This window comes from Coregonus clupeaformis, chromosome 36, assembly GCF_020615455.1.
Source record: "Coregonus clupeaformis isolate EN_2021a chromosome 36, ASM2061545v1, whole genome shotgun sequence".
Classification (NCBI taxonomy): Eukaryota; Metazoa; Chordata; class Actinopteri; order Salmoniformes; family Salmonidae; genus Coregonus; species Coregonus clupeaformis.
The window spans coordinates 41169406-41241494 of record NC_059227.1 but is presented as its reverse complement, the minus strand read 5'-3'; the positions used below and the strand labels follow the sequence as shown (position 1 = coordinate 41241494).

General features: G+C 46.5%; 2 protein-coding genes across 2 annotated transcripts; both read right to left on the bottom strand.

The window, feature by feature from the left end:
• Positions 1-23565: 23565 nt before the first annotated feature.
• LOC121552669 (transforming growth factor beta-3 proprotein-like) lies at positions 23566-44872 on the bottom strand. Its single transcript, XM_045211415.1, has 7 exons — positions 43966-44872; positions 29576-29739; positions 28088-28217; positions 26625-26732; positions 26072-26234; positions 25346-25499; positions 23566-24618 (listed from the first exon to the last, which is right to left on the bottom strand). The coding sequence occupies exons 1-7, from the start codon at positions 44309-44311 to the stop codon at positions 24460-24462; spliced, it is 1224 nt and encodes a 407-aa protein (XP_045067350.1). The 5' UTR covers positions 44312-44872; the 3' UTR covers positions 23566-24459.
• Positions 44873-52664: 7792 nt separating this feature from the next.
• LOC121552546 (protein RRP5 homolog) lies at positions 52665-53942 on the bottom strand. The gene is made up of 2 exons (XM_045211216.1): positions 53938-53942; positions 52665-53751 (listed from the first exon to the last, which is right to left on the bottom strand). Exons 1-2 carry the CDS (start codon positions 53940-53942, stop codon positions 52809-52811), a joined length of 948 nt encoding a protein of 315 aa, XP_045067151.1. The 3' UTR covers positions 52665-52808.
• Positions 53943-72089: the final 18147 nt, after the last annotated feature.

The window sequence follows — 72089 nt, the reverse complement described above, 5'->3', positions numbered from 1 at the left end:
CCCCTTCATTACTTGATGTTGTATATATAACCCAAGGGTCCTGGTGTCCCCCCTTCATTACTTGATGTTGTATATATAACCCAAGGGTCCTGGTGTCCCCCCTTCATTACTTGATGTTGTATATATAACCCAAGGGTCTTGGTGTCCCCCCCACCCTTCATTACTTGATGTTGTATATATAACCCAAGGGTCTTGGTGTCCCCCTTCATTACTTGATGTTGTATATATAACCCAAGGGTCCTGGTGTCCCCCCCACCCTTCATTACTTGATGTTGTATATATAACCCAAGGGTCCTGGTGTCCCCCCACCCTTCATTACTTGATGTTGTATATATAACCCAAGGGTCTTGGTGTTCCCCCACCCTTCATTACTTGATGTTGTATATATAACCCAAGGGTCCTGGTGTCACCCCACCCCCCTTCATTACTTGATGTTGTATATATAACCCAAGGGTCCTGGTGTCCCCCCACCCTTCATTACTTGATGTTGTATATATAACCCAAGGGTCTTGGTGTCCCCCCCTTCATTTCTTGATGTTGTATATATAACCCAAGGGTCTTGGTGTCCCCCCCCTTCATTACTTGATGTTGTATATATAACCCAAGGGTCTTGGTGTCCCCCCCTTCATTACTTGATGTTGTATATATAACCCAAGGGTCTTGGTGTCCCCCCGTTCATTACTTGATGTTGTATATATAACCCAAGGGTCCTGGTGTCCCCCCCTTCATTACTTGATGTTGTATATATAACCCAAGGGTCTTGGTGTCCCCCCTTCATTACTTGATGTTGTATATATAACCCAAGGGTCCTGGTGTCCCCCCTTCATTACTTGATGTTGTATATATAACCCAAGGGTCCTGGTGTCCCCCCCTTCATTACTTGATGTTGTATATATAACCCAAGGGTCTTGGTGTCCCCCCCTTCATTACTTGATGTTGTATATATAACCCAAGGGTCTTGATGTCCCCCCCACCCTTCATTACTTGATGTTGTATATATAACCCAAGGGTCTTGGTGTCCCCCCCTTCATTACTTGATGTTGTATATATAACCCAAGGGTCCTGGTGTCCCCCGTTCATTACTTGATGTTGTATATATAACCCAAGGGTCTTGGTGTCCCCCCCCTTCATTACTTGATGTTGTATATATAACCCAAGGGTCTTGGTGTCCCCCCCTTCATTACTTGATGTTGTATATATAACCCAAGGGTCCTGGTGTCCCCCCCCTTCATTACTTGATGTTGTATATATAACCCAAGGGTCTTGGTGTCCCCCCCTTCATTACTTGATGTTGTATATATAACCCAAGGGTCCTGGTGTCCCCCCTTCATTACTTGTTGTTGTATATATAACCCAAGGGTCCTGGTGTCCCCCCTTCATTACTTGTTGTTGTATATATAACCCAAGGGTCTTGGTGTCCCCCCTTCATTACTTGATGTTGTATATATAACCCAAGGGTCCTGGTGTCCCCCCACCCTTCATTACTTGTTGTTGTATATATAACCCAAGGGTCTTGGTGTCCCCCCTTCATTACTTGATGTTGTATATATAACCCAAGGGTCCTGGTGTCCCCCCCACCCTTCATTACTTGTTGTTGTATATATAACCCAAGGGTCCTGGTGTCCCCCCTTCATTACTTGTTGTTGTATATATAACCCAAGGGTCCTGGTGTCCCCCCCTTCATTACTTGATGTTGTATATATAACCCAAGGGTCTTGGTGTCCCCCCCTTCATTACTTGATGTTGTATATATAACCCAAGGGTCCTGGTGTCCCCCCTTCATTACTTGATGTTGTATATATAACCCAAGGGTCCTGGTGTCCCCCCTTCATTACTTGATGTTGTATATATAACCCAAGGGTCTTGGTGTCCCCCTTCATTACTTGATGTTGTATATATAACCCAAGGGTCCTGGTGTCCCCCCTTCATTACTTGTTGTTGTATATATAACCCAAGGGTCTTGGTGTCCCCCCCTTCATTACTTGATGTTGTATATATAACCCAAGGGTCCTGGTGTCCCCCTTCATTACTTGATGTTGTATATATAACCCAAGGGTCCTGGTGTCCCCCCACCCTTCATTACTTGTTGTTGTATATATAACCCAAGGGTCCTGGTGTCCCCCCACCCTTCATTACTTGATGTTGTATATATAACCCAAGGGTCCTGGTGTCCCCCCCTTCATTACTTGTTGTTGTATATATAACCCAAGGGTCCTGGTGTCCCCCCTTCATTACTTGTTGTTGTATATATAACCCAAGGGTCCTGGTGTCCCCCCCCCCCCCTTCATTACTTGTTGTTGTATATATAACCCAAGGGTCTTGGTGTCCCCCCCTTCATTACTTGATGTTGTATATATAACCCAAGGGTCCTGGTGTCCCCCCCTTCATTACTTGATGTTGTATATATAACCCAAGGGTCTTGGTGTCCCCCCCTTCATTACTTGATGTTGTATATATAACCCAAGGGTCCTGGTGTCCCCCCACCCTTCATTACTTGTTGTTGTATATATAACCCAAGGGTCCTGGTGTCCCCCCACCCTTCATTACTTGATGTTGTATATATAACCCAAGGGTCCTGGTGTCCCCCCACCCTTCATTACTTGATGTTGTATATATAACCCAAGGGTCCTGGTGTCCCCCCCACCCTTCATTACTTGATGTTGTATATATAACCCAAGGGTCCTGGTGTCCCCCCCACCCTTCATTACTTGTTGTTGTATATATAACCCAAGGGTCTTGGTGTCCCCCCCCTTCATTACTTGATGTTGTATATATAACCCAAGGGTCCTGGTGTCCCCCCTTCATTACTTGATGTTGTATATATAACCCAAGGGTCCTGGTGTCCCCCCCACCCTTCATTACTTGATGTTGTATATATAACCCAAGGGTCCTGGTGTCCCCCCCACCCTTCATTACTTGTTGTTGTATATATAACCCAAGGGTCCTGGTGTCCCCCCCCTTCATTACTTGATGTTGTATATATAACCCAAGGGTCCTGGTGTCCCCCCCTTCATTACTTGATGTTGTATATATAACACAAGGGTCTTGGTGTCCCCCCTTCATTACTTGATGTTGTATATATAACCCAAGGGTCTTGGTGTCCCCCCCTTCATTACTTGATGTTGTATATATAACCCAAGGGTCCTGGTGTCCCCCCACCCTTCATTACTTGATGTTGTATATATAACCCAAGGGTCCTGGTGTCCCCCCTTCATTACTTGATGTTGTATATATAACCCAAGGGTCTTGGTGTCCCCCCCTTCATTACTTGATGTTGTATATATAACCCAAGGGTCCTGGTGTCCCCCCCACCCTTCATTACTTGATGTTGTATATATAACCCAAGGGTCCTGGTGTCCCCCCCTTCATTACTTGATGTTGTATATATAACCCAAGGGTCTTGGTGTCCCCCCCCTTCATTACTTGATGTTGTATATATAACCCAAGGGTCCTGGTGTCCCCCCTTCATTACTTGATGTTGTATATATAACCCAAGGGTCTTGGTGTCCCCCCCCTTCATTACTTGATGTTGTATATATAACCCAAGGGTCCTGGTGTCCCCCCCTTCATTACTTGATGTTGTATATATAACCCAAGGGTCTTGGTGTCCCCCTTCATTACTTGATGTTGTATATATAACCAAGGGTCTTGGTGTCCCCCCTTCATTACTTGATGTTGTATATATAACCCAAGGGTCTTGGTGTCCCCCCTTCATTACTTGATGTTGTATATATAACCCAAGGGTCTTGGTGTCCCCCCTTCATTACTTGATGTTGTATATATAACCCAAGGGTCTTGGTGTCCCCCCCCTTCATTACTTGATGTTGTATATATAACCCAAGGGTCCTGGTGTCCCCCCCCTTCATTACTTGATGTTGTATATATAACCCAAGGGTCTTGGTGTCCCCCCTTCATTACTTGATGTTGTATATATAACCCAAGGGTCTTGGTGTCCCCCCTTTCATTACTTGATGTTGTATATATAACCCAAGGGTCTTGGTGTCCCCCCCTTCATTACTTGATGTTGTATATATAACCCAAGGGTCTTGGTGTCCCCCCCTTCATTACTTGATGTTGTATATATAACCCAAGGGTCTTGGTGTCCCCCCCTTCATTACTTGATGTTGTATATATAACCCAAGGGTCTTGGTGTCCCCCCTTCATTACTTGATGTTGTATATATAACCCAAGGGTCTTGGTGTCCCCCCCTTCATTACTTGATGTTGTATATATAACCCAAGGGTCTTGGTGTCCCCCCCTTCATTACTTGATGTTGTATATATAACCCAAGGGTCTTGGTGTCCCCCCCTTCATTACTTGATGTTGTATATATAACCCAAGGGTCCTGGTGTCCCCCCCTTCATTACTTGATGTTGTATATATAACCCAAGGGTCTTGGTGTCCCCCCTTCATTACTTGATGTTGTATATATAACCCAAGGGTCCTGGTGTCCCCCCCTTCATTACTTGATGTTGTATATATAACCCAAGGGTCCTGGTGTCCCCCCCTTCATTACTTGATGTTGTATATATAACCCAAGGGTCCTGGTGTCCCCCCTTCATTACTTGATGTTGTATATATAACCCAAGGGTCCTGGTGTCCCCCCCACCCTTCATTACTTTATATTGTCTAGTTCTTTTTCCAAACAGTTTTCTGCATGTTTAAGTGATACTGAGCATGACTTCCATGCTCTGTGAACATTTCTCGATGAAAGTTGTTGCACATCATTTCAAACCAAGTAGGTTAGGATAGAAGAGGAATTTTGAAACCGCTAATGGAAAATATATGATGACTGGACAGTCAGATGGTGAGAGAGAGAGAGAGAGAGAGAGAGAGAGAGAGAGAGAGAGAGAGAGAGAGAGAGAGAGAGAGAGAGAGAGAGAGAGAGAGAGAGAGAGAGAGAGAGAGAGAGAGAGAGAGAGAGAGAGAGAGAGAGAGAGAGAGAGAGAGATTGAAGAGTGAGAGATATTAAAGAGAAACAGAGAGAGATTTGGATTGGGAATTATAAGATCCTGTTTTTGAAAAATGGAATCGGAAAGAGGAAATCTGTCTCTGGTTCATTTTGGCCGAGGCATCAAATAATTTTGGTCCAAACATTCTCTATCCCTTTTTTTTAACAGAACTATGGTGGTCCTTCATGGATTTTTCACTCGCAGGAAGTAATACACAAGGGGTCTGTGTAAACTGAATGACAAACCAATGTGTTGTTTGACAATAATACAATTAATGTAGTCACGTCTTCATGTATTGTTGGAGGGTGCCATAAGCTCTTTTTCTATTTTCGCTGCAGAGATGATTAACTTCTATCAAGCTCTCTCACTTACACATTTTAGTGAAACATAGCCATTAGGATAATATAAAGACAATGGTGTAACATAATGCTGTGTGTTAGATAATTATGGCACTGCATTGACACTTCTACGTACAGCTGTCACCCCCTGATCTGTTTCACCTGTCTTTGTGCTTGTCTCCACCCCCCTCCAGGTGTCACCCATCTTCCCCATTATCCCCAGTGTATTTATACCTGTGTTCTCCGTTCGTCTGTTGCCAGTTCATCTCGTCAAGCCTACCAGTGTGATTTTCGTACTCCTGTTTTCTTGAGCCCTGTTTTCTAGTTTTCTAGCTTTCTGCCTGCCCTGACCCTGACCCTGACCCTGACCCTGACACTGAGCCTGACCCTGACCCTGACATTGAGCCTGAGCCTGAGCCTGACCCTGACCCTGGCCCTGGCCCTGACCCTGACCCTGACCCTGACCCTGACCCTGAGCCTGAGCCTGGCCCTGACCCTGACCCTGACCCTGGCCCTGACCCTGGCACTGAGCCTGACCCTGGCCCTGACCCTGACCCTGAGCCTGAGCCTGGCCCTGACCCTGGCCCTGACCCTGGCCCTGACCCTGGCACTGAGCCTGACACTGACCCTGGCCCTGGCCCTGACCCTGGCCCTGACCCTGGCCCTGACCCTGACCCTGACCCTGAGCCTGACTGCCGTTCTGTACCGTTTGACACTGCCCTGGATTACTGACCTCTGCCTGCCTCGACCCTGAGCCTGCCTGCCCCTCTGTACCTTACGGACTCTGCCCTGGGCTACCGACCTCTGCCTGCCCTTGACCTTTCCTTTGCCTGCCCCCTGTTTATATAATAAACGTCCGTTATTCGAACTGTCTGCATCTGGGTATTTTTCTGAGCCGTGATACACCATGTACTTTGTTGGAGATGAAAGCAGCAGCGTTTAATTGAATTCTGTTCCATTTACTTTGTTGTAAATTCTTGTCAGATTGAGTTCTAATTGAATTGGCCTTTGCTTAGTTGAGCTCATGTAACCCTTTTCTACTAACACAGCATCCATTCATAAAGCTGCAAAGAGACGATCAGAGAGGACCCATTGAAAAGCTGAAAGGAGAGCGAGAGACAGGAGAGAGACAGAGAGAGAGAGAGAGAGACAGAGGGAGAGAGAGAGAGAGAGAGAGAGAGAGAGAGAGAAAGAGAGACAGAGGGAGAGAGGACCTGGGGAGAGGGGAGGAGAAAGAGCAATCCCCTTCGTTTCTCTCCCCAGCTCCTTTAAAAAACACATTTTTTTTCTTCACCTAAAGCAGAACCAGATGAGGTACCTCAGAACCAGGCCATCCCCTGAGGTAGAACTGTAGGAGTCCAAATGGCACCCTATTCCCTAAATAGTGTACTACTTTTGACCAGAGCTCTATGGTAGTGCACTATATAGGGGATAGGGTGCCATTTGGGACTCAGGCTTGGCCCACTCTACTGCCCCTCACAGAGAGGCTATGTGCTAATGAGAGAGCAGGGACACACACACACACACACACACACACACACACACACACACACACACACACACACACACACACACACACACACACACACACACACACCACCCTCAACTCACTGGTGCTGGTGGGAAATCCATCTCCTTGCTGTTTGCTTTCTAACTCATGTTATGTTATTTATCATGTGAATCACATGGCCAAAAGCTCAGTACTGTATAAGCGACAGGGGCCAGGGAGCGGCGATTTCACCCTGCACGATAGCTGGTACTCCCGTAGAGCAGAGAGAGAGAGAGAGAGAGAGAGAGAGTGTGAGGGAGGGAGGGAGGGAGTGAGATAGATAGAGAGAGAGAGAGAGAGAGAGAGAGAGAGAGAGAGAGAGAGAGAGAGAGAGAGACCTGGGCCAAGGGTTATAACGAGCCCACAAGTTAATTAAGTCTGATGCAGTCAATGTGCTCATGCAGTGATATATATTAGCTTTCCCTCTTAATAATAAAGGTTATGACGTGGGCGAGGGTAAACTGACATCTGATCAGAGTGTGGATGAGACCCAACACAATCACACTCACTCACAGGAAATAATGGTCTGGGTTGAGAATGTGGAACTGTTTCAACCAGAATCCGGCTCAAAGGACCAATGAGAGGTTACTCAGGGTCACTTGGACCAACTATAACCAGAACACAACTGAACCACAGGTTTCCTGTTTGTGTGAACACAACCAGTTCAGCTGGACAGTACTGTTTACAGGTGGGTAGGAACAGCTATTTAAGAGTTATCTGTTTTGCATTGGACGCGTCTCATTCCACCACAGTAACACTTCGGCATCTGCAGTGCAAGGTGACAGAGCTAGAGCGGTGTTTTTTTCAGATCATGAGACATCCTGAAAATCTCCCAAAATCGTCTGTAGCGCCCGAACGGTTTGGAAAGCTGAGACTCTCACGAACACGATGGTGTTTTCCGTTTTGCTCTACGACCCCCACAAGCATCTTGGGACTTGTCTGAAGTCGATACCGCCGATCTGCCAACTTCTGTCTGTAGCGTCCCAACAGTTTGGGCTATATGCTAATATGACCCCTCTGTCCAAAGGTTAAACTCTCACGAAGACGTACACGTCGGTTGTTTCGCCATTAGGACAGGCCTCACAAGACAAGACTTGTTTGAAGGTGTCCCCAGGTACCAGTCGAAACAATTAATGGAAGTATACAGTATATGGAGACAGTTTAGTGACAAAAATAAGTGGTTTAAAAGCAAAAGGTCTGAATACTTATGTAAATAAGGTATTTCTGTTTTTTATCTTTAATACATTTGCAAACATTTCTACAAAACTGTTTTCATTTTGTCATTATGGGGCATTGTGTGTAGATTGATGAGGAAAACAATTAATTGAGGCTGTAATGTGTTTGTATGGGCTATTAGCAGTAAGGCCAAATACATATTTTCATCAAATAATTGTTACAAAGATATATGTTTTATACTTCAAGGGGTCTTAAAATTCTAAATCAAATAGCAAAATGATCCTTGGTGTGACCTTCTTAAAACAATTCCATATAGCTTAGTAGAACATCCCCCTCCCCCGTCTTAGACAGGGGTTGGACTCTTATGGGTTAAGGACTGTTCTGTTCTGCTGTTGTTCCCTTGGTGATGCTCCAAGCCAGCTGGCCTGATTGTTCCCTTGGTGATGCTCCAAGCCAGCTGGCCTGGTTGTTCCCTTGGTGATGCTCCAAGCCAGCTGGCCTGATTGTTCCCTTGGTGATGCTCCAAGCCAGCTGGCCTGGTTGTTTTGAGTCGTTACGTTACATACTGTACAGAGCATGCTCTGAGATGCAGGTGCTGTGTGTGACTACATTCTTTCGCCCATTCTCTTTTCCAATGAATATGGCGCTGTCATGACGCTTCCCATTACTGTGTTACACAACTCTTTCCACTCTGGGGTTTGAGAACTGGGATGTTTGAGCTCTCTCTCTCTCGCTCTCTCTCTCTCTCGCTCTCTCTCTCTCTCTCTCTCTCTCTCTCTCTCTCTCTCTCTCTCTCTCTCTCTCTCTCTCTCTCTCTCTCTCTCTCTCTCTCTCTCTCTCTCTCTCTCTCTCTCTCTCTCTCTCTCTCTGTCTCTCTCTCTCTCTCTCTCTCTCTCTCTGTCTCTCTGTCTCTCTCTCTCTCTCTCTCTCTCTCTCTCTCTCTCTCTCTCTCTCTGCTCTCTCTCTCTCTCTCTCTCTCTGTCTCTCTCTCTCTCTCTCTCTCTCTCTCTGCTCTCTCTCTCTCTCTCTCTCTCTCTCTCTCTCTCTCTCTCTCTCTCTCTCTCTGTCTCTCTCTCTCTCTCTCTCTCTCTGTCTCTCTCTCTCTCTCTCTCTCTCTCTCTCTCTCTCTCTCTCTCTCTCTCTCTCTCTCTCTCTCTCTCTCTCTCTCTCTGTCTCTCTCTCTCTCTCTCTCTCTCTCTCTCTCTCTCTCTCTCTCTCTCTCTCCTCTCTCTCTCTCTGTCTCTCTCTCTCTCTCTCTCTCTCTCTCTCTCTCTCTCTCTCTCTCTCTCTCTCTCTCTCTCTCTCTCTCTCTCTCTCTCTCTCTCTCTCTCTCTCTCTCTCTCTCTCTCTCTCTCTGCTCTCTCTCTCTCTCTCTCTCTCTCTCTCGTCTCTCTCTCTCTCTCTCTCTCTCTCTCTCTCTCTCTCTCTCTCTCTCTCTCTCTCTCTCTCTCTCTCTCTCTCTCTCTCTCTCTCTCTCTCTCTCTCTCTCTCTCTCTCTCTCTCTCTCTCTCTCTCTCTCTCTCTCACCATCTGTTCATGTGCTCAGGGAAACCTTTCAAACCTTGCTGCATTTTACGTGTCACCTAAATCCTCATCGGAAGAGCTGGACTTCTTAGAAACATAGAAAGCCAAACTTAGATCTGGACCTAAACTCACTAAAGCTATGGGTTCCTCGTTCAGTAGCTGGAGGGTTGGGGTGTGTGTGTGTGTGTGTGTGTGTGTGTGAGAGATGTGGTCAGATTGCTGCCCGAAAGGAGCAAAGAGTTATCATAATCTCACAGAGCTGAGTAGCAGAACTCTGTACTGATCTCTGTACTGAACTCTGTACTGATCTATGTACTGATCTCTGTACTGATCTCTGTACTGAACTCTGTACTGATCTATGTACTGATCTCTGTACTGATCTCTGTACTGAACTCTGTACTGAACTATGTACTGAACTCTGTACTGATCTCTGTACTGATCTCTGTACTGAACTCTGTACTGATCTCTGTACTGAACTCTGTACTGATCTATGTACTGATCTCTGTACTGATCTCTGTACTGAACTCTGTACTGAACTATGTACTGAACTCTGTACTGATCTCTGTACTGATCTCTGTACTGAACTCTGTACTGATCTCTGTACTGAACTCTGTACTGATCTCTGTACTGATCTCTGTACTGAACTCTGTACTGAACTCTGTACTGATCTCTGTACTGAACTCTGTACTGAACTCTGTACTGATCTCTGTACTGAACTCTGTACTGAACTCTGTACTGATCTCTGTACTGATCTCTGTACTGATCTCTGTACTGATCTCTGTACTGATCTCTGTACTGATCTCTGTACTGAACTCTGTACTGATCTCTGTACTGAACTCTGTACTGATCTATGTACTGATCTCTGTACTGATCTCTGTACTGATCTCTGTACTGAACTCTGTACTGAACTCTGTACTGATCTCTGTACTGAACTCTGTACTGAACTCTGTACTGATCTCTGTACTGAACTCTGTACTGATCTATGTACTGATCTCTGTACTGATCTATGTACTGATCTCTGTACTGATCTCTGTACTGATCTATGTACTGATCTCTGTACTGAACTCTGTACTGAACTATGTACTGAACTCTGTACTGATCTCTGTACTGAACTCTGTACTGATCTATGTACTGAACTCTGTACTGATCTATGTACTGATCTCTGTACTGAACTCTGTACTGAACTCTGTACTGATCTATGTACTGATCTCTGTACTGATCTCTGTACTGATCTATGTACTGATCTCTGTACTGATCTCTGTACTGATCTATGTACTGATCTCTGTACTGAACTCTGTACTGAACTATGTACTGATCTCTGTACTGAACTCTGTACTGAACTCTGTACTGATCTATGTACTGATCTCTGTACTGATCTCTGTACTGATCTATGTACTGATCTCTGTACTGATCTATGTACTGATCTCTGTACTGAACTCTGTACTGAACTCTGTACTGATCTATGTACTGATCTCTGTACTGATCTCTGTACTGATCTATGTACTGATCTCTGTACTGATCTCTGTACTGATCTATGTACTGATCTCTGTACTGATCTCTGTACTGATCTATGTACTGATCTCTGTACTGATCTCTGTACTGATCTATGTACTGATCTCTGTACTGATCTCTGTACTGATCTATGTACTGATCTCTGTACTGAACTCTGTACTGAACTATGTACTGAACTCTGTACTGATCTCTGTACTGAACTCTGTACTGATCTATGTACTGATCTCTGTACTGAACTCTGTACTGAACTCTGTACTGATCTATGTACTGATCTCTGTACTGATCTCTGTACTGATCTATGTACTGATCTCTGTACTGATCTCTGTACTGATCTATGTACTGATCTCTGTACTGAACTCTGTACTGATCTATGTACTGATCTCTGTACTGAACTCTGTACTGAACTCTGTACTGATCTATGTACTGATCTCTGTACTGATCTCTGTACTGATCTCTGTACTGATCTCTGTACTGATCTCTGTACTGAACTCTGTACTGAACTGTGTACTGATCTCTGTACTGAACTCTGTACTGATCTATGTACTGATCTCTGTACTGATCTCTGTACTGAACTCTGTACTGATCTCTGTACTGATCTCTGTACTGATCTCTGTACTGATCTCTGTACTGATCTCTGTACTGATCTCTGTACTGAACTCTGTACTGAACTCTGTACTGATCTCTGTACTGATCTCTGTACTGAACTCTGTACTGATCTCTGTACTGATCTCTGTACTGATCTCTGTACTGATCTCTGTACTGATCTCTGTACTGATCTCTGTACTGCTACCGACCGCTGGAAAATAAGGGAGGTATTATTTTATTTTTACTTCTTTTTTTCTCTCTCTCTATTTTCTTTTCTTTTCCAAGGAAAGTGTGTGAACAAAGGACCCATACACTCATCAAGCTGCAATCTGATCTGACCAGGCAGCTTCTGAAGTTCATAAATGTGTTTTCCAGTTTCAGGGGGAAAATAAAAGGGTGTGTAGATGTGGGAGGGGAGGAGGGGGGAGGGGGGAGGAGTTGTTTTTTTTGCCTCCTGGATTATTTTGGTTTAGTATTAAAATGGAGGAAAGGAACAGGAGAGTTGTGGGAGAGGAGAGAAGTTGGTTTCAGGGACTAGCTGTCTTTTGATAAAAGGGTTCTATTTGGCATTCTATGGGGTTCTATTTGACATTCTATGGGGTTCTATTTGGCATTCTATGGGGTTCTATTTGGCATTCTATGGGGTTCTGTTTTATGGTAAAGTTCAAGACCAACCACGCATGCATTGAGCATGGCTACTCTTCAACAGCGGTTAGCCTGTTTTCATCTTATGGGACCCAACAGCGCTGGAGCTGTCTGGAAAGCCATTTAACAACATCACATTCTCAGCTGTCTGCAAAGACATTGAACACCATCATGCCCTCACCTCATGAGACCCAGCCGACTGGCCTTTGTGTCTTTGAGTCATCATGACTCCTCTCTCTGATAGGCTCTGACCGGGAGTGATAGCACAGCCCCATAGAGACCACATTCTCTCTGATCACTTGTCAGTACACATTAGCCCCATTCACCGCTAATGCTATGGGCAATTCCCATTCACCGATAATGCTATGGGCTATTCTCATTAGCTAAAACCATCTGTGTCCCAAATAGCACCCTATTCCCTATATAGTCCCCATAGGACTCTGGTCAAAAGTAGTGCACTAAATAGGGAATAGGGTGCTATTTGGGATGTAACCTTAATCCATTATCGTTAACGCTCCTGTCATTACAACCTGGCTAAACGGTTCCCTGAACAGTTCACTGAACGGTTCCCTAAGCAGTTCCCTGAACGGTTCACTAAACGGTATCCTGAACGATTCCCTGAACGGTTCCCTGTGCGATTCCCTGAACGGTTCCCTAAACAGTTCCCTGAACGGTTCACTAAACGGTTCCCTGAACGATTCCCTGAACGGTTCCCTGTGCGATTCCCTGAACGGTTCCCTAAACAGTTCCCTGAACGGTTCACTAAACGGTTCCCTGAACGATTCCCTGAATGGTTCCCTGTGCGATTCCCTGAATGGTTCCATAAGCAGTTCCCTGAACGGTTCACTAAACGGTTCCCTGAATTACAATGTTCAATTGCTTCATAGCTAGCCCCTTGACTGTCACATTTACCATTGGAGGAAGTGTTGAACGGTTTCTCCTCCTTGAAACACAACCACCTGTTTAGTCATCGCTTTCTCAAGGCTAGATAACATTCCTCCTCGCTATGGCTGAGCAGGCGCTAGGGTGGAGAGAGATGACAGGGGAGCCTATAAGAAAGAGGAGGGATGGAGGGATGGTAGTCTTAAGGTATCAACATGCTTCAGTTCTGCTGAAGCCTAGCCGAACTCGGCTAGCCGAACCGAACAAGTTCGCATACCCCCTTAACATACCTTCGCTTGAAAGACAAGAAAAATTGAAAAAAAAAAGAAGAAAAAAGCGCCAATAGTACCGTTTGTCCATTTTGAGATGCCGTAGCCAGTATACGCTTCCTCAAAAAAGTCTGAATGAATCTAAAATAACTGAAGAAATTTGTGCGACTAAGAGAAGATCTTAGACGGACAATTTTACATCTAACTAAGACGTTTGGTTCAGTATTTCTCAATGGACATTTTTGCATGAAAACTAGTTGTCTCTCATTGAATGACAACAAAGACTTTATTGAAGAATCCCTACTGGTGACCAATCACCAACAAAGAGGCATAGACTTCACCTCCGAACTTCGGCTTGCCGTCATAATACAGTGCATTGGGAAAGTATTCAGACCCCTTGACTTTTTCCACATTTTGTTACGTTACAGCCTTATTCTAAAATTGAATAAATACATATTTTTTCTCATCAATCTACACACAATACACAATAATGACAAAGCAAAAACAAGTTTTTAGAAATGTTTGCAAAGTTATTACAAATAATAAACAGAAATACCTTATTTACATAAGTATTCAGACCCTTTGCTATGAGACTCGAAATTGAGCTCAGGTGCATCCTGTTTCCATTGATCATCCTTTAAATGTGGTAAATTCAATTGATTGGACATGATTTAGAAAGGCACACACCTGTCTATATAAGGTCCCATAGTTGACAGTGCATGTCAGAGCAAAAACCAAGCCATGAGGTCGAAGGAATTGTCCATAGAGCTCCGAGACAGGATTGTGTCGAGGCACAGATCTGGGGAAGGGTACCCAAACATTTTTGCAGCATTGAAGGTCCCCAAGAACACAGTGGCCTCCATTATTCTTAAATGGAAGAAGTTTGGAACCCCAAAGACTCTTCCTAGAGCTGACCGCCCGGCCAAACTGAGCAATTGGGGGAGAAGGACCTTGGTCAGGGAGGTGACCAAGAACCTGATGGTCACTCTGACAGAGCTCCAGAGTTCCTCTGTGTAGATGGGAAAACCTTCCAGAAAGACAACCATCTCTGCAGCACTCCACCAATCAGGCCTTTATGGTAGAGTGGCCAGATGGAAGCCACTCCTCAGTAAAAGGCACATGAAGGCCCGCTTGGAGTTTGCCAAAAGGCACCTAAAGATGCTGAGACCATTAGAAACAAGATTCTCTGGTCTGATGAAACCAAGATTGAACTCTTTGACCTGAATGCCAAGCGTCACGTCTAGAGGGAACCTGGCACCATCCCTACGGTGAAGCATGGTGGTGACAGCATTATGCTGTGGGGATGTTTTTTAGTGGCAGGGACTGGGAGACTAGTCAGGATCGAGGGAAAGATGAACGGAGCAAAGTACAGAGAGATCCTTGATGAAAACCTGCTCCAGAGAGCTCAGGGCCTCAGACTGGGGCGAAGATTCTCCTTCCAACAGGACAACAACCCTAAGCACACAGCCAAGACAACGCAGGAGTGGCTTCGGGACAAGTCTCTGAATGTCCTTGAGTGGCCCAGCCAGAGCCCGGACTTGAACCCGATGGAACATCTCTGGAGGGACATGAAAATAGCTGTGCAGCGACACTCCCCATCTAACCTGACAGAGCTTGAGAGGATCTGCAGAGAAGAATGGAAGAAACTCCCCAAATACAGTTGTGCCAAGCTTGTAGCGTCATACCCAAGAAGACTCAAGGCTGTAATCGCTGCCAAAGGTGCTTCAACAAAGTACTGAGTAAAGGGTCTGAATTCTGAAAATGTAAATTTATTATTTCAGTTGTATTTTTTTTGTACATTTGCAACAATTTCTAAAAACCAGTTTTTGCTTTGTCATTATGGGATATTGTGTGTAGTTTGATGAGGGGGAAAAAAAACAATTTAATCTATTTTAGAAAAAGGCTGTAACGTAACAAAATGTGGAAAAAGTCAAGGGGTCTGAATACTTTCCGAATGCACTGAATATGCACAAACTCTTCCCAACTGTTTCGTCTGGGAAGCATGCGGACGCCTTTACTGTTGACTTGGGGAATAACTATCTATACTTCTAGCTGCTGTCATGTCACCACTCTCTCTCCTCTTTATGTATTAGTCTCTCTCTCTCTCTCTCTCTCTCTCTCTCTCTCCTCTCTCTCTCTCTCTCTCTCTCTCTCGCTCTCTCCTCTTTTTCCAGTAGTTCCACCGAGCCTTGTGCTGTAAAAGAGCCACAAAACAATCAGAGACAGAGAGGGGAGGGGGGAGAGGGAGAGAGAGAGAGAGGGAGAGAGAGAGGGGGAGAGAGAGGGGAGAGAGAGATGAGGGGGAGAGAGAGAGAGGGGGAGAGAGAGGGGAGAGAGAGATGAGGGGGAGAGAGAGAAGGGGAGAGAGGGGGGAGAGAGAGAGGGGGAGAGATGGGGGAGAGAGAGAGGGGGAGAGAGAGAGGGAGAGAGAGGGGGAAGAGAGAGAGGGAGAGAGAGAGGGGGAGAGAGAGGGAGAAGAAATAGGGGGAGTAATGAACGAGTGCAGTGTGTGGGAGCACAAATGTAACGTGCTGTTTGGAGGGTTCGGACAGTGGAATGTCAACTATAATGAATGTTAAGACAGTGGCAGCACACAGGAGCTATGTAGACAGGGGCGGTGTGTTCAATAGGGCGATATGGGCGACGCACTGCCAAACGGGAAAAGGAAGGGATTTTTTTTCTAATCAATTATATCACGGCAACAGTAGTTATCAGTGTTGTAATCTAGACGTCTGATCTGCCACAGTGCCACACTGCCACTAAATGTCCAATCAGGCTAAAGTCGTGCTTCAAATGGCTCCCCCCCCTTTTGGGGCGATTTCAGTCAGGTTGAAAATCGCCCAGAAGTCTGTCATAGACTCCCATGTAAAATCTATTTTTTTTCAAATTTCAGAGCTTTCAATACAATCTCTATGGGTGTCTGAGGGCTTGCACTTACGCGCTTTCGTCATACGTAACGTAACCATGAACGTAACTAAGAAAAGAGCGGGTAGCCTCATCAATCAATTCACGTACTACTATCAAGATGGCTATAGCGTTCAGTGCAACTCGATTGTGTCTTTGAAAGAAGTTCCTTTTTGTCGGCGAACAAATTAAGATAAATTGGCAACGAAACAATTAGGACCTCCCAGACCAAATTTAATAATTCAACAGGTTTCTACTAAAGGCGGAAAGTCCTACACCCGAGGATTTTCCAAAAATTGGTACGAACGAAAAAAGACATTGCCACTCAACTGGATGAGGGATACAGGCTAGCTGTCCGCCGCCACAACGATGAGGTTAGTGTTGATAATCACAAGTTTACTGGAGAACTGAGACCAAGTAGAGACTTTGGACAGGGTGGATATGGTATAATAAAGGCAGTTTATTCAGAGGTAAAGATATCTGGAATCGCGTGCACGGACCCGTTCGTCAAACTCTTAGGGAGCTATACATTAAGCCCCATTACTTACCATATCAGATAAGAGAAATTGCTGCAGCTACATATATTTTACATCCTGGCCCTACATAGTTCACTATTTGCATCACTTACCAAAATATTACATGTGGTCATATATGCTTGGAAAGTGGAGATGCCATAGAACGTCAAAAAAGTAAACATTGCTGGAGACACATTGCCGTTTTGGAGAAGACATCGCGTTTGCTAGCGAAGAGATTTGTTGTGGCAAATGAACTTGGGCTGGGAATTGCCAGGAACCTCACGATAAGATATATGCATTGCGTAGTCTCATGATTCTATACGTATTGCGATTCGATACTGTGATTTTATTGCGCACCATATGTCTGTTGCAGAGGGATCAGAAAGCCATGAGAACGAGTTTTGATCAGTCATGGAAATAAAAGTGCTGAAAACAAATTGGCTCCCAATGTGAAAAGATTGAGAACAAGCTATGAAGGAACAATAATGGTGTTTTGGTGCAGGTACAGCCAACTAGCGCTAAAATATTGCGATATTGTCAATACAGTATATCGTAAAGTATCACTATGTAACTCGATTTCTTTCACCCCAATCCCTCAAATTAACGGTAAATAACTGAATTGTTTGCCCCACATTTAGCTAAGATGATTAGCTAGCCAGCTAAAATGTTTTATTTAGTTAGCAGTCGCATCTACAATAGTTTACTGTCAATAACATGTCTCCAAAAATGACGTGGTGTCTCCAATTGTGTTGACATTTTACAATTGCGATGCGCATCCATGAGTATCCACTTTCTGTAGCTCAGCTGGTAGAGCACTGCGCTTGTAACGCCAAGGTAGTGGGTTCGATCCCCGGGACCACCCATACACAAAAATGTATGCACGCATGACTGTAAATCGCTTTGGATAAAAGCGTCTGCTAAATGGCTTATTATTATTATTATTATTATTATCTGAAGAGAGCCCCGAAACATTGTGTGCAGACATTTTATGCAATAAATGAAGTAGGTTGAATCTAGTAGTTCTGATCTTCTGATTGGTCCTGATGAGTTGGGCGAGGTCCCCTCCAGGCTAGTGTCACTGTTGCATTGGCTCTGAGTCGGGTTCTCTGTCTTCAAATGTTCAGCCTAAGAGAGGGGATTTTTGTGTGTGTGTGTGTGTGTGTGTGTGTGTGTTTAACAGTGATGATGATGTGTGTGTGTGTGTGTGTGTGTGTGTGTGTGTGTGTGTGTTTAACAGTGATGATGTGTGTGTTTGTGTGTGTGTGTGTCCTCAGAGCAAGAACTCGTGAGTTGGAAGAACTGAGAGGCCTATGGCGTGGGTGTTGTCCTTGGCCACCTGCTGACAAGGCTGACAAGATAGGACCCTTTTGTCCATTGTTATTGGATAGGAACAGAACTTATAACCAGCTCCTGACCTAAATAGATCTTAGCACAACATTTTACTCAACATATCATATTCCATATTCACTATAACAAATATATTTACTACGACATTAGCAAGAACCGCCACATCCTCAGCCGGCTAATCCAGTGTGTGAAGTTTTGCGGAGTGTTTGAGTTAGCTTTGCGAGGCAAAGATGAAACTGAGGGCTCCACCAACCCTGGTAAGCCAACACTTTTGAGATCAGTCAATAAATGCTTCTGGTATTGACTTATATGCTGCCCCTGTCTTCATGTTGTTGCTGGACATATCTTTTTTAAAATGTGTGTAGGTCACCTAAATCATCAGAAAAATTGCCCCCCCTGAGAATTTTTTCAGGAGCCGCCACTGTATGTAGAACATGTCTATTCTCTAGAAGGAGCTATGTAGAACATGTAAATTATTTATTCTCTAGAGGCAACCACCATCTCAATTAGTTCATGTGATAGACAGGAATTTATAGACAAAGGTGAGACATTACTAATCAATGATGAACATCCAACTATCATTCTTGCACTGGAAGCCTGCTTTTGGAATTTATTTTATTAAAAGAGGGTCCTCCATCCTCTCTCCTCAGTCCTCTCTCCTCAGTCCTCTCTCCTCCGTGACCCGGACACCAATAAGTTGTCGAGGTGTGTGTGTCAATTCGTTAGGCAAACGGAAACGTGTCCTCCCCTCCTCGATGGCCACCTTTCATCAAGGATACTCACAGCGGAAGAGTTTTGAAATTTGCCACACCCCCTTTGAATGTTTTGTCAGAGAAAAAACACGCACACGTTTAAAAACAATATTCGTAGCTAATTATTGAAAATTAAATACAGAAATATCTTATTTACATAAGTATTCACACACCTAAATCAATACATGTTAGAATCACCTTTGGCATTGATTACAGCTGTGAGTCTTTCTGGGTAAGTCTCTAAGAGCTTTCCACACCTGGATTATACAATATTTGGCCATTATTCTTTTCAGAATTCTTCAAGCTCTGTCAAATTGGTTGTTGATCATTGCTAGACAACCATTTTCAGGTCTTGCCATAGATTTACAAGTAGATTTAAGTCAAAACTGTAACTAGGCCACTCAGGAACATTCACTGTCTTCTTGGTGAGCAACTCCAGTGTATATTTGGCCTTGTGTTTTAGGTTCCTGTCCTGCTGAAAGGTGAATTCATCTCCAAGTGTCTGGTTGAAAGCAGACTGAACCAGGTTTTCCTCTAGGATTTAGCCTGTGCTTAGCTGCATTCCACTTATTTTTTATCCTGAAAAACTCCCCAGTGCTTAACGATTACAAGCACACCCATAACATGACGCAGCCACCACTATGCTTGGAAATATGGAGAGTGGTACTCAGTAATGTGTTCTATTGGATTTGACCCAAACACAATACTTTGTATTCAGGAGAAAAAGCTTAATTGCTTTGCCACATTTTTTTTACATTATTACGTTAGTGCCTTTTCTTGGACCTGGAGCGAATAAGATGGCGGCCTCGCGACTAGCTCTTAGGAAACTTTGCAGTATTTTGTTTTTTTATGTATTATTTTTTACATTATTAGCTCAGAAAGTGTTTTGTATCATTACGTACAGCCGGGGAAAACTATTGGATATCAGAGTGGCGGTAACTCACCAGCATTCCCGAACAGGAATACGACTTTCCCGAAGCAGATCCTTTGTTTGCTCTCCCCAGGGCAACTGAACTGATTCCAGCGGCTGACTCAAAACATTTCCTGGCGGAGGAGAGGCACTCGGACCGGCCTGCTGGTTCGATTTAGGAGGCGCGCACATCACCCACCGCTTCCAAGTATACTACTCGCTACTGTTCAGTCTTCGGTTAACAAGATAGACAAACTCCGGGCAAGGATTTCTTTACAGAGAGACATCAGGGCCTGCAACATACTTTGTTTAACGGAAACATTCTGTTGAAATCGGTCCAACTAGAGGGGTTCTCAGTTCATCGCGCAGACAGGAATAAATATCTATCCGGGAAGCAGAAGGGCGGAAGTGTGTGTTTCATGATTAACGACTCATGGTGTAATTGTAGTAACATACAGGAACTCGAGTCATTTTGTTCACCCGACCTAGAATACCTCACAATCAAATGCCGACCGTATTATCTCCCAAGAGAATTATCTTTGGTTATAGTCACGGCCGTGTATATCCCCCCTCAAGCCGATACCACGACGGCCCTCAAAGAACTTCACTGGACCTTATGCAAACTGGAAACCACATATCCTGAGGCTGCATTTATTGTAGCCGGGGATTTTAACAAAGCAAATTTGAGGACTAGGCTCAGGAGGTTGAAGAAATTTGGCTTATCACCTAAAACCCTCACAAACTTTTACAGATGCACAATTGAGAGCATCCTGTCGGGCTGTATCACCGCCTGGTACGGCAACTGCACCGCCCGCAACCGCAGGGCTCTCCACAGGGTGGTGCGGTCTGCCGAACGCATTACCGGGGGCAAACTACCCGCCCTCCAAGACACATACAGCACCCGATGTCACAGGAAGGCCAGAAAGATCATCAAGGACACCCGAGCCACTGCCTGTTCACCCCGCTATCATCCAGAAGGCGAGGTCAAGTACAGGTACATCAAAGCTGGGACCGAGAGAATGAAAAACAGCTTCTATCTCAAGGCCATCAGACTGTTAAATAGCCATCACTAGCACATTAGAGGCTGCTGCTGCCTATTGAAATCACTGGCCACTTTAAGAAATGGAACACTAGTCACTTTAATAATGTTTACATATCTTGCACTACTCATCTCATATGTATATACTGCATTCTATTCTATAATATTCTTCTGTATCTTAGTCCATGCCGCTCTGTCATTGCTTGTCCATATATGTATATTTTCTTAAATTCCATTCCTCACTAGTTTTGTGTGTATTTGTGTGTTGTGAAATTGCTAGATATTACTTGTTAGATATTACTGCACTGTCGGAGCTAGAAGCACAAGCATTTCGCTACACCCGCTATAACATCTGCTAAACACGTGTATGTGATTTGATTTGATTTTGTTGCAAACAGTATGCATGTTTTGGATATTTTTTATTTTTTTCAGGTTTCCTTCTTTTCACTCTGTCAGATTAGTATTGTGGAATTACTACAATGTTGTTGATCGATCCTCAGTTTTCTCCTTTCACAGCCATTAAACTCTGTAACTGTTCGGCCTCATGGTGAAATCCCTGAGCTGTTTCGTTACTCTTCAGCAACTGAGTTAGGAACGATGCCTGTATCTTTGTAGTGACTAGGTGTATTGACACACCATCCAAAGTCTCATTAATAACTTCACCATGATGAAAGGGATATTCAATGTCTGCTTTTAATTCTTCTCCCATCTACCAATAGGAGCCCTTCTTTGGACAACACTACAGCTTACTGCTATAGGGGACAACACTACATTGGAAAACCTCCCTGGTCTTTGTGGTTGAATCCGTGTTTGAAATTCGCTGCTCGACTGAGGGACCTTACAGATAATTGTATGTCTGAGGTACAGAGATGAGGTAGTCATTCAAAAATCATGTTAAACACTAGTATTGCACACAGAGTGAGTCCATGCAACTTATTATGTGACTTGTTAAGCACATTTTTACTCCCGAACGTATTTAGGCTTGCCATAACAAAGGGGTTGAATACTTATTGACTCAAGACATTTCAGCTTTTCATTTTTTATTAAATTTGTAAAAACTTCGAAAAAATATAATTCCACTTTGACATTATCAGGTATTGTGTGTAGGCCAGTGACACAAAATCTGAATGTAATCCATTTTCTATTCAAGCTGTAGGGGTGTGAATACTTTTTGAATGCACTGTAATTTGTTTTGATCGCTTTACACATTTATTTTGGGATCTACCCCTGTAAACGTCATTTATTTTGGGATCCACCCCTGTAAACGTCATTTATTTTGGGATCCACCCCCTGTAAACGTCATTTATTTTGGGATCCACCCCTGTAAATGTCATTTATTTTGGGATCCACCCCTGTAAACGTCATTTATTTTGGGATCCACCCCTGTAAACGTAATTTATTTTGGGATCCACCCCTGTAAACGTCATTTATTTTGGGATCCACCCCCTGTAAACGTCATTTATTTTGGCATCCACCCCTGTAAATGTCATTTATTTTGGGATCTACCCCTGTAAATGTCATTTATTTTGGGATCTACCCCTGTAAATGTCATTTATTTTGGGATCTACCCCTGTAAATGTCATTTATTTTGGCATCCACCCCTGTAAATGTCATTTATTTTGGGATCTACCCCTGTAAACGTCATTTATTTTGGGATCCACCCCTGTAAATGTCATTTATTTTGGGATCCACCCCTGTAAACGTCATTTATTTTGGCATCCACCCCTGTAAACGTAATTTATTTTGGGATCCACCCCTGTAAACGTCATTTATTTTGGGATCCACCCCCTGTAAACGTCATTTATTTTGGGATCCACCCCCTGTAAACGTCATTAGCCTAATGTTGGGCGAGTGGAGAAGGACCATCTCATTTCAAGCGAGAGCATTTCCGTCCACGTTCACTCTCCCTGTTGACTCTCCTCGATTAACTTTTAAGTTTTTTTTTCAAAAAGAGGCGAGAGAGGACGAGGGAGAGAGGACGCATGAGGTGAGCAAATCTAATTGATAAAAGGCCCTTGTCAGCTGGTAGGAGCAAGGGGTGATGGGTTAGACTATAGGAGGGCAGGGCGAGGTTACCAGGAAGCGGCTGAGACTCTCTTCTCATAATGCATAGAGATAGTTAAGAGGACCCAACATTGTATCTGTCACATTATGTGAGAGCGTGGGCATCTCCATTGAGGCCATCTCCATTTTGAAGTAGTCAATGTTCTTCTTCTACTACTGATCCCTTCTGACAACCTGGATGGAATTATTTGAACCGCCCTTAACTCATAGCAAATCCCACCCAGTTGATTACTTCACAATGGTGAAAGTCCTCCGTTGCGTTTCCCATTGCTGAAACTGGATCTGGGGGGCACTAGAGTCCTCGATCTACCTCTGTGTAGTAATGTGACTGTTGCATTGTGGGTGGTGACCTCTAGGCACTTTAGCAAACCCAAACACGGCTTCTGATTTGGTCTGGTGCCGAGGCTTCGGTTCAAGGGAGATAATGGACTCTATTGCCACTGCTTTCGGCTTTGCGATGTCAAGAGCAGCAAAACAGAAGAGGATCAACCGGTGCCGGCTATCATGACTGATTTCACCTTCATCTTACTCAAATAGCAAAACAACTGGTTTAGAAACATCCACCATGACTACCCAGTGTGGCCTCTAAATCATCAGCAGAATTCATGTGACGAGGACCATAGTTTAATATAAAAGGGTTTCTAGGGGCAATAGACAGATACACATCAACATTACATCAATCACCACGACAACACGCTGCATAACAGAGAATATCTGCCAATTGAAAGAAGAAAAAAAAAAATCATAATTAAGAGTTTTTCAGATCTATGTTATTTTCCAGCATGTTGTGTTTGGGTCCGATTTGTTTTTGAAAATTCTAACATGTCAAGAAAGTCTCGAAAGAGAGCAGCGGTGGTAGTAGCCACAATATCATATCCTCCTCCATCCGTAAAAGTCCTTCTTCCTTCCACTCCGTTTGCGTTTGGAAGCAAACAAAAAATGGTCACTGCTGTGTCGGGCCAAAAAATGAAAAGAAGCTTGGCTTCTATCTCTCCTGCTCACATTACTTTCCATTGCAAATCCTGCAGGCATTCTCTTCTCTCTCTCTCTCCGTCTCATAGTCTGTCCTTTTTCCTTCCCCTCTGCCTGACTGCAGTTATGTCTTTGGATACGGCGGCTAGTCTGTCCTTTCTCCTTTGTGTTATGAATAATGCCCACTGTTTGTAGGAAGGGAAGGAAACCCAGTTTGAAAAATTGAAAATGAAACTACATGGCATCTCTAAACTGAACAAATCAAAAACGAAGATTAGAAGTTAGGATCCCAAAGTCTAACATACTATGTCCTCCTCACACAAGGATAGGGTCCTTCAGTTCAAGTGGTGTTAAGATCTAGGCCACGTGGCAGGCAACATAGTCCGAACACAAATAACATGGATGGTGGTAGTCTCGTCTTCCACAGCTAGGCAGGCTGGCTGGCTCCGGTGCCCCAATACAGGTCACCTCCGTGGGCCAGCGCCCCTACCCTACTCCCTGGCTTTGGCCTACTCCCGGCCTCCTCAGCTGCACTTGCAGGACTTGACGATCATGTTGGATAGCTGCTCTACTTTGGGGGTGCGTCCAGAGTAGTAGAGGATGGTAAGGGGCTCCAGGTCCTGGGGAACGCAGCAGGGAGACGCCGAGGCCTCTGGGTTCAGAGTGTTATACAGGCTCAGCAGCTGTGGAGGGAAAGAGATGGTGTTGCTGATGTGGAAGCTGAAATGGTAAAACATTTTGCAACTTGTCCTGCCAACTACAGAAATAAGTAAAGACACGAGCTCTAATAAGCGGTCTTGGCCGATCAGAATCGTAGTTATTATTGATTTCTGTGTATGGTGTTATTGATCATATTGCTGAATCTAATTTAACAGACGCTATTGAGTAGCAAAGGGACTTCTGCTTCCTGCCCTGCCAGCCTGGACGTTTTAGTCATTATGACCACGGTGTAAATCACCTGTGTCCCACTGGGGTAGACGTCAATTCAACATCTATTCCACATAGGTTCAAAGTAATTTCATTGAAATAACGTGGAAACAACGTTGATTCAACCAGTGTGTGCCCAGTGTGGTGTGTGTGTGGTGTCAGATTGCCCTCACCTGTGTGTGTGTGGTGTCAGATTGCCCTCACCTGTGTGTGTGTGGTGTCAGATTGCCCTCACCTGTGTGTGTGTGTGTGGTGTCAGATTGCCCTCACCTGTGTGTGTGTGTGTGGTGTCAGATTGCCCTCACCTGTGTGTGTGGTGTCAGATTGCCCTCATCAGTGTGTGGGGTGTCAGATTGCCCTCACCTGTGTGTGTGGTGTCAGATTGCCCTCATCAGTGTGTGGGGTGTCAGATTGCCCTCACCTGTGTGTGTGTGGTGTCAGATTGCCCTCACCTGTGTGTGTGTGGTGTCAGATTGCCCTCACCTGTGTGTGTGTGGTATCGGAGCTCCTCAGGTAGGGGCAGGGTCCAGAGCAGTAGTTAGCGAAGTATCCTTTGGGCTCGTGGATCCACTTCCAGTCCAGGTCCCGACGGAAGTCAATGTAGAGACGACGAACACAGCAGTTCTCCTCAACAGTGCTGGGAAAGGAGCACAACTAACTATGGTGAATCACTCGTACCTTCTCTCATTATTATACAATATAATATAATATGCCATTTAGCAGATGCTTTTATCCAAAGCGACTTACAGACATGCGTGCATACATTTTTTTTTGTGTATGGGTGGTCCCGGGGATCGAACCCACTACCTTGGCGTTACAAGCGCCGTGCTCTACCAGCTGAGCTACAGAGGACCACAACAATGAGTTAGGTAGTCAGCTTTGATAACTGTTCAGTTACAATTTTCTTGTTAACACAACATGCTTTAGTTAAGAGTCAGATAAAGCTGCAGCAAGTTATTCAAGTTTATCTTGTTTTGATCAACCAACACATGTTGAATGGTTTGAGATGGAGCATATGGGGAAGTTGGCTGGCTCATTGATCCTTCTTCTGCTATTGCTGTTTATGTTACAGCAGATTTTTACGAGAAATGATTGCTGACTTCTGGTTTACAAACCCTGCAAATTCAAAACCGGAGCCTTTCAGGACTGGACAACTCCGTGCCGACAGGTGGAAACAGAAGTGACAACAGCTTCAGTAAGGGTCCTTACGAGAAACAGTAGTTGGTGTCCAGGGCCCGTTTGCGTCTGCGTGGCTGTGCGTCCAGACGGTGAGGAGGGATCATCATGAGGAGGAGGTGAGGTGGGTACTGCTCCTTCTTCTTCTTCAGACGACCCAGGTCCCAACGACCCAGGTCCTCCTCCCCCTCCATCCCTACAGCAGAGAGAGAGAGAGAGAGAGGTCAGAGGTCAGGCAGTACATGTTACACGCCCCAACTCTAACCCAGGTCCTTTGTCCGTAACTTTGGTTCCTTTGCTTCTGTGAGCAAGCTTGTAAATTATGTTGTGACTTGTCATGGCTTTTTTAAATGCAATTGCACTTTTTCCATGCCAGTTCATAGTTCAGTTGTCTAAGGGAGAAAGATCCAGATCTGAAAACTACTTCTCAGTATTTTAAACAATGCTAGCAGTAAGGGAGTAAGGGTCTAAGGGAGAAAGAAAGATCCAGAACATTACCCGTTATTGGGTGGTAACAACAAATGACTTGATGAGGTTTTCCCGGTCTGAAACGACAACACAAGAAGAGAATGTTATGCCTACTGACCTTTGAACTTGACCTCCAGCACCTCGTTCACATTGTCGATGATGTCACCGTTGGGGTTGAAGGTGTGGCAGGGGCAGTGCACGCTGATCTCCAGACCCAGGTTGGTCTCTGAGAGGAGAGAGGCATCATGGGAAAGATAAGGTCATCTTCACACACCAACTCAAAACGGAAATCTACTGCTTGTGGTTTTTTCAGATTTTTTACTTTTGTTTGATGTCTAACCCTGTTGCAGGGGCTGAGTCACTGGCTTGCTGGTGCTCTTTCATGCCGTCCCTGGGAGGGGTGCGTCACTTGAGTGGGTTGAGTTACTGACGTGATCTTCCTGTCTGGGTTGGCGCCCCCCCCTTGGTTTGTGCTGTGGTGGAGACCTCTGTGGGCTATACTCGGCCTTGTCTCAGGATTGTAAGTTGGTGGTTGGGGATATCCCTCTAGTGGTGCGGGGGCTGTGCTTTGGCGGAGTGGGTGGGGTTATATCCTTCCTGTTTGGCCCTGTCCGGGGTTTCTTCGGATGGGGCCACAGTGTCTCCGGACCGCTCCTGTCTCAGCCTCCAGTATTTATGCTGCAGTAGTTTATGTGTCGGGGGGGCTGGGGTTAGTTGGTTATACCTGGAGTACTTCTCCTGTCTTATCCAGTGTCCTGTGTGAATTTAAGTATGCTCTCTCTAATTCTCTCGTTCTCTCTTTCTCTCTGAGAACCTGAGCCCTAGGACCATACGTCAGGACTACCGGGCATGATGACACCTTGCTGTCCCCAGTCCGCCTGGCCTTGCTGCTATTCCAGTTTCAACTGTTCTGCCTGCGGCTACGAAACCCCCTACCTGTCCCAGACCTGCTGTTTTCAACTCTAAATGATCGGCTATGAAAAGCCAACTGAGAGACCTGAGCCCTAGGACCATACGTCGGGACTACCGGCCGTGGTGACTCCTTGCTGTCCCCAGTCCGCCTGGCCTTGCTGCTATTCCAGTTTAAACTGTTCTGCCTGCGGTTATGGAACCCCTACCTGTCCCAGACCTGCTGTTTTAAACTCTAATGATCGGCTATGAAAAGCCAACTGAGATTTATTCCTGATTATTATTTGACCATGCTTGTCACTTATGAACATTTTTGAACATCTTGGCATGGTTCTGTTATAACCTCCACCCGGCACAGCCAGAAGAGGACTGGCCACCCCTCATAGCCTGGTTCCTCTCTAGGTTTCTTCCTAGGTTTTGCCTTTCTAGGGAGTTTTTCCTAGCCACCGTGCTTCTACACCTGCATTACTAGCTGTTTGGGGTTTTAGGCTGGGTTTCTGTACAGCACTTCGAGATATTAGCTGATGTAAGAAGGGCTATATAAAATAAAATTGATTGATTGATTGATTGATGTTGTTGTATTAGTATGTAACTTGAGTCTGAAACTTGTAACAGTGGAAATTATTTCCTCTTGAAAAACAATAAGAACAATCAACCAATGAATGGGCTCACCTCTGTACATCAGCCACTCCCGTACCGTCTCTGTCACATCGAAGGAGACCCATTCTGGCGTTCCCTTGGTCAGCACGTTCTTGGCTCCAATGTAGCGTTGTTTAGCTATGTGCTCGTCTGGCCTCAGGATCTGAAAACCAAGGGTGGGGGAGTTACAGCATATGAACAACACAATGATCCACTACACTGATATAGAAACACAACAGGTGCTGTTGCAACTCGAGGAGACAGCAGTCTCTATTTCTCAGAAGCCTGGAGATGTGAGAAACATTCGCTATTGAAAAATCACACAATAAAGACACATTTTAGTCATTTAGCAGACGCTCTTATCCAGAGCGACGTACAGGAGCAATTATGGTTAAGTGCCTTGCTCAAGGGCACATCGACAGATTTTTCACCTAGTCGGCTCGGGGATTAGAACCAGCAACCTTTCAGTTACTGGCACAACACTCTTAACCACTAAGCTACCTGCCGCCCCAGATACACTTTATAAAGATACACTTTATAACCCTCAAATTCCAACCTGGACTTCAAAACCAGTTCCACTGCTTTTTTTAAAATTATTTTTCATTCTTCCCCTCTAATCAGGGACTAATTTAGACCTGGGACACCAGGTGGGTGCAATTAATTATCAGGTAGAACAGAAAACCAGCAGGCTCCAGACCTCGTAGGGGTCAGAGTTGAATACCCCTGCTATATACTATTACTGCATGGCACCAAATGTCATAGATTATAGAGCAGAGGCTTTTGAGGCTGATATAGCGTTACCCTGCCCAGAGCTCTGAACACATTAAACAGGACACTCCAGCGTTACCCTGCACAGAGCCAGACCCTGCACACATTCTCCAGGCCTGACGAGAGCTGGAGTTAGGGTCTGGCGGCTGGCTGCCCACCACCAAACCACAGCTGGATTTCACTGGCTGAGGCTCCCTTGCCCTTCCTCAGTTGGAACTGGGAAGTTTAATAAAGCGACTAGATTTCACGTCAGTGTCAGTAATGGTAAACCTATCTTAAGTGAACTGAACTTGGCAAATTTCTGATTATTTGAAAATTAACAAAGTCCACTACAGATCACGCTCTGTAACAACAAAAGTTGTTGATTTGTTGATCTGTTTGTGTGATGGAGGTACGTACTGTGTTTCCTCCACCAGGCCTTACTCTTTTGCTCCCTACCTAAAGTGTTTGACTTCTATCGTAGTGACTGACAATCGGTGCGTCCCAAATGGCCCCGTACTCCCTTTACAGTGTACTACCCCTGATCAGGGCCCAAAGGGATCTGACACTATATATAAGGAATAAGGTGCCCAGTGGTGATGCCCAGTGGTGATGCCCAGTGGTGATGCCCAGTGGTGATGCCTGAGGACCTAGAAGTTGCTCCGGGGGCCTGTGGGTGCCCCGCCTCCAAATGAAACTAGGGGGGAAAGACTGTTAACCGTTGTCAGGTTGAGTTGAAGATCTCTGAAGGACATGGACGGTACCTTTACACACCTGGTAGAGCTCGACCCTCTGTTCATTCCTAATGGCAGCAGAGTTTGGAACCCTCAGAGCTCGGAACTCGGCTCGGAACAGGTTGGTGGAGTTCCTCTCCATCACCGAGACGTTGAAACGGAACACTTTGGAGGTGATTCCTTTAGGACAGTAGGGAAGGTCATCTGTAGCACAGAGAGAGGATCCCACAGTCAGTAACAATTAACTTTAGATTAAGTTACTACAAAGCTTAACCAGTGGACTGGTTGGAGGTGATGACATTGGGAGAGTAGGGCAGGTTGTTGGAGACAGACAGGAGACAGTAGGGCAGGTTGTTGGAGACAGACAGGAGACAGTAGGGCAGGTTGTTGGAGACAGACAGGAGACAGTAGGGCAGGTTGTTGGAGACAGACAGGAGACAGTAGGGCAGGTTGTTGGAGACAGACAGGAGACAGTAGGGCAGGTTGTTGGAGACAGACAGGAGACAGTAGGGCAGGTTGTTGGAGACAGAGAGGAGGCAGTAGGGCAGGTTGTTGGAGACAGACAGGAGACAGTAGGGCAGGTTGTTGGAGACAGACAGGAGACAGTAAGGCAGGTTGCTGGAGACAGTAGGGCAGGTTGTTGGAGACAGACAGGAGACAGTAGGGCAGGTTGTTGGAGACAGACAGGAGACAGTAGGGCAGGTTGTTGGAGACAGACAGGAGACAGTAGGGCAGGTTGTTGGAGACAGACAGGAGACAGTAGGGCAGGTTGTTGGAGACAGACAGGAGACAGTAGGGCAGGTTGTTGGAGACAGAGAGGAGGCAGTAGGGCAGGTTGTTGGAGACAGACAGGAGACAGTAGGGCAGGTTGTTGGAGACAGACAGGAGACAGTAAGGCAGGTTGCTGGAGACAGTAGGGCAGGTTGTTGGAGACAGACAGGAGACAGTAGGGCAGGTTGTTGGAGACAGACAGGAGACAGTAAGGCAGTTTGTTGGAGACAGAGAGGAGACAGTAGGGCAGGTTGTTGGAGACAGACAGGAGACAGTAGGGCAGGTTGTTGGAGACAGAGAGGAGACCGTAGGGCAGGTTGCTGGAGACAGTAGGGCAGGTTGTTGGAGACAGTAAGGCAGTTTGTTGGAGACAGAGAGGAGACAGTAGGGCAGGTTGTTGGAGACAGACAGGAGACAGTAGGGCAGGTTGTCTGTAAGGGACAGAGGACAGAGGAGACAGAGGAGTCAGTAGGGCAGGTTGTCTGTAAGGGACAGCGGACAGAGGAGATAGAGGAGACAGTAGGGCAGGTTGTCTGTAAGGGACAGAGGACAGAGGAGACAGAGGAGTCAGTAGGGCAGGTTGTCTGTAAGGGACAGCGGACAGAGGAGACAGGAGGGCAGGTTGTCTGTAAGGGACAGCGGACAGAGGAGATAGAGGAGACAGTAGGGCAGGTTGTCTGTAAGGGACAGAGGACAGAGGAGACAGAGGAGTCAGTAGGGCAGGTTGTCTGTAAGGGACAGCGGACAGAGGAGATAGAGGAGACAGTAGGGCAGGTTGTCTGTAAGGGACAGCGGACAGAGGAGATAGAGGAGACAGTAGGGCAGGTTGTCTGTAAGGGACAGAGGACAGAGGAGACAGAGGAGTCAGTAGGGCAGGTTGTCTGTAAGGGACAGCGGACAGAGGAGATAGAGGAGACAGTAGGGCAGGTTGTCTGTAAGGGACAGAGGACAGAGGAGACAGGAGGGCAGGTTGTCTGTAAGGGACAGAGGACAGAGGAGACAGGAGGGCAGGTTGTCTGTAAGGGACAGAGGACAGAGGAGACAGAGGAGACAGAGGAGACAGTTGAGCAGGTTGTCTGTAAGGGACAGAGGACAGAGGACAGAGGAGACAGAGGAGACAGTCGAGCAGGTTGTCTGTAAGGGACAGAGGAGACAGAGGAGTCAGCAGGGCAGGTTGTCTGTAAGGGACAGAGTACAGAGGAGACAGAGGAGACAGTAGGGCAGGTTGTCTGTAAGGGACAGAGGACAGAGGAGACAGAGGAGTAGGGCAGGTTGTCTGTAAGGGACAGAGGAGACAGAGGAGTCAGTAGGGCAGGTTGTCTGTAAGGGACAGAGGACAGAGGAGACAGAGGAGACAGTAGGGCAGGTTGTCTGTAAGGGACAGAGGACAGAGGAGACAGTGGAGTCAGTAGGGCAGGTTGTCTGTAAGGGACAGGAGACAGAGGAGACAGTAGGGCAGGTTGTCTGTAAGGGACAGAGGACAGAGGAGACAGAGGAGACAGTAGGGCAGGTTGTCTGTAAGGGACAGAGGACAGAGGAGACAGAGGAGACAGTAGGGCAGGTTGTCTGTAAGGGACAGAGGACAGAGGAGACAGAGGAGACAGTAGGGCAGGTTGTCTGTAAGGGACAGAGGACAGAGGAGACAGGAGGGCAGGTTGTCTGTAAGGGACAGAGGACAGAGGAGACAGAGGAGACAGTAGGGCAGGTTGTCTGTAAGGGACAGAGGACAGAGGAGACAGAGGAGTCAGTAGGGCAGGTTGTCTGTAAGGGACAGAGGACAGAGGAGACAGAGGAGACAGGAGGGCAGGTTGTCTGTAAGGGACAGAGGACAGAGGAGACAGAGGAGTCAGTAGGGCAGGTTGTCTGTAAGGGACAGAGGACAGAGGAGATAGAGGAGACAGTAGGGCAGGTTGTCTGTAAGGGACAGAGGACAGAGGAGACAGAGGAGACAGAGGAGTCAGTAGGGCAGGTTGTCTGTAAGGGACAGATGACAGAGGAGACAGTAGAGCAGGTTGTCTGTAAGGGACAGCGGACAGAGGAGATAGAGGAGACAGTAGGGCAGGTTGTCTGTAAGGGACAGAGGACAGAGGAGACAGAGGAGACAGGAGGGCAGGTTGTCTGTAAGGGACAGAGGAGACAGAGGAGACAGGAGGGCAGGTTGTCTGTAAGGGACAGAGGACAGAGGAGACAGAGGAGACAGGAGGGCAGGTTGTCTGTAAGGGACAGAGGAGACAGAGGAGACAGGAGGGCAGGTTGTCTGTAAGGGACAGAGGAGACAGAGGAGACAGGAGGGCAGGTTGTCTGTAAGGGACAGCGGAGATAGAGGAGACAGTAGGGCAGGTTGTCTGTAAGGGACAGAGGACAGAGGAGACAGGAGGGCAGGTTGTCTGTAAGGGACAGAGGACAGAGGAGACAGAGGAGACAGGAGGGCAGGTTGTCTGTAAGGGACAGAGGAGTAGGGGAGACAGGAGGGCAGGTTGTCTGTAAGGGACAGAGGACAGAGGAGAAAGAGGAGACAGGAGGGCAGGTTGTCTGTAAGGGACAGAGGACAGAGGAGACAGAGGAGTCAGTAGGGCAGGTTGTCTGTAAGGGACAGAGGACAGAGGAGACAGAGGAGTCAGTAGGGCAGGTTGTCTGTAAGGGACAGAGGACAGAGGAGACAGAGGAGACAGAGGAGACAGTAGGGCAGGTTGTCTGTAAGGGACAGATGACAGAGGAGACAGAGGAGTCAGTAGGGCAGGTTGTCTGTAAGGGACAGAGGACCGAGGAGACAGAGGAGTCAGTAGGGCAGGTTGTCTGTAAGGGACAGAGGACAGAGGAGACAGAGGAGTCAGTAGGGCAGGTTGTCTGTAAGGGACAGAGGACAGAGGAGACAGAGGAGACAGGAGGGCAGGTTGTCTGTAAGGGACAGAGGACAGAGGAGACAGAGGAGTCAGTAGGGCAGGTTGTCTGTAAGGGACAGAGGACAGAGGAGATAGAGGAGTCAGTAGGGCAGGTTGTCTGTAAGGGACAGATGACAGAGGATACAGAGGAGTCAGTAGGGCAGGTTGTCTGTAAGGGACAGAGGACAGAGGAGACAGAGGAGTCAGTAGGGCAGGTTGTCTGTAAGGGACAGAGGACAGAGGAGACAGAGGAGACAGGAGGGCAGGTTGTCTGTAAGGGACAGAGGACAGAGGAGACAGAGGAGTCAGTAGGGCAGGTTGTCTGTAAGGGACAGAGGACAGAGGAGATAGAGGAGACAGTAGGGCAGGTTGTCTGTAAGGGACAGAGGACAGAGGAGACAGAGGAGACAGTAGGGCAGGTTGTCTGTAAGGGACAGAGGAGACAGAGGAGACAGGAGGGCAGGTTGTCTGTAAGGGACAGCGGACAGAGGAGACAGAGGAGTCAGAAGAAAGAGAGTAATGCTCGAACAATTTGGAGGTGGTGTTTTTGGGACATCTGTAAATAGTAAGAGGAGAATCAGCTCAGTAACAACGTCACTTTCAAACCAACATGCAGATAGATTACTGTTCGATCTTTTTCAAACCTCTCCTCGGGGACCCCCAGACATATCACAAATATGTTGTAGCCCTGATTCAAGTAGTCAAGGGCTTTAATGATTAGTTGAAAAGTTGTTCTAGTTCTGGAATACTTTAAATACATAGAAAGGCTGGGGGTCCCAACGGAGAGGTTTGGAAATGGCTGATGTAAGATAACACAAAGCTTAACCAGTGGACTCCAGACGGGTTTTTCCACAGAAGATGTCATTGCAAAGAAATGTCAGTTTTGGTCAGAGTGAATGAAAGTCCCATGTACGTCTAATACCTTTCTCAGACAAGCAATGTATGCCCTCATGACAATAACGTGGTAGAAGACTTCCTAGCCAGTGAGCAAAACTGGTTGAAATGCGTCTTTTCAGCGTCGTTTCAACCAAATATATGTATTTTCAACGTCTTTTCAGCATCTTGTCAACAAAGAAAATGTATTTTCATTGTCTTTTCAACCAGAAATATGTATTTTCAACGTATTTTCAAATTATTGTGCTCATAGGATAAGAGCCAGAATGTGGATGTCAGTTTACGTTGAACCACCCTGATAAATCAACAGAAATAGTGGACTTGGTAGATGCTTACACTGCATAGACCAGTAGACACCACATTTCCTCCTCAACGTAGCTCATCTCTTTAGACCAGTAGACACCACATTTCCTCCTCAACGTAGCTCATCTCTTTAGACCAGTAGACACCACATTTCCTCCTCTACGTAGCTCATCTCTTTAGACCAGTAGACACCACATTTCCTCCTCTACGTAGCTCATCTCTTTTCAGGCTCACTTGGCACAAAGAACCCTGCTAAGATTCCTTTCAGTAATAGACTGTCTACTGGCACCTGTAGCTTTCTTTCTATGAACGGACAACAGTTGCTTCCTGGAGCCCCATAGGGCCCTGGTTAAAAGTAGTGCACTGTGTAAGGAAAAGGATGCCATTTGAGACACAGCGAGTAATCATTAACGATGTACCGCAGTCAATGTCCTGGAGCGTCTGTCTTTCCATGGCAACTGGCATGGAATGTGATAACGTGCTTCCGTTATCAGCTGAAGTCACTGGGCTATTTTCTGCCTCTTGACTGAGTTAGAAGCCAGAGGGGGAAAAAAAGGGAACATTTATTTTCTAAGTGAACTAGCGTCCCTGTTTGGCTTGGAATGACTTCACCTCCCTGGCATTCGGTGTATCAAAAACCCTGCTGTCCTCAGTGTGCTGGGGGTGACCCCTAGATCATTAAGTCGCTTTGGATAAAAGCGTCTGCTAAATGGCATATTATTATTATTTATTATTATATTAATGAGTAGGAGTACTGATTTAGGATCAGGTCCTCTCTGTCCATACAATCTTATTCATTATGATCTAAAAGGGAAAAACAAATCCTATATCAGCACTCCTACTGTGAATTTGTGAATGCGGAGCCAGACCAACACCAGTCCAGACCGGACCAGCCCAGCCCACACCAGTCCAGATCAGATCTGCTCCAGCCCAGCCCAGACCAGCCCTTCCCAGACCCAACCCGGAGCCCGCACTCACAGCCCCTCTGCCCCAACCACATGATGACTTCACAACTCTTACCCTCCGCTCCTCCATCCTTGCCTCGCTATATGCCAGATAGACGTTCCATTCTATAAAAGGAGACTTTTCAAATAACCCTGTCCGTCTTCTGTCTCCCAACACAGCGATTTGCCTTTCTTTGCCCTCCCACCTCCCCTCATTTGCACCTGTCGGGGATTTGAGCCAGTTTAGAGACTTGCCCTTAAATCCGCCAAAGGTCAACAGTTTACCTAAAGGCCTTTCAGCAGAGCTGTCAGGAGCTAACGCGTTTGCCCACACCACATTAAACAGGTGAGGAAGAAATGGAGTGATGGAACTGGCTCGGAGTCAACCGTGGTTCCTCCGAAAGAGAGACTTCTTCAGAACCCTGTTACCAGAGAGAGCGAGAGCGGGAGAGAGAGAGGCACACCTAGGGACCGTATTCCCTATATAGTGCACATAGCTACAGCTATGGGGCAATAACATTCTCAGCAAAAACAGGAAGCCAGTCCTCTCAGTCTCTCACCTCCCTCTAAAACACCTCTCCTGATGTGACTCAAAGTTACTCTGGTCTGGGGAAGTAGTAATAGTAGTAAAAGTCTGGAGAGGAAAAGGTCTGGAGAGGTAAAGGTCTGGAGAGGTAAAGGTCTGGAGAGGTAAAGGTCTGGAGAGGTAAAGGTCTGGAGAGGTAAAGGTCTGGAGAGGTACAGGTCTGGAGAGGTAAAGGTCTGGAGAGGTAAAGGTCTGGAGTAGTGAAGGTCTGGAGTAGTGAAGGTCTGGAGAGGTAAAGGTCTGGAGTAGTGAAGGTCTGGAGTAGTGAAGGTCTGGAGTAGTGAAGGTCTGGAGTAGTAAAGGTCTGGAGAGGTAAAGGTCTGGAGAGGTAAAGGTCTGGAGTAGTGAAGGTCTGGAGAGGTAAAGGTCTGGAGTAGTGAAGGTCTGGAGTAGTGAAGGTCTGGAGAGGTAAAGGTCTGGAGTAGTGAAGGTCTGGAGTAGTGAAGGTCTGGAGTAGTGAAGGTCTGGAGTAGTAAAGGTCTGGAGAGGTAAAGGTCTGGAGTAGTGAAGGTCTGGAGTAGTGAAGGTCTGGAGTAGTGAAGGTCTGGAGTAGTAAAGGTCTGGAGAGGTAAAGGTCTGGAGAGGTAAAGGTCTGGAGAGGTAAAGGTCTGGAGAGGTAAAGGTCTGGAGAGGTAAAGGTCTGGAGAGGTAAAGGTCTGGAGAGGTAAAGGTCTGGAGAGGCAAAGGTCTGGAGAGGTAAAGGTCTGGAGAGGTAAAGGTCTGGAGAGGTAAAGGTCTGGAGAGGTAAAGGTCTGGAGAGGTAAAGGTCTGGAGAGGTAAAGGTCTGGAGAGGAAAAGGTCTGGAGAGGTAAAGGTCTGGAGAGGTAAAGGTCTGGAGAGGTAAAGGTCTGGAGAGGTAAAGGTCTGGAGAGGTAAAGGTCTGGAGAGGTAAAGGTCTGGAGAGGTAAAGGTCTGGAGAGGTAAAGGTCTGGAGTAGTAAAGGTCTGGAGAGGTAAAGGTCTGGAGAGGTAAAGGTCTGGAGAGGTAAAGGTCTGGAGTAGTAAAGGTCTGGAGAGATAAAGGTCTGGAGAGGTAAAGGTCTGGAGAGGTAAAGGTCTGGAGAGGTAAAGGTCTGGAGTGGTAAAGGTCTGGAGAGGTAAAGGTCTGGAGAGGTAAAGGTCTGGAGAGGTAAAGGTCTGGAGAGGTAAAGGTCTGGAGTGGTAAAGGTCTGGAGAGGTAAAGGTCTGGAGAGGTAAAGGTCTGGAGAGGTAAAGGTCTGGCGAGGTAAAGGTCTGGAGAGGTAAAGGTCTGGAGAGGAAAAGGTCTGGAGAGGTAAAGGTCTGGAGAGGTAAAGGTCTGGTCTGGGGAAGTAGTAATTGTAGTAAAGCCTCTGAACTGGAATGTGAAAGCTCCTTGATCAAGGCCATATAACTTCAAAGATTAGCTTTATATGAGGAAGTTTTGTGTGTCATTTTTAGGGGCACCTTGTAAAGTCCACCTGGCAAAGGGAGGTTAATCATAACACTGTGACTTCATCATGGTGTGCGCTTCTCTTTCGTTCTACAATCAATGCTAGCACATCAGCCATTACTCCTCGTAACTCCTCCAGCAGTGCCATGATAGCCCTCCTGGAGTTGGAAGCCATTTGAAAAGCTTTGTTAAGTGGACGTCTAAAAGTCTGTAGCCTGGCCAGCTAAGGGAAAGGGCAATCTGCAGCGATGAGAAAAGTATCCCCCATACATGCCATGCCTGCTGCTGGCTCCTTCCAGAGAGCCTGGTATGCAAAAGTCATTAGTCCTATTGGGATGAATGTACTGTATGCATGATGAGGCTATTAACAACTATAATGCTTCTCAACCACGCCAAGTATGACATTATGTGGTCCTCTGTAGCTCAGCTGGTAGAGCACGGCGCTTGTAACGCCAAGGTAGTGGGTTCGAACCCCGGGACCACCCATACACAAAAAAATGTATGCACGCATGACTGTAAGTCGCTTTGGATAAAAGCGTCTGCTAAATGGCATATTATTATGTCAATCTTGCAGCTCAACTCCCTGTGTGTTTTTCTCCCGTCGGCTGTTCCCGGCACGGGTCGCAGTTCCGGAGCGTTCCACTAGGTGTCCTTCTCCGACGACCTTATGCACCTTCTCACTCACCGTCTGGACTAATCATGATCCTATTGGTGTCACCTGTGTCTACCTGTTCACCTGTGTATTTATGCCCTCACTTCCCTGTGTTCCCTTGCTCAGTTTTCTCTGCTAGTTTCTCTGTGCTCAGCAGTACTAATCAGTGTCTGATCGGAGAAGTATGTACAGGTACTCGAGAAGTGTTCTCCCTGTTTCTTTATTATTTCAGTCGTAGTTACTATTTCGTAGTTTGGCTGTCAGCCTGTTTTTTGGAGATTTATTTGCTCCACCTTTCTGTTATCGTGTTAAGTCCGTTGTTTTGTTTCTGGCTTCGGGACCACCAGTAAAGATCCTTGTTTCACCATCTCTGCCTACTGCCTACTGTCTATCCTGCACCGCACCTGGGTCACACCTCACACCAACCCTTACAAACAAAGCCCCAGGACCAGCTTGCTTAGGGGACTCTTCTCCAGGTTCATCTCTCTGTAGGTGATGGCTTTGTTATGGAAGGTTTGGGAATCGCTTCCTTTTAGGTGGTTATAGAATTTAACGGCTCTTTTCTGGATTTTGATAATTAGTGGGTATCGGCCTAATTCTGCTCTGCATGCATTATTTGGTGTTTAACGTTGTACATTGAGGATATTTTTGCAGAATTCTGCATGCAGAGTCTCAACTGATGTTTGTCCCATTTTGTGAATTCTTGGTTGGCGAGCGGACCCCAGACCTCACAACCATAAAGGGCAATGGCTTCCATAACTGATTCAAGTATTTTGTAGCCAGATCCTAATTGGTATGTTGAATTTTATGTTCCTTTTGATGGCGTAGAAGGCCCTTTTTGCCTTGTCTCTCAGATCATTCACAGCTTTGTGGAAGTTACCTGTGGCGCTGATGTTTAGGCCAAGGTATGTATAGTTTTTTGTGTGCTCTAGGGCAATGGTGTCTAGAGGGAATTTGTATTTGTGGTCCTAGCAACTGGGCCTTTTTTAGAACACCATTATTTTTGGGCCCAGGTCTGACTGAATATGTGCAGATGATCTAAATGCTGCTGTAGGCCCTCCTTGGTTGGTGACAGAAGCACCAGATCATCAGCAAACAGTAGACATTTGACTTCAGATTCTAGTAGGGTGAAGCCGGGTGCTGCAGACTGTTCTAGTGACCTCACCAATTCGTTGATATAAATGTTGAAGAGGGTGGTGCTCAAGCTGCATCCCTGTCTCACCCCACGGCCCTGTGGAAAGAAATGTGTGTGTTTTTTTGCCAATTTTAACCGCACACTTGTTGTTTGTGTACATGGATTTTATCATGTTGTATGTTTTCCCCCCAACACCGCTTTCCATCAATTTGTATAGCAGACCCCAATGCCAAATTGAGTCAAAAGCTTTTTTGAAATCAACAAAGCATGAGACGACTTTGCCTTTGTTTTTGGTTTGTTTGTTTGTCAATTCGGGTGTGCAGGGTGAATACATGGTCTGTTGTATGGTAATTTGGTAAAAAGACAATTTGATATTTGCTCAGTACATTGTTTTCACTGAGGAAATGTACGAGTCGGCTATTAATGATAATTCAGAGGATTTCCAAGGTTGCTGTTGAGGCATATCCCACGGTAGTTACTGGGGTCAAATTTGTCTCCACTTTTGTGGATTGTGGTGATTAGTCCTTGGTTCCAAATATTGGGGAAGATGCCAGAGCTGAGGATGAAGTTAAGAGCCACGCTACTAATAAAGGCTCTGGGAAACACCTTGGCTACTAAAGATACATCGTAAGAAGGTTCTAACGATAATATTAACGCTATGAAGGCTCTGGGAAACACCTTGGCTACAAAAGATACATCGTAAGAAGGTTCTAACGATAATATTAACGCTATGAAGGCTCTGGGAAACACCTTGGCTACTAAAGATACATCGTAAGAAGGTTCTAACGATAATATTAACGCTATGAAGGCTCTGGGAAACACCTTGGCTACTAAAGATACATCGTAAGAAGGTTCTAACGATAATATTAACGCTATGAAGGCTCTGGGAAACACCTTGGCTACTAAAGATACATCGTAAGAAGGTTCTAACGATAATATTAACGCTACGAAGGCTCTGGGAAACACCTTGGCTACTAAAGATACATCGTAAGAAGGTTCTAACGATAATATTAACGCTACGAAGGCTCTGGGAAACACCTTGGCTACTAAAGATACATCGTAAGAAGGTTCTAACGATAATATTAACGCTATGAAGGCTCTGGGAAACACCTTGGCTACTAAAGATACATCGTAAGAAGGTTCTAACGATAATATTAACGCTATGAAGGCTCTGGGAAACACCTTGGCTACTAAAGATACATCGTAAGAAGGTTCTAACGATAATATTAACGCTATGAAGGCTCTGGGAAACACCTTGGCTACTAAAGATACATCGTAAGAAGGTTCTAACGATAATATTAACGCTATGAAGGCTCTGGGAAACACTGGCTACTAAAGATATGTGTGTGTGTCTGTGTCTGTGTGATGTAATGGTACTCTTTCACCTGAGGAGGATCTGTTTGCGTCCCGTCTCTCTACTGAGGTGGAATTTAACCCCAACCCAGTGGAGGAACTGTACACCCCAGCCAACAGCCAAATCTCCCCTGGGGCGTCCAGCGTGTGGAGGGAAAGGGCTCAGGGATCCCGTTTGCCTGCGTCCAAAATGGCAACCTATTCCTTTTTATAGTGCACTACTTTTGACATGGGCCCTAAGGGTAGTAGTGCTTTCCAAAGGGAGTAGGGTGCCATTTGGAACACACCCTAAGCCTGGCTAAAGAGGAGGGAGGTCCACTCCATCAGCCAACACCAAGCCAGAATGGAAAAACTGTACACCCACCCTAGCCTCTACTCAAGGCGGAGAGTGGCTGCGTTCCAAACTGCACTGCTTTTGACCAGGGCCTATAGAGTCTGGTCAAAAGCAGAGCACTATATAGGGAATAGGGAGCCATTTGGGACATATAGGGAATAGGGTGCCATTTGGGAAATATAGGGAATAGGGTGCTATTTGGGATATATAAGGAATAGGGTGCTATTTGGGATATATAAGGAATAGGGTGCTATTTGGGATATATAAGGAATAGGGTGCTATTTGGGATATATAGGGAATAGGGTGCTATTTTGGATATATAGGGAATAGGATGCTATTTGGGATTTATAGGGAATAGGGTGCCATTTGGGATGCATTCAGTGTGTGATGGGGAGTGGATCTCTGATCTTTAATCCTTCTAAGCCAGGTTAAGGGATGGAGGAGGTCCTTCCATCAGCTAACTGTTCCTTTCCCTCCATGTTAACTTTTCCTGTCCCTCCATGTTAACTGTTCCTGTCCCTCCATGTTAACTGTTCCTGTCCCTCCATGTTAACTGTTCCTTTCCCTCCATGTTAACTGTTCCTGTCACTCCATGTTAACTGTTCCTGTCCCTCCATGTTAACTGTTCCTTTCCCTCCATGTTAACTGTTCCTGTCCCTCCATGTTAACTGTTCCTTTCCCTCCATGTTAACTGTTCCTGTCCCTCCATGTTAACTGTTCCTTTCCCTCCATGTTAACTGTTCCTGTCACTCCATGTTAACTGTTCCTGTCCCTCCATGTTAACTGTTCCTGTCCCTCCATGTTAACTGTTCCTTTCCCTCCATGTTAACTGTTCCTGTCACTCCATGTTAACTGTTCCTGTCCCTCCATGTTAACTGTTCCTGTCCCTCCATGTTAACTGTTCCTTTCCCTCCATGTTAACTTTTCCTGTCCCTCCATGTTAACTGTGCCTGTCCCTCCATGTTAACTTTTCCTGTCCCTCCATGTTAACTGTTCCTGGCCCTCCATGTTAACTGTTCCTGTCCCTCCATGTTAACTGTTCCTGTCCCTCCCTGTTAACTGTTCCTGTCCCTCCATGTTAACTGTTCCTGTCCCTCCATGCTAACTGTTCCTGTCCCTCCATGTTAACTGTTCCTGGCCCTCCATGTTAACTGTTCCTGGCCCTCCATGTTAACTGTTCCTGTCCCTCCATGTTAACTTTTCCTGTCCCTCCATGTTAACTGTTCCTGTCCCTCCATGTTAACTGTTACTGTCCCTCCATGTTAACTGTTACTGTCCCTCCATGTTAACTGTTCCTTTCCCTCCATGTTAACTGTTATTTTTTCCTCCATGTTAACTGTTCCTGTCCTCCATGTTAACTGTTCCTGTGACTCCATGTTAACTGTTCCTGTCTCTATATGTTAACTGTTCCTGTCTCCATGTTAACTGTTCCTGTCCCTCCATGGTAACTGTTCCTGTCCCTCCATGTTAACTGTTCCTGGCCCTCCATGTTAACTGTTCCTGTCCCTCCATGGTAACTGTTCCTGTCCCTCCATGTTAACTGTTCCTGTCCCTCCATATTAACTGTTCCTGTCCCTCCATGTTAACTGTTCCTTTCCCTCCATGTTAACTTTTCCTGTCCCTCCATGTTAACTGTTCCTGTCCTTCCATGTTAACTGTTCCTGTCCGTTCATGTTAACTGTTCCTGTCCCTCTCAGCAAGGCTTTTCCTTCCCCAGCCCTTCCCCAGCCCTTCCCCAGCCCTGTTCCTATCCGCCTGGGCAGATGTCCCTCTCATTTGGGCCTGGTTGGAATGGAAATGGACACATCTGGGGAGAGGGACTGGGTCCATGGAGGAAAGGAGGGAGGTGTGGGAAGAGGAGAGAGACCAATCACTAGTCCTGTATTTTAACAGGGTGGGGAGATGAAAGACAGCTTCCAAGTTCATCCACAACTCTGAGATAACTTCTACTACTCCCACATCTTATCCATGTCACACACACAGCATATGCTGTACTATCCTTGTGGGGACCTAAAATGTATTTCCATTAAAAATCCTATTTCCCCTAACCCCTAACCCCTAACCCTAACCCCTAACCCTAACCCCTAACCCCTAACCCTAACCCCTAACCCCAACTCCTAAACCCTAACCCCAAACCCTAACCCCTAACCCCAACCCCTAACCCCTAACCCTAACCCCTAAACCCTAACCCCTAACCCCTAACCCCTAGAGATTTCCAGTATCTGAGAGGATAGTCATACAAGCCCACAGACACACAGACTCTCTCTCACACACACACACACACACACACACACACACACACACACACACACACACACACACACACACACACACACACACACACACACACACACACACACACACAGACTCACACACACACACACACAGACACACACACACACACACAGACTCACACACACACACACACACACACACAGACTCACACACACACACACACACACACACACACAGACACACACACACACACACACACACACACACAGACTCACACACAGACACACACACACACACACACACACACACACACACAGACAAACACACACACACACAAGAGACACACACACACACACACACACACACACACACACACACACACACACACACACACACACACACACACTCATACTCATTGAAGTCCATGGAATGTGGAAGACAACATGAATGGGAGATACATTCCTGAATAAGGCCAAAAAAGATAACTGAACTGAACTGAAGTTACCACATCTAAGGAGAGCTCATCTATGGAAATGTCAACAGATTTCATTTCTGAGATATTCCATGCTGTCTACCCACTCTATTAGCCTATCCACACACATCTCAATAGGAAGCAATATGCATAGTTGATCAATTCCTATTTATGATATATTATAAACTTTGTTAAAGCCCACAAACGACCCCATCATTGTCATGACAAATAGATAAAATCCTATTTTGGGGGGGAATTTCACTCTGGCAATGGGGGAAAGCTCTCCCTCTTGGAATTACACCTCCGTTTCCAAAATTACGCATTTGGCACGCTCTACATTAACTGATCTCGCGCATAACGGAGTGCCTTAACTGCCATCAAAAACCATTTCCTCACCAATCTAGCATATCAACCAAAAGAGTACGAAAACTAATTTTTTTTAAACACACCACGACTTACTGTTTTCAGGCGGCCCTTGGACCATGTTGAACTTGTATATTTCTTTGGCATAATATTCGGTCTCCGTGTTGTCTTGGCCACAACTTTGCTGCCGGTCTCTCCCCAACTCCTCAAGCAACTCCCGGGTACTGTTATACAAGGCCTGGATCTGGTAGGGGATCTGACTGGGTCCCAGGGAGTGTGGCGGGCTGGTCGTCCGGAGCTTACTCAGTATCTGTCCCCGTATCGCCTCGACCCTTTTCCGCTTCACATGGTCTATATCTACGGTAGCGCATGTTGAGAAAGATAGACTTGTGGTCGCGCAGTTTAAGAGTAGGACAAACAGAAGAGCTTTACCCAGATACATGTTTCTGTTTCTCTCTGATGCATTTGGTTTAGGAAGCACTTCGAATAATAACTGATTAATGACGGATTCACACGTGACTATTTCCCATGGCTCCTACGCGTAAAAATATATGTTCAAAACGTTTCAAATCAAAAGCAGTCTCCTAACTAACTTTTCTCGTTACTTGTATTTGTCTCCCTCATACGCATACGTCCTCTCCCGAGGAAACACCTTTCTGTTGGTTTGTGATCCAGAGATATCCAGGTAGGTATTCGCCCATCACACATCATTCGCCCAGCCTTTCCAAAGAAATGAATTCCCCAGCGCGCGTCAAACCTAAACTCTCCCCAGCACAGTAACGGTCTCCATCACCGTTATAGTCACTGAACGCCTACAGTCGCTTTACTGTTCTTTCTCATTCTTGTATTTAACTATTTTCTTTCACTTATGTCGCCCGACTCACCCCACAACTCTGCATCCTTCCTTTTTTTTTATTTGTCTTTCTCATTAACAACTTCGTGCTTGCCTCTGACCCGCACGCATCCTGACGCGACTGTGCCTGGCTGCAGTCACCTTGCCGAGATACGCGCATTCAGCACGGGCTCACGTTTGTTTTATACGGAATTGCTGTGACGTCTCGATGGAGGAGGGACCGCACGTTATCCCGTGATCGTTATATTATAGACATCTATATATAGGCATTGGTTGAAGTTCAGTGTTAAATTAAAATCTCCCTATCATCATATTTAAGCCAAAATGACACCAATCTTGATGAAAATTCACAAATCAACTTGATTGGAGGAACACAACACACTCCCCGCCTCTGGTCATGAGCCGTCAATCCATTACCGAGAACCACATGTCAGCATTAGGGTTGTCAGAATAGTTTTTGCACAGAACTAGCTCAGTATCTAGGCATTGGATAAGAACGAGACTAAAGAGTTCATAAAGTCACCATTAGACTTGCCACCTTTCGGACTGAATAGGTTTGTAGAGGCAACAGTTTTGATTACATTTACAATATTATCCTCTCACATGTTTATTTTTTTTGTCCATTAAGAACCAACAATGTGCTACCTTTTTGTAGCATTCTGACAATGCTAACATATTTTCAGAGGAATCTCATAGTTCTAATACCAGTCGGTTGCTCGGCAACAACACAGCTGCATTCACCATGCTGCCAGTCATAAGATGTGTAACGTAGCTGACTCCATTCTGTACATATGTGGGCAACCGCAGCCTTCAAACGAGTCTGCAATGAAAACGAATGGGTGTGTAGCGACTGTGTTGACGTCACAATCCAGGGTGTGAACTAAGTTTCCGTTCAGCGTTGATTGACATGGTAATGGACCAATAGTATTGGAGAAAAGTTGAAAAAACTGACCCCGACGACGCTGTACGTTAAAGTGTGACATGTCACGACGTAACGTACGGCACGCATTATTCAAGTCATTCTGAGCCGTACAGCCTCTTTCCACCAGGTGTAGCGCTTCTCTCGCAGATTAAAAACAAGAAATGATCAATGGGGAGTGTAACGGTTAGTGTAAAGTTAATTACTCGTGAGTTCATCAATAGTTAATTTAATAAATGGTTAATTTTTCGTGTAATCACTGATTCTCAAAAACCGTGACACCCACAGTTTAATTGTGAAGAGAAATTTAGCCCCGCCCTAAAAACCCTATTCAAATTCGACACAAACCTTCAAATAGGTATGTAATGAGACATTATACAAACTCTTTATAGTGTTTTATTTACATTTTAGAGGTGATAAGTTGGACAAATCAGGTGAAAAAAGCTAGTTCCCCACACGACATATCTCCCCCTTTCACCATGACACAGTAGCTTTCGCTTCCACACCCCGCCATTTAAAAAAATACCCGGCGGAGCTCCATCGCTTTCTTCAATCATGCAGAGATGGGCAGCATGAAGGTCTCGTCATTGATTTTGCTGGAAAGGGGAGAAATTGTGCTTTACAATGGTTTTCATATTACAGTTGACCTGGAAGTATTAAGTTTTGGGAGCGCTAAAATAAGGTCAAATGTACGGAACAGCGTGAAGTACAAATGTTCCCTTCACTGGAACTAAGGAGCCTGAACCATGAAAAACAGCCCCAGACCATTATTCCTCCTCCGCCAAACTTTACAGTTGGCACTATGCTTTGGGGGCAGGTAGCGTTCTCCTGGCATCCGCCAAACCCAGATTTGTCCGTTGGACTGCCAGATGGTGAAGTGTGATTCATCACTCCAGAGAACACGTTTCCACTGCTCCAGAGTCCAATGGCGGCGAGTTTTACACCACTCCAGCCGACGCTTGGCATTGTGCATGGTGATCTTAGGCTTGTGTGCGGCTGCTCGGACATGGAAACCCATTTCATGAAGCTCCCGACTAACAGTTATTGTGCTGACGTTGCTTCCAGAGGCAGGTTGGAACTCGGTAGTGAGTGTTGCGACCGAGGACAGACGATTTTTACGCGCTACGCTCTTCAGCACTCGGCGGTCCCGTTCTGTGAGCTTGTGTGGCCTACCACTTCACGAAAGTCACTGGGCTCTTCAGTAAGGCCATTATACTGCCAATTTTTGGAGATTGCATGGCTGTGTTTTCCGATTTAATACATCTGTCAGCAACGGGTGTGGCTGAAATAACAGAATCCACTAATTTGAAGGGGTGTCTACATACTTAACTATATATAATAGTGTACATTTGGTTGTAAATGTTATATTTAGTAATAACACAGCATCATTATTATTATACAACATTATAATACAACTTAACAGCAATAAAAGTTAAGTAAAACTAAACAGAAATAATGTAGTTGTTAGTATGTATTTATTATTAACAGTTGATTTTCCAGAGGGAAGCGAAAAACTAGAAATCCATTTAAGCCAATATGGAGTAAACTGGAAAAATGTTCCTTGATCTCTCTTAAGACAATCGAGCAAGCTCATCGAAAATACACAATTAACTATTTACATGAACATGTATCTTTATTGAAGAAAGGCCTAGTCCTGCATTACCTCTAAACAAAGGTGAGTTAAGTTGTATTATAATGTTGTGTAATAATATTGTATAATCACCTTCAGGTGTAAAAACCACAGAAATTAAAAACAAAAAACTAGGCATTGGTCTGAAGCCGAAAAATAAAATAAAGTCACGAGGACCACAGTACCCATTCCACCCATGCTCTTCCAGGGTTTTCCAGCACACAGCTTTGACCTACTACAGTGGCTATGTTGGTATTGTACATTTTAAAATTAAAAATTTTAGTCATTTAGCAGACGCTCTTATCCAGTGCGACTTACAGGTAGTGACTGCATACATTCAAACCAGTGTTTGTGTGTGTGTATATATATATGCATTCGGAAAGTATTCAGACCCCTTCGCTTTTTCCACATTTTGTTACGTTACAACCTTATTCAAAAATTGATGAAATACATCGACAGATTTTTCACCTAGTCGGCTCGGGGATTAGAACCAGCGACCTTTCGGTTACTGGCACAACGCTCCTAACCACTAAGCTTGTGGGAGCACCACCTCTATGAGTATGAATTAGGCTGTTTGAGGAGGTTTGAATCCTAAGCAACAAGCTTACACATAGTTTGAAGTACAATACCAACACAGCTACTGTAGTAGGTCAAAGCTGTGTGCTGGAAAACCTTGGTGGAGCATGGGTGGAATAGGTACTGTGGTGCTCATGTGTATTTCCTTTCTTTTTCGTCTTCAGACCAACCTATTCTCACTTACAACTTAGTTCTTTTTTATTTAGAACTCACATCTCAGATATGACCTATTAGCCTCTCATATCAACAGAATGTGTCATATGTAAACCTAAAAGTATATATTTTTTACCTTTTAAAGTGCAAAAGTTTAGTGTAATTTGGTACTACCTTTTCAAGGACCAAGTGTTATAATATAATAATATAATATAATATGCCATTTAGCAGACGCTTTTATCCAAAGCGACTTACAGTCACGCGTGCATACATTTTTGTGTATGGGTGGTCCCGGGGATCGAACCCACTACCTTGGCGTTACAAGCGCCGTGCTCTACCAGCTGAGCTACAGAGGACCAAGTGTTGCCTGCTTGAGCCTATTTTGAAAGCATACAAATGGTATCAATTAAAAATGGAAATGTCTCATGATTTGTAATGGAGATTTTATTGATCTGATCGTATTATTTATTGCTAGATGAAAAATGTCAGAAGCAGCATCTTCAATGAACTTGGTAATGTCTGTGGCACCATGACCTGCTGCTTCCTATCCCTTTGGAATAGACAGCCCTCACTCTAGTGGGAAATCAAATGTAAAATGTAAATGTAAAATCAAAACTATTGCACATACAAACGTATGACACAAATCAGGCCCAGAAACGTCCCTGTCCTATCCTGGTTCTCCCTGATCAAAATAGTATTTCATTTAGAAGCATTTATTTCATTTTTTAATTTCTGCTGGCACACCCATTTGAACCCTACTGGATGAATAATGAAATGATACAAGACCCAGTCACTTGCTCTGTTCCTCTCTGGAATTCTGGGCCACGGAGGATGGAGGGACTTGGTCCCCCAACAGCTGAACCCAAGCCAAAGTGTGCATCCCAAATGGCACCCTCTTCCCTTTATAGTGCACTACTTTTGACCACGGCCCATAGGGGTTTCATAGGACTCTGGTCAAAAGTAGTGCACTATACAGGGAATAGGGTGTTATTTGGGACTCACATTTTCCCCTTTACTAGGAATTCCAGGCACTTTATTATTGCATTAGAGAGAGTTCCCAAATAAGTCCAGCTTCCTCCTCTGTCCCGTCAGGATTCCCGTGCCCTCAGCAGCCACAACCCGCGCTCCAGCATGTTGTCCCTCGTCCACCCGACCAGAAACTGTTTATTTGCAGCGCTTATTTAATCTTTATTCCTAAAATATACTGTATCAACTGGCTGGTTGCATTTACAGAACCCCTCTAGGGTCAAAGGTTAGATATAACTGCGGTCTAGACCCAATCATGGGTCTGGAATGGTATTTCACTAGCTATAACATTTCCCCCCAATGTGCATAGTGATATCAAGCATGTCCTAATAAGGTAAGATATACAGTGGGGAGAACAAGTATTTGATACACTGCCGATTTTGCAGGTTTTCCTACTTACAAAGCATGTAGAGGTCTGTAATTTTTATCATAGGTACACTTCAACTGTGAGAGACGGAATGTAAAACAAAAATCCAGAAAATCACATTGTATGATTTTTAAGTAATTAATTTGCATTTTATTGCATGACATACAGTGGGGGAAAAAGTATTTAGTCAGCCACCAATTGTGCAAGTTCTCCCACTTAAAAAGATGAGAGAGGCCTGTAATTTTCATCATAGGTACACGTCAACTATGACAGACAAATTGAGATTTTTTTTCTCCAGAAAATCACATTGTAGGATTTTTAATGAATTTATTTGCAAATTATGGTGGAAAATAAGTATTTGGTCACCTACAACAAAGAATGATGAGTTGCATCCAAAGAACACCATACCTACTGTGAAGCATGGGGGTGGAAACATCATGCTTTGGGGCTGTTTTTCTGCAAAGGGACCAGGACGACTGATCCGTGTAAAGGAAAGAATGAATGGGGCCATGTATCGTGAGATTTTGAGTGAAAACCTCCTTCCATCAGCAAGGGCATTGAAGATGAAACGTGGCTGGGTCTTTCAGCATGACAATGATCCCAAACACACCACCCGGGCAACGAAGGAGTGGCTTCGTAAGAAGCATTTCAAGGTCCTGGAGTGGCCTAGCCAGTCTCCAGATCTCAACCCCATAGAAAATCTTTGGAGGGAGTTGAAAGTCCGTGTTGCCCAGTGACAGCCCCAAAACATCACTGCTCTAGAGGAGATCTGCATGGAGGAATGGGCCAAAATACCAGCAACAGTGTGTGTAAAACCTTGTGAAGACTTACAGAAAACGTTTGACCTGTGTCATTGCCAACAAAGGGTATATAACAAAGTATTGAGAAACTTTTGTTATTGACCAAATACTTATTTTCCTCCATAATTTGCAAATAAATTCATAAAAAATCCTACAATGTGATTTCCTGGAAAAAAAATTCTCATTTTGTCTGTCATAGTTGACGTGTACCTATGATGAAAATTACAGGCCTCTCTCATCTTTTTAAGTGGGAGAACTTGCACAATTGGTGGCTGACTAAATACTTTTTTCCCCCACTGTAAGTATTTGGTCACCTACAAACAAGCAAGATTTCTTGCTCTCACAGACCTGTAACTTCTTCTTTAAGAGGCTCCTCTGTCCTCCACTCGTTACCTGTATAAAAGACACCTGTCCACACACTCAATCAAACAGACTCCAACCTCTCCACAATGGCCAATACCAGAGAGCTGTGTAAGGACATCAGGGATAAAATTGTAGACCTGCACAAGGCTGGGATGGGCTACAGGACAATAGGCAAGCAGCTTGGTGAGAAGGCAACAACTGTTGGCGCAATTATTAGAAAATGGAAGAAGTTCAAGATGACGGTCAATCACCCTCGGTCTGGGGCTCCATGCAAGATCTCACCTCGTGGGGCATCAATGATCATGAGGAAGGTGAGGGATCAGCCCAGAACTACACGGCGGGACCTGGTCAATGACCTGAAAAGAGCTGGGACCACAGTCTCAAAGAAAACCATTAGTAACACACTACGCCGTCATGGATTAAAATCCTGCAGCGCACGCAAGGTCCCCCTGCTCAAGCCAGCGCATGTCCAGGCCCGTCTGAAGTTTGCCAATGACCATCTGGATGATCCAGAGGAGGAATGGGAGAAGGTAATGTGGTCTGATTAGACAAAAATAGAGCTTTTTGGTCTAAACTCCACTCGCCGTGTTTGGAGGAAGAAGATGGACGAGTACAACCCCAAGAACACCATCCCAACCATGAAGCATGGAGGTGGAAACATCATTCTTTGGGGATGCTTTTCTGCAAAGGGGACAGGACGACTGCACCATATTGAGGGGAGGATGGATGGGGCCATGTATCGCGAGATCTTGGCCAACAACCTCCTTCCCTCAGTAAGAGCATTGAAGATGGGTCGTGGCTTGGTCTTCCAGCATGACAACGACCCGAAACACACAGCCAGGGCAACTAAGGAGTGGCTCCGTAAGAAGCATCTCAAGGTCCTGGAGTGGCCTAGCCAGTCAATCTTTGGAGGGAGCTGAAAGTCCGTATTGCCCAGCGACAGCCCCGAAACCTGAAGGATCTGGAGAAGGTCTGTATGGAGGAGTGGGTCAAAATCCCTGCTGCAGTGTCTGCAAACCTGGTCAAGACCTACAGGAAACGTATGATCTCTGTAATTGCAAACAAAGGTTTCTGTACCAAATATTAAGTTCTGCTTTTCTGATGTATCAAATACTTATGTCTTGCAATAAAATGCAAATTATTTACTTAAAAATCATACAATGTGATTTTCTAGATTTTTGTTTTAGATTCTGTCTCTCACAGTTAAAGTGTATCTATAAGAAAAATTACAGACCTCTACATGCTTTGTAAGTAGGAAAACCTGCAAAATCTGCAGTGTATCAAATACTTGTTCTCCCCACTGTATGTATGTTTGGGCATAAATACATGTTTCCCAGGTGTCCTGTAGGACCATAGTGTCTACTCTCTCTCTCTCTCTCTCTCTCTCTCTCGTTCTCTCTCTCGTTCTCTCTCTCTCTCTCTCTCTCTCTCTCTCTCTCTCTCTCTCTCTCGCTCTCTCTCGATCTCTCTCTTCTATCTCACATACAAAGTGTTGTCTTCTTTATCTCTGCAGTTATCTGGGAAAGGAAAGTTGAACCAAAGTTATCTGGGAAAGGAAAGTTGAACCACAGTTATCTGAGAAAGGAAAGTTGAACCACAGTTATCTGGGAAAGGAAAGTTGAACCACAGTTATCTGGGAAAGGAAAGTTGAACCACAGTTATTTTACATTTACATTTTAGTCATTTAGCAGACGCTCTTATCCAGAGCGACTTACAGTTAGTGAATACATCTTTTTTTATACTGGCCCCCCGTGGGAATCGAACCCACAACCCTGGCGTTGCAAACGCCATGCTCTATCAACTGAGCTACATCCCTGCCGGCCATTCCCTCCCCTACCCTGGGCCAATTGTGCGCCGCCCCATGAGTCTCCCGGTCGCGGCCGGCTGCGACAGAGCCTGGATTCGAACCAGGATCTCTAGTGGCACAGTTAGCACTGCGATGCAGTGCCTTAGACCACTGCGCCACTCAGGAGCCAAGTCCATATCACCTATTTATATCATGTGTGACTCATGTCACCATTTGAAAGCTTTCAAGCAATTAATAAATGTATTCTCTGAACATCCAACAACACTATCCAATAGCAGGGTGTGTATCTCGGTGTGTGGAGGCTGTTATGACACGCAGGTCAGGCTTCCCTTGAGCTCTTTGCCAGTTTGCTTCTTTTCCCACAGTTGCACAACAGCTGTTGGAAAATCCCCCAAAATGACGTACGCGTGTGTGTGTGTGTGTGTGTCTCTGTGTATATGTGTGTCTAGCTGGCGGCCTCTGGCCCTTTAGACTCTACGTACTCCAGGGCCTTCTCCTTGACAGCCTGGATGCTCTCTGGCGTGCCATTCTTCTTCTCACACTCCAGGTAACGCTTGAAGAAGAACTTGATCCTCTTCACCGCTACACTCAGGTGGATCACACGGTCAAACACAGCACGGACTTCCCTCTGGGAGCCGCGTTTGACCATGAGGTCTATGAAGACGGACCACAGGTCGGTGCGTTTGGGGTAGCTGGTCAGGATCTTGTCCAACATGGTCTTTCCTCGCTCTACGTCTCCGTAGCGGAACTCCAGCTGGGCAAACTTAGCTATCAGATCCACATTGTCTTTGATAGGCAGGCTCTTGATGGCCCTCTGTAGCAGGGCGTTGGCCGCGTCACTCTGACCCTGCTGAAGCAGGAAGGTCCCATAGCTCAGCCGCACAGCCTTATCCTGACGGAACCGCTTCACCATGGTCTTATACAGACCTTCCGCCTCCTTAGTCTTCTGACACTTGGCGTAGATGTCAGCCAGTTGCTGGTAGACGGGCATGGGTTCACAATACTGCACGGCCCGCTCAAACACCTTCTGAAGACTCTCCTCTGTCCCATACAGGTTCTCAAGGTTCAACAGAGCGACCCAAACATTCAGCTTCTCCTGCTCTTCTCTGAAGGAGATAGTCTTCAGGGCTCTCTCGGCCACCGCTCTAGCCTGTTCTATCTGTGTGGCCTGCAGGTGGAAGGCCATGAACTGCAGCCAGAGCAGAGAGCTGTCAGGGGAGCTGAGTAGCAGGCGCTCAAAGCTGGCCGCCGTCTGGGGTCGCAGGCCTGGGTCCATCAGCTCCGTCTCCAGCTTGGTCAGGGCCTTCTCAGCCTCCCGCTTCTCCACCTCCTGCTCGTGGCGAGACTTCTTCTGGGGCTTAGTCTTCACCTCGTCGTCCTCCCTATCGCTGGAGTTGAACCACAGTTATCTGGGAAAGGGAAGCTGAATCACAGTTATCTGAGAAAGGAAAGTTGAACCACAGTTATCTAGGAAAGGAAAGTTGAACCACAGTTATCTGGGAAAGGAAAGCTGAACCACAGTTATCTGGGAAAGGGAAGCTGAATCACAGTTATCTGGGAAAGGAAAGCTAAACCACATTGATTTCTCAACATTAAAGGACGTTATCTGTGTGTATTATCGCCTAATGCAACATTTCTGACTTTACTTTGGTCCCAGCTCTCTGCAGGTCATTCACTAGGTCCCCCCGTGTGGTTCTGGGATTTTTGCTCACCGTTCTTGTGATCATTTTGACCCCACGGGGTGAGATCTTGCATGGAGCCCCAGATCGAGGGAGATTATCAGTGGTCTTGTATGTCTTCCATTTCCTAATAATTGCTCCCACAGTTGATTTCTTCAAACCAAGCTGCTTACCTATTGCAGATTCAGTCTTCCCAGCCTGGTGCAGGTCTACAATTTTGTTTCTGGTGTCCTTTGACAGCTCTTTGGTCTTGGCCATAGTGGAGTTTGGAGTGTGACTGTTTGAGGTTGTGGACAGGTGTCTTTTATACTGATAACAAGTTCAAACAGGTGCCATTAATGCAGGTAACGAGTGGAGGACAGAGGAGCCTCTTAAAGAAGAAGTTACAGGTATGTGAGAGCCAGAAATCTTGCTTGTTTGTAGGTGACCAAATACTTATTTTCCACCATAATTTGCAAATAAATTCATTAAAAATCCTACAATGTGATTTTCTGGATTTTTTTTCCTCAATTTGTCTGTCATAGTTGACGTGTACCTATGATGAAAATTACAGGCCTCTCTCATCTTTTTAAGTGGGAGAACTTGCACAATTGGTGGCTGACTAAATACTTTTTTTCCCCACTGTATATTTTTTCCCCCCCAAAATAATTTCCTTTCTAGTTGCTTCAAACGCTCAATCCCTGGAATGTGTTCAATCATAGGTTTGGCTCTTTGCTTCGTGCCGAACTGAGTGATCTGAACTCAAAATGGTCCAAATGGTCCTGGAAATTATTTTGAGAACCCAAAGAATTATCAGAGGGGATCCCCCCTGCAGAGCTTGTTGTTAACTCCCACCAGCTCTCACAGTCTCACGTCAGAATTAAACGTTCATCCGTGTTTCTCAAACTTGTTAAAGGTTAAATTCAGGCATTAACTCCAAATTCTTAAGGGTAGGCATTTACTCTGAATGGTTAAGGTAAGGGTTAATTAAGGTTTTGCCTAATTAAGCTTTTAGATTATTAAAAAAATCTAAAACAACTTTCAATCCCTGGATTCAAACTTGCAGCCTTTGGAATCAGAGGCAGATGCTTACACCCATCCTCCATCCCTGTCCACAACGCCCTGGTAAAACCCAAACCTCAGCGCTCACTGTTGCCCCGAGTGGCCGGTTTCCACGTCTTCTCCTGACATCCTCAGACATGGATTGACGTCGAATACTAACTTGTATCACAGGTGACCTGGCTGGTTAACTCGGCCCCTGGCATCCTTCAATGATGTTCCCACCCTCCTGATGACACGCTTTGGTGGGCTGCAATGGGTAATCTCATACACACACACACACACACACACACACACACACACACACACACACACACACACACACACACACACACACACACACACACACACACACACACACACACACACACACACACACACACACACACACACACACACACACACACACACACACACACACACACACACACACACACACACACACCACACACAGACACACAGACAGACTTGAGAAGAGCTTGTGAAGACAGTGACACAGAGGCATGTCCTATCAGAGGTATGTCCTGTCAGAGATACAGTATGTGACGTCTGTTTAGTTTGTAAGTGAAGGTCATGTGTGTTATGTTCTCTAGAGCTTCTTTCCCCACACAGCTCAGTACAACGCAGCTCAGTACAACGCAGCTCAGTACAACGCAGCTCAGCACAACGCAGCTCAGTACAACGCAGCTCAGTACAACGCAGCTCAGTACAACGCAGCTCAGTACAACGCAGCTCAGTACAACGCAGCTCAGCACAACGCAGCTCAGCACAACGCAGCTCAGTACAACGCAGCTCAGTACAACGCAGCTCAGTACAACGCAGCTCAGTACAACGCAGCTCAGTACAACGCAGCTCAGCACAACGCAGCTCAGTACAACGCAGCAGAGTAGGGCTACAGTACAGCCATGTGAAGGCAGCAGCATTATTGAAAGACAGGAGACAGAGAGAGAAAGAGACCATTTGGACTTGAGCTCACACGATTTGGTAATAACCAACGAGCCAACCTACTAACCAAAAAGTCTGCCTGTCTGCCTGTCTGCCTGTCTGCCTGCCTGCCTGCCTGCCTGCCTGCCTGCCTGCCTGCATCACTGGGTCAGGTTCTAGTGGTGAGTCAGTCTCCTGAACACTTCCCGTCTGCAACAGACCACATGGAAATGGAAGGAATAGAATGGAGAATTATTGGAACGATAAATAGAAAATTGTGCAGAATAGTCCGTTTTGGTCCCATTAGGAGGCATCTTTTTGCGCTTTCACTAGACGTCTCATTATAAACATAAATATAGGTTGTAGTTACAATGGTGTTTGTTCTTTATCCTGCCACTGGTCACTATTACTCCTGTTTACATGTATATATTACCGTTAGCAGGGACAGGTTCATGGATTAAGAAATCATAGATTAAATCAGTATATTATGTTAACAAGACATTTGTGGAATGGTTGAAAAATGAGTTTAAATGACTCCAACCTAAGTGTATGTAAACTTCCGACTTCAACTGTACATACTGTTTCCACCTCAATTATCCAATCTCCCTGCATGTTACAGGAGGGGTCGCAGTTCCGGAGCGACCCACTAGGTGTCATCCTCCGACAACCTTAGGCACCTCCTCACTCACAGCATGGTCTAATCATCATCCTATTGGTGTCACCTGTGTCTACCTGTTCACCTGTGTATTTATGCCCTCACTTCCCTGTGTTCCCTTGCTCAGTTTTCTCTGCTAGTTTCTTGATGTCAAGAAGTACGAATCAGAGTCTGATCACGAGACGGAAATACAGGTACTTGAGAAGTGTTCTCCCTGTTTCATTGTTGTTTTCAGTCATAGTTAGTATTTCGTATTTCTGCTGTCAGCCTGTTTTTGGAGACCAATATGCTCCTCCTTTATTTTTCGTGTCTGTTATTTTGTATCCTGGCTTTGGGACCACCAGTAAAGATCCTTGTTTCACCATCTCTGCCTACTGCCTACTGTCTATCCTGCACTGCACCTGGGTCACGCCTCACACCAACCCTTACAGAAAACTGAGCCAATATAGACCGAAGTGGAGGCAACACAGTATAAAAGAGCAACGCAGGGAGCCATGCTGAACCAGCACGACCGCAGCCTGCAGCAGATCACAGAGAATCTTTGCCAGCTGACGATCGCCGTACAGAGCCGAGTGGACACCCGACCAGCCCCAGCAGCTGGTGGAGCGGAAGCCGCGGCAGCGGCGTCTCCATTCTCGCCTGCGACATCGCAGGAACCCCGCCCACCACCTGCGGAGAGGTACGACGGACGTCCAGAGGGATGCAGGGAATTCCTCACCCAGTTTTCCCTGGTATTCAGCCTACAACCCTCCTCCTTCCCGACGGAGCAGGGCCGGGTGGCCTACATTATCACTCTGTTGACAGGTCGGGCCTTTTCCTGGTCTACCGCGGAGTGGGAGAGCCAAACTCCGGCGTGCTCCGACTCCTACCAATTCAACCGGGAGCTTCAACCGGGAGCTAAGCAAGGTGTTTGAGACCTCTCGGGTGGTGTCAGGGCACGAGGCTGGGAGGCGGTTAACGGCCTGTTGGCAGGGTGACCGTTCGGTGGCGGACTACTCCGTGGAGTTCCGGACCCGGGCTCGAGAGGCAGGATGGGAGGAGGTCGCCTTTACACGCAGGAGCTATCGGAGGGGATGAAGGACGAACTCTCCTTCAGGGAGCTGCCTGAGCGACTGGACGGCCTCGTCGACCTCTCGGTGCCGGTAGACAATCGGCGTCGTGAGAGAGAAGCATGATGCAAGGCGTGCCTCTGCGTCCCCCTATCAGCCTGGAGGCTTTCCGACCGATTCAGGGAGGAGGCTATGCAGATGGGTGCGGCGCGCTTGTCCAGGATGGAGAGGCGTCTGCGCCAGGGACGTTGCCTGTACTGCGGCCAGGCAGGTCACCATTGCGAGTCATTCCCGGAGAAGCCAGGAAACGGGAGGGCCTCGCTAGTATCGGTAGGGGTGCTAGCGAGCCGGAACCGAAACCCCAACTCCAGAGACACCTGGACTTTTCTCCCCATCAGGGTTCAGTGGGCACATGCTGCGCATCGGGCGCATGCACTGGTGGATTCTGGGGCCGCTGGAAACCTGATGGACGCAGGGCTGGCCCAAGGGTGGAGCGTTCCATTACTCTTCCTCTCCGAGCCAGTTCCGGTCATGGGCCTGGACGGCCGGCCATTGGGGTCGGGCTTTATCACCCGGTGCACTGTCCCCGTGCGTGTCCGGGTGGCAGGGGGGGCTTTGGGAGGATATCCAGTTTTTCATTGTGGATTATCCAGAGTGTCCCCTCATCCTCGGGCACCCCTGGCTGGTCGCCCACAAACCCTGCATAGACTGGTCCACGGGGCGGCTCATCCTGGAGGGCGGCTCCGCCCCCATCCTGTTCCAGTCTCCACCGACCACTCATCAGCCCAAACCACTGTCCCAGACCACCTACCAGTTCTCACCTCTTCGGTGGCGGTTGCCACCGGGAGGATGGCGGCTATAGACTCCGTCACGGGCCAGACCTGGCAGGCGTTCCCCGGGAGTATTGGGATCTGGGGGAGGTGTTTAGTAAGAGGCGTGCCAAGGGCCTACCTCCTCACAGGCCATACGACTGCGCTATCGATCCCCTGCCGGGCGCCATGCCCACACGAGGGCGATTGTTGTCCTTGTCCCGGCCGGAGACGCTGGCCATGAGGGAGCATATCGACGAGGCACTCATCGAGGGTCACATCCGTCCCTCTACCTCACCTTCTTCGTCGGGAAAAACGACGGTGGGCAGCGGCCGTGCGTTGATTACCGGACGCTCAACAACATCACGGTTAAGAACCGCTACCCACTCCCCCTGATGACGATGGCATTCGAGTCGTTGCAGGGAGCCCGGGTCTTCACCAAGCTGGACTTACATAATGCCTACAACCTTTGGTGAGGATTCGGGAGGGGGACGAGTGGAAGACGGCGTTTAACACACCCGGTGGGCATTACGAGTTCCAAGTCATGCCATTTGGTCTAGCCAACGCGCCTGCGGTGTTCCAGGCGTTGGTCAATGACGTTGTCTGGGACCTCCTCGACTGCAGTGTCTTCGTGTATTTGGATGACATCCTAATATTTTTGAAGGACATCCTGTATCCTGGCTTTGGGACCACCAGTATGTCACGATCGTCGGGAACAGAGGACCAAGGCGCAGCGTGGAAGGTGAACATACTTTTTATTAAATGATACACAAACAAAAACAACAAAACGATAACGTGACGTCCTTGGATCAAACACAAACTTAATTGGAACAAGATCCCACCAACACTGTGGGAAAACTGGCTGCTTAAGTATGGTTCCCAATCAGAGACAACAAGCAACAGCTGATACACGTTGCCTCTGATTGAGAACCACACTGGCCAACATAGAACTACAAAACTAGAACAAAAACAAATGAAAACTCACACCCTGGCTCAACATACTAGAGTCCCCAGAGCCAGGGCGTGACACAGTAAAGATCCTTGTTTCACCATCTTTGCCTACTGCCTACTGTCTATCCTGCACCGCACCTGGGTCACACCTCACACCAACACTTACACCTGCACATTGTAAATGTGGTACTGACCCTGACCCTGACCCTGACCCTGACCCTGTACATAGCTTCCTCTCTTATTTGTTAGCTCTCCTGTCTATTAGTTATACTATTTTGATATTGATAGCGGGCGCCATCCCATAAACCCTTGCTGTCACAGTGGAGGCCAGAGGACCTATGTACAGGAGAGACTTCTGATCTGTTTTCAATAATGGAGATTCTGATTAGGAATTATGAGGTATATCGTGTTGGAAGACTAAATAGTGTGGCCTTGGTGGGGCTATAGGAAGGAAGCAAGTCAGGAATTGTTTTTAATGTGTATTTTATCAATTCCATAGAGGTACAAAGAAAATACCTCTGCAGCCTTACTAGATGTTGAAAATACCACAGGAATTGTGGTATTTGACTAAAGATTTGATTGAAACGTATATTATCTAATGTTTTCACTAGTTTTGTTGGGCTGGGAAATTCTGCGAGGTAGCATAACATCATAATCACCAGAACCTTGTACCGGTTGTGGGAGGCTAGAGTCACATCTCTCTCTCTCTCTCTCTCTCTCTCTCTCTCTCTCTCTCTCTCTGTGGGGCCTAAATAACCCATGTTCCTATTTTAAACACAACCGCAGTTAGTTAGAGGAGAACAAATGCTATAACATGAAATGTCTGAGATTACGTCCAAATTCAGGAATGATAGAGTAATAGAGAGAGAGAGAGAGAGAGAGAGAGAGAGAGAGAGAGAGAGAGAGAGAGAGAGAGAGAGAGAGAGAGAGAGAGAGAGAGAGAGAGAGAGAGAGAGAGAGAATAGGGTGCCATTTGGGACACAGACAGTATTTTAATAGAGCGTGTATTGGAGTGGAGCCAGGAGAGCTGCTGTGTACTAAGGCTGCATAGTCAGAATGTAGAGTCAGGGTTCAGTGACCACCACTAGATAGATGGGAGGACCAGTGACCACCACTAGATAGATGGGAGGACCAGTGACCACCACTAGATAGATGCTAGGACCAGTGACCACCACTAGATAGAGAGGAGTACCAGTGACCACCACTAGATAGATGCTAGGACCAGTGACCACCACTAGATAGATGCTAGGACCAGTGCCCACAACTAGATAGATGCTAGGACCAGTGCCCACCCCTAGATAGATATTAGGACTAGTGACCACCACTAGATAGATGCTAGGACCAGTGACCACCACTAGATAGAGAGGAGGACCAGTGACAACCACTAGATAGATGCTAGGACCAGTGACCACAGCTAGATAGATGCTAGGACCAGTGACCACCACTAGATAGAGAGGAGTACCAGTGACCACCACTAGATAGACGCTAGGACCAGTGACCACCACTAGATAGATGATAGGACCAGTGATCACCAGTAGATAGAGAGGAGTACCAGTGACCACCACTAGATAGATGCTAGGACCAGTGACCACCACTTGATAGATGCTACGACCAGTGACCACCACTAGATATATGGGAGAACCAGTGACAACCACTAGATAGTTTATAGGACCAGTGACCACCACTAGATAGATGCTAGGACCAGTGACCACCACTAGATATATTCTAGGACCAGTGACCACCACTAGATAGATGCTAGGACCAGTGACCACCACTAGATAGAGACAAGGACCAGTGACCATCACTAGATAGATGGGAGGACCAGTGACCACCACTAGATAGATGCTAAGACCAGTGACCACCACTAGATAGAGAGGAGTACCAGTGACCACCACTAGATAGATGCTAGGACCAGTGACCACCACTAGATAGATGCTAGGACCAGTGACCACCACTTGATAGATGCTACGACCAGTGACCACCACTAGATATATGGGAGAACCAATGACAACCACTAGATAGTTTATAGGACCAGTGACCACCACTACATAGATGCTAGGACCAGTGACCACCACTAGATATTTCTAGGACCAGTGACCACCACTAGATAGATGCTAGGACCAGTGACCACCACTAGATAGAGACAAGGACCAGTGACCATCACTAGATAGATGGGAGGACCAGTGACCACCACTAGATAGATGCTAAGACCAGTGACCACCACTAGATAGAGAGGAGTACCAGTGACCACCACTAGATAGATGCTACGACCAGTGACCACCACTAGATAGATGCTAGGACCAGTGACCACCACTAGATAGATGCTAGGACCAGTGCCCACAACTAGATAGATGCTAGGACCAGTGCCCACCCCTAGATAGATATTAGGACTAGTGACCACAACTAGATAGATGCTAGGACCAGTGACCACCACTAGATAGAGAGGAGGACCAGTGTCAACCACTAGATAGATGCTAGGACCAGTGACCACAGCTAGATAGATGCTAGGACCAGTGACCACCACTAGATAGAGAGGAGTACCAGTGACCACCACTAGATAGACGCTAGGACCAGTGACCACCACTAGATAGATGATAGGACCAGTGATCACCAGTAGATAGAGAGGAGTACCAGTGACCACCACTAGATAGATGCTAGGACCAGTGACCACCACTTGATAGATGCTACGACCAGTGACCACCACTAGATATATGGGAGAACCAGTGACAACCACTAGATAGTTTATAGGACCAGTGACCACCACTAGATAGATGCTAGGACCAGTGACCACCACTAGATAGATGCTAGGACCAGTGACCACCACTAGATAGAGACAAGGACCAGTGACCATCACTAGATAGATGGGAGGACCAGTGACCACCACCAGATAGATGCTAAGACCAGTGACCACCACTAGATAGAGAGGAGTACCAGTGACCACCACTAGATAGATGCTAGGACCAGTGACCACCACTAGATAGATGCTAGGACCAGTGACCACCACTTGATAGATGCTACGACCAGTGACCACCACTAGATATATGGGAGAATCAGTGACAACCACTAGATAGTTTATAGGACCAGTGACCACCACTAGATAGATGCTAGGACCAGTGACCACCACTAGATATTTCTAGGACCAGTGACCACCACTAGATAGATGCTAGGACCAGTGACCACCAGTCGATAGAGACAAGGACCAGTGACCATCACTAGATAGATGGGAGGACCAGTGACCACCACTAGATAGATGCTAAGACCAGTGACCACCACTAAATAGAGAGGAGTACCAGTGACCACCACTAGATAGATGCTAGGACCAGTGACCACCACTAGATAGATGCTAGGACCAGTGACAACCACTAGATAGATGCTAGGACCAGTGACCACAGCTAGATAGATGCTAGGACCAGTGACAACCACTAGATAGATGTGAGGATCAGTGACCACCACTAGATAGATGCTAGGACCAGTGACCACCACTAGATAGATGGGAGGACCAGTGACCACCACTAGATAAATGCTAGGACCAGTGACCACCACTAGATAGAGGGGAGGACCAGTGACCACCACTAGATAGATTCTAGGACCAGTGACCACCACTAGATAGATGCTAAGACTAGTGACCACCACTAGATAGATACTAGGACCAGTGACCACCACTAGATAGAGAGGAGGACCAGTGACCACCACTAGATATATGCTAGGACCAGTGACAACCACTAGATAGATGCTAGGACCAGTGACCACAACTAGATAGATGCTAGGACCAGTGCCCACCCCTAGATAGATGCTAGGACCAGTGACAACCGCTAGAGAGAGTGGAGGATCAGTGACCACCATTAGGTAGATGCTAGGACTAGAACCACCACTAGTTAGATGCTAGGACTAGTGACCACCACTAGATAGATGGGAGGACCAGTGACCACCACTAGATAGAGGGGAGGACCAGTGACCACCACTAGATAGATGGGAGGACCAGTGACCACCACTAGATAGAGGGGGAGGACCAGTGACCACCACTAGATAGATGGGAGGACCAGTGACCACCACTAGATAGAGGGGAGGACCAGTGACCACCACTAGATAGATGGGAGGACCAGTGACCACCACTAGATAGAGGGGAGGACCAGTGACCACCACTAGATAGAGAGGAGTACCAGTGACCACCACTAGATAGATGCTAGGACCAGTGACCACAGCTAGATAGATGCTAGGACCAGTGACCACCACTAGATAGAGGGGAGGACCAGTGACCACCACTAGATAGATGGGAGGACCAGTGACCACCACTAGATAGAGGGGAGGACCAGTGACCACCACTAGATAGATGGGAGGACCAGTGACCACCACTAGATAGAGGGGAGGACCAGTGACCACCACTAGATAGATGGGAGGACCAGTGACCACCACTAGATAGAGGGAGGACCAGTGACCACCACTAGATAGAGAGGAGTACCAGTGACCACCACTAGATAGATGCTAGGACCAGTGACCACAGCTAGATAGATGCTAGGACCAGTGACAACCGCTAGATATATGCTAGGAACAGTGACAAACACTAGAGAGAGTGGAGGATCAGTGACCACCATTAGGTAGATGCTAGGACTAGAACCACCACTAGATAGATGCTAGGACTAGTGACCACCACTAGATAGATGCTAGGACCAGTGACCACCACTAGATAGATGCTAGGACCAGTGACCACCACTAGATAGATGCTAGGACCAGTGACAACCACTAGATATATGCTAGGACCAGTGCCCACCACTAGATAGTTGCTAGGACCGGTGACCACCACTAGATAGATGCTAGGACCAGTGACAACCACTAGATAGATGCTAGGACCAGTGACAAACACTAGATAGAGTGGAGGACCAGTGACCACCATTAGGTAGATGCTAGGGGCTAGTACCACCACTAGATAGATGCTAGGACCAGTGACCACCAGTCGATAGATGCTAGGTCCAGTGACCACCACTAGATAGAGGGAGGACCAGTGACCACCACTAGATAGAGTGGAGGACCAGTGACCACCACTAGGTAGATGCTAGGACTAGTACCACCACTAGATAGATGCTAGGACCAGTGACCACCAGTCGATAGATGCTAGGACCAGTGACCACCACTAGATAGAGGGGAGGACCAGTGACCACCACTAGATAGATGCTAGGACCAGTGACCACCACTAGATAGAGGGGAGGACCAGTGACCACCACTAGATAGATGCTAGGACCAGTGACCACCACTAGATAGATGCTAGGACCAGTGACAACCACTAGATATATGCTAGGACCAGTGCCCACCACTAGATAGATGCTAGGACCAGGTGACCACCACTAGATAGATGCTAGGACCAGTGACAACCACTAGATAGATGCTAGGACCAGTGACAAACACTAGATAGAGTGGAGGACCAGTGACCACCATTAGGTAGATGCTAGGACTAGTACCACCACTAGATAGATGCTAGGACCAGTGACCACCAGTCGATAGATGCTAGGACCAGTGACCACCACTAGATAGAGGGGAGGACCAGTGACCACCACTAGATAGAGTGGAGGACCAGTGACCACCACTAGGTAGATGCTAGGACTAGTACCACCACTAGATAGATGCTAGGACCAGTGACCACCAGTCGATAGATGCTAGGACCAGTGACCACCACTAGATAGATGCTAGGACCAGTGACCACCACTAGATAGAGAGGAGTACCAGTGACCACCACTAGATAGATGCTAGGACCAGTGACCACCACTAGATAGATGCTAGGACCAGTGCCCACAACTAGATAGACGCTAGGACCAGTGCCCACCCCTAGATAGATATTAGGACTAGTGACCACCACTAGATAGATGCTAGGACCAGTGACCACCACTAGATAGAGAGGAGGACCAGTGACAACCACTAGATAGATGCTAGGACCAGTGACCACAGCTAGATAGATGCTAGGACCAGTGACCACCACTAGATAGAGAGGAGTACCAGTGACCACCACTAGATAGACGCTAGGACCAGTGACCACCACTAGATAGATGATAGGACCAGTGATCACCAGTAGATAGAGAGGAGTACCAGTGACCACCACTAGATAGATGCTAGGACCAGTGACCACCACTTGATAGATGCTACGACCAGTGACCACCACTAGATATATGGGAGAACCAGTGACAACCACTAGATAGTTTATAGGACCAGTGACCACCACTAGATAGATGCTAGGACCAGTGACCACCACTAGATATATTCTAGGACCAGTGACCACCACTAGATAGATGCTAGGACCAGTGACCACCACTAGATAGAGACAAGGACCAGTGACCATCACTAGATAGATGGGAGGACCAGTGACCACCACTAGATAGATGCTAAGACCAGTGACCACCACTAGATAGAGAGGAGTACCAGTGACCACCACTAGATAGATGCTAGGACCAGTGACCACCACTAGATAGATGCTAGGACCAGTGACCACCACTTGATAGATGCTACGACCAGTGACCACCACTAGATATTGGGAGAACCAATGACAACCACTAGATAGTTTATAGGACCAGTGACCACCACTACATAGATGCTAGGACCAGTGACCACCACTAGATATTTCTAGGACCAGTGACCACCACTAGATAGATGCTAGGACCAGTGACCACCACTAGATAGAGACAAGGACCAGTGACCATCACTAGATAGATGGGAGGACCAGTGACCACCACTAGATAGATGCTAAGACCAGTGACCACCACTAGATAGAGAGGAGTACCAGTGACCACCACTAGATAGATGCTAGGACCAGTGACCACCACTAGATAGATGCTAGGACCAGTGACCACCACTAGATAGATGCTAGGACCAGTGCCCACAACTAGATAGATGCTAGGACCAGTGCCCACCCCTAGATAGATATTAGGACTAGTGACCACAACTAGATAGATGCTAGGACCAGTAACCACCACTAGATAGAGAGGAGGACCAGTGTCAACCACTAGATAGATGCTAGGACCAGTGACCACAGCTAGATAGATGCTAGGACCAGTGACCACCACTAGATAGAGAGGGTACCAGTGACCACAACTAGATAGATGCTAGGACCAGTGACCACCACTAGATAGATGATAGGACCAGTGATCACCAGTAGATAGAGAGGAGTACCAGTGACCACCACTAGATAGATGCTAGGACCAGTGACCACCACTTGATAGATGCTACGACCAGTGACCACCACTAGATATATGGGAGAACCAGTGACAACCACTAGATAGTTTATAGGACCAGTGACCACCACTAGATAGATGCTAGGACCAGTGACCACCACTAGATATATTCTAGGACCAGTGACCACCACTAGATAGATGCTAGGACCAGTGACCACCACTAGATAGAGACAAGGACCAGTGACCATCACTAGATAGATGGGAGGACCAGTGACCACCACCAGATAGATGCTAAGACCAGTGACCACCACTAGATAGAGAGAGACTGACCACCACTAGATAGGGACCAGTGACCACCACTAGATAGATGCTAGGACCAGTGACCACCACTTGATAGATGCTACGACCAGTGACCACCACTAGATATATGGGAGAATCAGTGACAACCACTAGATAGTTTATAGGACCAGTGACCACCACTAGATAGATGCTAGGACCAGTGACCACCACTAGATATTTCTAGGACCAGTGACCACCACTAGATAGATGCTAGGACCAGTGACCACCAGTCGATAGAGACAAGGACCAGTGACCATCACTAGATAGATGGGAGGACCAGTGACCACCACTAGATAGATGCTAAGACCAGTGACCACCACTAGATAGAGAGGAGTACCAGTGACCACCACTAGATAGATGCTAGGACCAGTGACCACCACTAGATAGATGCTAGGACCAGTGACAACCACTAGATAGATGCTAGGACCAGTGACCACAGCTAGATAGATGCTAGGACCAGTGACAACCACTAGATAGATGTGAGGATCAGTGACCACCACTAGATAGATGTTAGGACCAGTGACCACCACTAGATAGATGGGAGACCAGTGACCACCACTAAATAAATGCTAGGACCAGTGACCACCACTAGATAGAGGGAGGACCAGTGACCACCACTAGATAGATTCTAGGACCAGTGACCACCACTAGATAGATGCTAAGACTAGTGACCACCACTAGATAGATACTAGGACCAGTGACCACCACTAGATAGAGAGGAGGACCAGTGACCACCACTAGATATATGCTAGGACCAGTGACAACCACTAGATAGATGCTAGGACCAGTGACCACAACTAGATAGATGCTAGGACCAGTGCCCACCCCTAGATAGATGCTAGGACCAGTGACAACCGCTAGAGAGAGTGGAGGATCAGTGACCACCATTAGGTAGATGCTAGGACTAGAACCACCACTAGTTAGATGCTAGGACTAGTGACCACCACTAGATAGATGGGAGGACCAGTGACCACCACTAGATAGAGGGGAGGACCAGTGACCACCACTAGATAGATGGGAGGACCAGTGACCACCACTAGATAGAGGGGAGGACCAGTGACCACCACTAGATAGATGGGAGGACCAGTGACCACCACTAGATAGAGGGGAGGACCAGTGACCACCACTAGATAGAGAGGAGTACCAGTGACCACCACTAGATAGATGCTAGGACCAGTGACCACGCTAGATAGATGCTAGGACCAGTGACCACCACTAGATAGAGGGAGGACCAGTGACCACCACTAGATAGATGGGAGGACCAGTGACCACCACTAGATAGAGGGAGGACCAGTGACCACCACTAGATAGATGGGAGGACCAGTGACCACCACTAGATAGAGGGGAGGACCAGTGACCACCACTAGATAGATGGGAGGACCAGTGACCACCACTAGATAGAGGGGAGGACCAGTGACCACCACTAGATAGAGAGGAGTACCAGTGACCACCACTAGATAGATGCTAGGACCAGTGACCACAGCTAGATAGATGCTAGGACCAGTGACAACCGCTAGATATATGCTAGGAACAGTGACAAACACTAGAGAGAGTGGAGGATCAGTGACCACCATTAGGTAGATGCTAGGACTAGAACCACCACTAGATAGATGCTAGGACTAGTGACCACCACTAGATAGATGCTAGGACCAGTGACCACCACTAGATAGATGCTAGGACCAGTGACCACCACTAGATAGATGCTAGGACCAGTGACAACCACTAGATATATGCTAGGACCAGTGCCCACCACTAGATAGATGCTAGGACCGGTGACCACCACTAGATAGATGCTAGGACCAGTGACAACCACTAGATAGATGCTAGGACCAGTGACAAACACTAGATAGAGTGGAGGACCAGTGACCACCATTAGGTAGATGCTAGGGCTAGTACCACCACTAGATAGATGCTAGGACCAGTGACCACCAGTCGATAGATGCTAGGTCCAGTGACCACCACTAGATAGAGGGGAGGACCAGTGACCACCACTAGATAGAGTGGAGGACCAGTGACCACCACTAGGTAGATGCTAGGACTAGTACCACCACTAGATAGATGCTAGGACCAGTGACCACCAGTCGATAGATGCTAGGACCAGTGACCACCACTAGATAGAGGGGAGGACCAGTGACCACCACTAGATAGATGCTAGGACCAGTGACCACCACTAGATAGAGGGGAGGACCAGTGACCACCACTAGATAGATGCTAGGACCAGTGACCACCACTAGATAGATGCTAGGACCAGTGACAACCACTAGATATATGCTAGGACCAGTGCCCACCACTAGATAGATGCTAGGACCGGTGACCACCACTAGATAGATGCTAGGACCAGTGACAACCACTAGATAGATGCTAGGACCAGTGACAAACACTAGATAGAGTGGAGGACCAGTGACCACCATTAGGTAGATGCTAGGACTAGTACCACCACTAGATAGATGCTAGGACCAGTGACCACCAGTCGATAGATGCTAGGACCAGTGACCACCACTAGATAGAGGGGAGGACCAGTGACCACCACTAGATAGAGTGGAGGACCAGTGACCACCACTAGGTAGATGCTAGGACTAGTACCACCACTAGATAGATGCTAGGACCAGTGACCACCAGTCGATAGATGCTATGACCAGTGACCACCACTAGATAGAGGGGAGGACCAGTGACCACCACTAGATAGATGGGAGGACCAGTGACCACAACTAGATAGATGGGAGGACCAGTGACCACCACTAGATAGATGCTAGGACCAGTGACCACCACTAGATAGATGCTAGGACCAGTGACAACCACTAGATATATGCTAGGACCAGTGCCCACCACTAGATAGATGCTAGGACCGGTGACCACCACTAGATAGATGCTAGGACCAGTGACAACCACTAGATAGATGCTAGGACCAGTGACAAACACTAGATAGAGTGGAGGACCAGTGACCACCATTAGGTAGATGCTAGGACTAGTACCACCAATAGATAGATGCTAGGACCAGTGACCACCAGTCGATAGATGCTAGGACCAGTGACCACCACTAGATAGAGGGGAGGACCAGTGACCACCACTAGATAGAGTGGAGGACCAGTGACCACCACTAGATAGATGCTAGGACCAGTGACCACCACTAGATAGATGCTAGGACCAGTGACCACCACTAGATAGATGCTAGGACCAGTGACCACCACTAGATAGAGGGGAGGACCAGTGACCACCACTAGATAGATGCTAGGACCAGTCACCACCACCAGATAGTTGCTAGTTAGGAGGTGCTAGGTAGAGGGTAGTGTTTATAACACCCTTTCAGCCAGTAAAGGGTAGTGTTTATAACACCCTTTCAGCCAGTAGAGGGTAGTGTTTATAACACCCTTTCAGCCAGTAGAGGGTAGTGTTTATAACACCCTTTCAGCCAGTAGAGGGTAGTGTTTATAACACCCTTTCAGCCAGTAGAGGGTGGTGTTTATAACACCCTTTCAGCCAGTAGAGGGTAGTGTTTATAACACTCTTTCCGCCAGTAGAGGGTAGTGTTTATAACACCCTTTCAGCCAGTAGAGGGTAGTGTTTATAACACCCTTTCAGCCAGAAGAGAGTAGTGTTTATAACACCCTTTAAGCCAGTAGAGGGTAGTGTTTATAACACCCTTTCAGCCAGTAAAGGGTAGTGTTTATAACACCCTTTCAGCCAGTAGAGGGTAGTGTTTATAACACCCTGTCAGCCAGTAGAGGGTAGTGTTTATAACACCCTTTCAGCCAGTATAGGGTAGTGTTTATAACACCCTTTCAGCCAGTAGAGGGTAGTGTTTATAACACCCTTTCAGCCAGTAGAGGGTAGTGTTTATAACACTCTTTCCGCCAGTAGAGGGTAGTGTTTATAAAACCCTTTCAGCCAGTAGAGGGTAGTGTTTATAGCACCCTTTCAGCCAGTAGAGGGTAGTGTTTATAGCACCCTTTCAGCCAGTAGAGGGTAGTGTTTATAACACCCTTTCAGCCAGTAGAGGGTAGTGTTTATAACACCCTTTCAGCCAGTAGAGGGTAGTGTTTATAACACCCTTTCAGCCAGTAGAGGGTAGTGTTTATAACACCCTTTCAGCCAGTAGAGGTAGTGTTTATAACACCCTTTCAGCCAGTAGAGGGTAGTGTTTATAGCACCCCCTTTCAGCCAGTAGAGGGTGGTGTTTATAACACCCTTTCAGCCAGTAGAGGGTAGTGTTTATAACACCCTTTAAGCCAGTAGAGGGTAGTGTTTATAACACCCTTTCAGCCAGTAGAGGGTAGTGTTTATAACACCCTTTCAGCCAGTAGAGGGTAGTGTTTATAACACCCTTTCCGCCAGTAGAGGGTGGTGTTTATAACACCCTTTCAGCCAGTAGAGGGGTAGTGTTTATAACACCCTTTCAGCCAGTAGAGGGTAGTGTTTATAACACCCTTTCAGCCAGTAGAGGGTAGTGTTTATAGCACCCTTTCAGCCAGTAGAGGGTAGTGTTTATAAGACCCTTTCAGCCAGTAGAGGGTAGTGTTTATATCACCCTTTCAGCCAGTAGAGGGTAGTGTTTATAACACCCTTTCAGCCAATAGCGGGTAGTGTTTATAGCACCCTTTCAGCCAGTAGAGGGTAGTGTTTATAACACCCTTTCAGCCAGTAGAGGGTAGTGTTTATAACACCCTTTCAGCCAGTAGAGGGTAGTGTTTATAACACCCTTTCAGCCAGTAGAGGGTGGTGTTTATAACACCCTTTCAGCCAGTAGAGGGTAGTGTTTATAACACCCTTTCAGCCAGTAGAGGGTAGTGTTTATAACACCCTTTCAGCCAGTAGAGGGTAGTTTTTATAGCACCCTTTCAGCCAGTAGAGGGTAGTGTATATAACACCCTTTCAGCCAGTAGAGGGTAGTGTTTATAACACCCTTTCAGCCAGTAGAGGGTAGTGTTTATAACACCCTTTCAGCCAGTAGAGGGTGGTGTTTATAACACCCTTTCAGCCAGTAGAGGGTAGTGTTTATAACACCCTTTCAGCCAGTAGAGGGTAGTGTTTATAACACCCTTTCAGCCAGTAGAGCGTAGTTTTTATAGCACCCTTTCAGCCAGTAGAGGGTAGTGTATATAACACCCTTTCAGCCAGTAGAGGGTAGTGT

Bases quoted from the DNA above. Each gene is read 5' to 3' on its own strand.
- LOC121552669 (XM_045211415.1), bottom strand. From the start codon at position 44,311: ATGTATCTGGGTAAAGCTCTTCTGTTTGTCCTACTCTTAAACTGCGCG. The intron at 28,218-29,575 runs GTGTGTAAAGGT...CTTGGTTTTCAG, and splicing joins AGAGGGTCGAGCTCTACCAG to ATCCTGAGGCCAGACGAGCA. The intron at 26,235-26,624 runs GTCAGTAGGCAT...TCTCTGCTGTAG, and splicing joins GCTGGAGGTCAAGTTCAAAG to GGATGGAGGGGGAGGAGGAC.